The sequence below is a fragment of the Lissotriton helveticus genome, chromosome 4_1 (genome assembly GCF_964261635.1).
Source record: "Lissotriton helveticus chromosome 4_1, aLisHel1.1, whole genome shotgun sequence".
NCBI lineage: Eukaryota > Metazoa > Chordata > Amphibia > Caudata > Salamandridae > Lissotriton > Lissotriton helveticus.
In genome coordinates, this window is record NC_136063.1 from 734,164,148 (window position 1) to 734,236,236 (window position 72,089).

A 72,089-nucleotide genomic window follows, 5' to 3' on the forward strand; every position below is an offset into this window, starting at 1 on the left:
ATGTAGAAATAATGCAATGCATAACACGCTAAACAGGTAGTTTGTTATGCAGAAACAGTGCAATGCCTCATAGGACAATCAGGTAGATTGTTACGCAGAAATAATGCCATGCGTAATACACTAATCAGGTAGTTCTTTATGCAGGAATAATGCAATGCATAATACACTAATCAGGTAGTTTGTTATGCAGAAAGGATGCAAAGTGTAATACAACAATCAGGTACTCCGTGTTGCAGAAATAAAGTAATGAGTGATACACTCCGATACAGAAAAGGGGGTGGTGATGAACAGAGTGTCTGAATTAAGCAGACCACTCTTACCCAGTCCAAAGATCAGGGCTTGATCCATCACCGTTATTTATCTCACTGCCCCATCCCAGCTCAGAACCTGGCTACATGCAAATTAGTCTGTCCCTGGCCCAGTGCATCATGGGAACAGGGCAGCCCAAACTACCAAGCCAATTCTTCACCAGAAAGGAGACAAGCTACCGGGGACCGGTTTCTGGCATTTCAGCCTCTTCGGCCCGGCTTGCTTGAATCCTGATGGAGCAGTGAGAAAGGGACTCATGTCTGAGTATACCCTGCCACACCTATAGTGGCCAAAAACGATACAGAAAAGGGGGTGGTGATGAACAGAGTGTCTGAATGAGCTGGGATGGTGCAGTGAGCTAAAAAACGGTGATGGATCAAGCCCTGATCTTTGGACTGGGTAAGAGTGGTCTGCTTAATTCAGGCACTCTGTTCATCACCACCCCCTTTTCTGAATCATTTTGTCCACCATAAGCGTGGAAGGGTATACTCAGATGTGAGTCCCTTGCTCATTGCACCATCAGGATTCAAGCAAGCCGGGCCGAAGACGCCTGAAATGGCAGAAACCGGTCCCCGGAAGCTTGTTTCCTTCCCAGTACAAGAATTGGCTTGGTAGTTTGGTTTGCCCTGTTCCCATCATGCACTGGGACAGGAACAGACTAATTTGCATATAGCCAAGTTCTGAGCTGGGATGGTGCAGTGAGCTAAAAAACGGTGATGGATCAAGCCCTGATCTTTGGACTGGGTAAGAGTGGTCTGCTTAATTCAGGCACTCTGTTCATCACCACCCCCTTTTCTGAATCATTTTGTCCACCATAAGCGTGGAAGGGTATACTCAGATGTGAGTCCCTTGCTCATTGCACCATCAGGATTCAAGCAAGCCGGGCCGAAGACGCCTGAAATGGCAGAAACCGGTCCCCGGAAGCTTGTTTCCTTCCCAGTACAAGAATTGGCTTGGTAGTTTGGTTTGCCCTGTTCCCATCATGCACTGGGACAGGAACAGACTAATTTGCATATAGCCAAGTTCTGAGCTGGGATGGTGCAGTGAGCTAAAAAACGGTGATGGATCAAGCCCTGATCTTTGGACTGGGTAAGAGTGGTCTGCTTAATTCAGGCACTCTGTTCATCACCACCCCCTTTTCTGAGTGATACACTCCAGCACCGATCACAGTGCCTTAGGTGGTCTCTCCCCCACTCGTGCTGACTCGCACTTAGCCTATGTCAACAGTTGCCCCCAACATGGGTATGGTATGTCAAAAAGTGCAGCTCCACACTCCTGCCCTGGTACTGCCACTCCCTTGGCCAGTACGGGCCGTGATGTGAGCCGAAGCAGATGCTCGTGCTGTCGGAATGAGAGAGAGGCAAAGAGCGTCTCCTTCTGAGCCTGCACCCGGCCCCAGGCATCAACACACGTTACCTGGGAGGGTGGGGGGGGGTGAAACCTCACTCTCCTCTCCTCTTCCAGCGACTTGGGCCTCCGATGCAATCTTTGGAAATTGGCAACGGCGGGCTTGGGCCGGCGGCTCAGCTCCTCCGGGGCTGCCGGTCCGGGCCCCACCTGCTACGAAGATCTCAGGCTGCCACAGGGCACACGCATACAGCATCTATGAGACTCACTTAAGCTTCGGGTGCACGATCACCGGGCATTCCTCACGAAGGTCTCAGGCTGCACGAACAACACGCACACAGTGTCTCAGAAACTCATTTTAACTCCGGGTGCACAATAACAAGGCAATCCTCAAAAGGCCCCAGGCTGCACCAAGCACATGCACACCTCGTCGCTGAGACTCTCTTGGATTCCGGGTGCACGATAACAAGGCAATCCTCACGAAGGTCTCAGGCTGCACCAAGCACACACACATAGTGTCGCTGAGACTCACTTGGATTCAGATGCACATGATAACAGGACGATCCTCAGAAAGTGTTCAGGCTGCAAAAAGCACATGCACACAGCGTCGCTCAGCCTCGCTTGGACTCTAGGAGCCCACGATCACAGAGCACTCCTTATGAGGGTCTCAGGCTGCAAAAAGCACACACACACAGTGTTGCTGAGACTCTACTGGAAAATTTTGTGCTGCTGTGTTTCCGCAATAGGGAGCCAGCTCACCTTGGGCCTTTGGAGATAAGTTACTTCAGGACACCGCAGAGCAAAGTACATTCAAGCAGGGGGACACAGCACACAACAAAGTCCCTTTAGCCATTCCTTGGTTAAAACAGCAAACTGCAGGTCAGCCCCAGAACACACTGTAAGGGTAAGTCCTTTCCTTTAGTTTCCTCCTTGCAAAGGTTCCTCTTGACCACGAAGTAGCTCCAGTTTGTTCAATCTTGATCAAGCCATTCTCCAAAGATTAGGGTCTTCAGCTCTCATAGTTATACCCCTCAATGGCTTTGAAGTCTTTGTGTTCAGGGGGCCACTGACCCCTGTTCAAACCAGTTCTGGGTGCCTCCCTGCCAGTGACATCTTTTCCTTTGATTAGTGGGGGTCTGGATTCTCAATCACTCAGCAGGAGATGGGACATTAGTTTTATGGCAACAACCCAGGCCTATTCACCTCTAAGGGCTATTCCTCCCCCTACACTCCAGTTGCAGGTCAGCCTGTTGCTGTCTCCCCTTCTCCCCTGGGTCAAGACATTCCCAAGATCCTATTGTTTTCAAATCCAGACAGTCAATCCACAACCAGGCAGAGACACACAGAAATGTTAGAGCACAAACCCCCAGCCACTTCTAAAAGAGTGACTTATAAACAAATAATGTAAACATCACCTTCATAGAAATATGTGTTATTTCATTGTGAGTTCAGGCATACTAAGTTTCACCTCTTCATCTTAAGCCTATGGGAAGATAGGCTGGAAAACATATTACACAGCTTCCTCATTCTGTCCTATGGCAAGATGACCTTTCAACAGTGAAAAACGAAATGGAGATTATTTCACTGCCAGGACACGGTACACACCTTAGTACATGTCTTACCTTTTACATGCACTGCACCCTGCCCAGGGGGTACCTTGGGCCTACCATAGGGGTGTCTGGTGTGCATAGAAAGGGAAGGGTAAGGTCTGGCAAGTGGGTACACTTGTCAGAACAACATGGCAGTTTAACAAACTGCGCGCAGGCACTGCAATGGCAGGCCTGAGTTCCCTCTTTAAGGCTATTTGTGTGGGTGGCACAATTAGTGCTGCAGGCCCACTAGTAGCATTTGCATTACCAGCCCTGGCACACAAAGTGCACTTGACTTGGGACTTTACTAGTAAGGCAAATATACCAATCATGGACAACCAATTACCATTATACTTTATACAGGGAGCACTTGCACTTTGACACTGATCAGCAGTGGCAAAGTGACCAAAGAATCTAAGTTGGTAACACAATGTCAGAAAAAAAGTGTAGGGTGAAAGCAAAAAGTTTAGGGAATTTTATCCAAAAAGGGCCAAGTCATCCAAAGACCATCAGAGTTTTTGCCCCAGGAGACCAAAAGGAGCTTTTGTCAGTCAGCTCTGTGGTACCTTATTTCATTGACAGTCCCTATCAGCATTTCTGGTTACTCTGAGAAGTGCCCTCTCCTATAACCCCCTTTGCATTTAGCAGACACCAAGAATATTGTGGCATGATTAAAAACATTTGCACCTTACTAAAATGCATTTTGCAGCACATCATTGGCATTGTGCTTAATTTGGGCAGTTATATATTATAACTCTATCAGTTTTCCATCTGTTACTATTTAAACACTTGACACCTTCTTCAGTAACATCATAACAGTACTTAGCTCCTCATTCATCACCCAGGTGTGTATCTCCAGGAAATCACCACTGACATTTCCACCCTTTTAAGGCTGCTCTCAACCTGATTAACCTGAAAATCAATGAGTTAGTTTTGTCCCTGCCCCACTTCCAGGATAACCCCTTCACATGCCAGTGTTTTGCTTCTACCAACCGCCGCATTTAAAGATTGAGCTTCTGCATGCTGCCACATTTTTCTCCTTGAACATAGCATTATCTGACTCCTGGAATGCATCTTCAAATAACCTAGTACCCAGTGTCTAGTAACGTTCCTGTGCCAACACAACTTCAGCTCACAACAGTACCAGACTGGACTGATTTCTCTCCATTTACTTGCTTCCCAATATAGCAGTAGTACAAAGCTGACTTACACATTGAAATATAGAGCAACCTCCATACAGTCCCTTCTTCCATGACAGGGACTGAACAAGATGCAGAAGCCCGAACTTTCTTCACACTTAACTGATAGACAATGGTCAACAAAAGAACAAGCTTCCGTCATAGATAAAAGATACAACAGAGTCAAGAAGGAATTCACTATCAGGAGCTGAATTACGGGAATCTTCTTTCACATACATGTCAGGCATGTAACATGTGACAGTAAAAACACACAAAGACAGCCACAAACAGAAAATATACATAAGTCATAGGATAACAGACCTTCATTACATGTTGAGAGAAATAGCTAGGAATATTAGCACGAGGCACAAGGTGTTGTACTTGGCTCATGGCCTATCCACTTATGGCTCTCTTTAATACCTGGTTGGCCTGCTTTTTTCATTAATTACTTCCTCCCTCCCACTGTGGTCAGGTGAAGCAGGATAAACATAGATATTAATCAACATTTGTAGAAGATGAGGAAAATCATGCCGAAGTTGCCTCAAATCTATGGAGAGCTCCTACCCTCTTAGCATAAGTCTCCTCAAAGGAGTGGGTCCTGGTCATCTTGTCACATAATTGCCCTATTTTCAGTACCATTGCTATTTTCAAGCACTGTAAAATAAACAAGCCCGGCAAATGTTACCGATATTGAAATAAAGTTCTGTCGGTATTTCCTTAACTGATTTTCCTCATGCGGTGGACCATGTCATGCTAACATGGGTGGCGGGGAATCTTACTAGGCATACAGCTTCTAATTACCTCACAAATGTCATTCCAGAATTGCTGTAGACTGGGACACCCCAAAGAGGTATGAACCCACCCACCAGTCTCATTCACCATACCTTTAAATCATTGGTTGAGAAGGGATGGAAACATCCTGTGCAATATATGTGGCGCCTAGTATACAGTCCATCTTGATGAAAAGGTAACCCTCTTAAAATTCACAGCCTTTAATGCTCTACATCCTATCTCTCTAGAACCTTGTGGTACCTGAAAGAACCCAAAATAATATGCAAGCTCTTGCTCATCTATCATATGAGCTTATGCATATATTTTCCTATAATGCCTATAAGAAACTCTTCATCAATTCTCTCATTATCATCCTCTATGATTCCAGTATTTGGATTTCTTACTTGGGTAACTGTTTGCCTACTTTTGTGAATTTTAGTGGACCAGGCCAAGTATTTACCTATGTGTTGACTCTTTATGAAGGTTTTATTGGAAATCTCTGCAATATCCTCAAGCTCAAAAATATTCCTTTAATTGCTGCTTAGCCCTGATCAACTGTTCCTGGACCTGTTGATATGCTTTGGAAGAGCATTGGACCCTCCATTAACCTCATATTGAATTCCCATCTGGCGCTTCCAACTGACGGTCTGTAAAATCTCAATTATTTGAGCACAACTCTTGGATATTTTGGCTATGTAAGATATTACCTATCCCTGAAAAGCAGCCTTACAAGTGTCCCAGACCATAAATACTGGGGCAGTATTTTCATTTGTCTTAAAAAGTTCCCCAATAATATGCTTGATTTCCCCAAGCCAGATTTGGTATGCAAGCAGAGATTTTTCGAACTGCCATCTTGGCCTCTTTTTCTGAGGTGCTTCTAAGATAAGTACAAGATAAACTATGGAATGCTCTAAAAAATAATTTGCCAATATCTCAGTTCTCCCACTTTTCGATAACTTTGTCAAAAGAAAAACATCTAGCCTCGAAGCAGCCCTAAATCTGGATGAATAACAATTATACTGAGAAAAGCCAGGGTGGTTAAGCAGCCGGGGACCTATTAAGGTAATTATAATTAAAAGTGTGGTTGTTTTAGGTTTTAATTGTCTCTTAGTTTTATTAGAAGTATCTAACACCAAGTGTTCTATATAATTAATATCTCCCTCCATAACAAGCAATCCCTCTGAATATATCACAAGGTCATAAATTAGCTTCAGTCCATAATATTTCAAAAGGTTTAACATGGATTTTGCAACCTTGACCTTGGTCCAATCCATGTATCCTTTCTGTCTCGAATAACTTCTTAACCTCCCAATCTTCTGTATTCGAAAATATTATCCCCACCTCTAGCATGGCAATATCTGCTGAGGCAAAATATGCCTGTGAGCACTTTATCGGAATAAATAGCTTGGGGGTGTTGGACTTGAAATAGGTTTCCTGTAGAAAAATTACCTGGAAAAAATTAGGCTAACCATTTCAGAAGAGCTCCACTTTTCCTAATATTTAGCAGGCCATACACATTGCATTATCGTTATTTTCTGTGTCATTATTAGCCTCTAGACTTACGAGTTATTATTCAGATTACCAGTACTGAGCCCAAACAATGTGTCCTTTTTCCAGCCATCAAACCTCAAGTTCAGACGATTTATCAATTGTTTTCTTTGCCCTAATTTAGAATTTCCCTTTCTTTATTGCCACTACACTCCCTTCTCTCAGCCTGCTTGCTTTTTATTGTACCCCAACCCCTCCCAGTGACCCTCCTCACCTCCTTAACTCTAGGTACGGTTGTGGAATGCTGCTGTCGTACGTGGCCAGTACCATCCATCCGTGTTTTTTCTTGGCCAATGTTGCTTTGTCAGCAATCCTGGATTTGTGTTTCGCCGCACCATTGGCCGCTTTTTTAAAGGCCGCGAAGGTATGTTCATTGTTCCAGGTCTGTTGCATGTCAATATTTTCCAACGCTACTTCCAGTGTTTTTTTCCATGCCTTTTTTCCTTTGGTTTGATTGTTGATTTCAGTCCAACAGTGACCCATCAGTGTATCCGCTTGTGCTGCTCTTAGTTTCCAGCACGTTTTTATTAAGGCGGCTTGTCTTGCGTGAATCTGGTTAAGTAATCCGAATTCAAGGCGTACCTGCGCCTGTGACGCAAACTTCGGAATTTGGTAGAGGTATTTGATCAGCGCTGACTGTTGGAGATTCAGGAAATTCGCATCTTTGCCTCTGTATAGGTCGGAGCCATACGTGAGGGAGGGTAAAAATTTGGCAGCGATCACTTTCAGCAAGTATTCGTTAGATGGACATATTAGTTTTGTTTTTAGTATGTTTAGGGCAAACCGCAATTTGATTGCCTGAGATTTTCTGTACAAGGTGTGTTCTTTTAGTGACCATCTTGAATCAACAAGTACTCCCAGATACTTATAGGTGAGACATTGCTCTATGTTATTTCCCGCGATGTGCCATCTGAATGTTTGCTGCCCTTGGTGAGACGCAAAGCAAACCACTTTTGTTTTTTTATAGTTGAATTGCAGCCCATGCGTGCAGGTATATTTGTGCAACTTTGTTATGGCGCGTTGGAGACCCAGCGGGGTCTGGCTGCACAGGACAATATCATCGGCATACTGCATACACCTTATTTTGTGTTGGGCTAGTTTTGGTGGATCGCTTTGAATCTCTGAGATGCTCTTGTCAAGGTCCGCAGTGAAGATGTTGAAGAGGGTGGGGGCTAAAACGCATCCCTGCTTGAGCCCAATTCGGGTGGGGATTTTTGATGTTGTCCTGTCCCCATTACCGAGTTTTATCTTAACCCAGGTGGATGAGTATAGATTTATGATGGCCCGTAACAACTTCGGGGGGGTGCCCCAATTGGCCATCTTTTCCCATAGTATCTCCCTTGGCACTGTATCGAACGCCGCTTTTAGGTCAACAAAACAGGTGTACAGTTTTGTTGAATTGGCTTTTGCTCTCTCGACAAGAAGGTTGAGTGCTGTCAGATTGCATAACGTATTGGTTCCAGATTCTGACCCCAACCCCTCCCAGTGACCCTCCTCACCTCCTTAACTCAAACCAGACCCTCGAGGCCGGGAACGTCACAACTTCCCGCCTCACATCCACCATCCACCGATGGGTGCCATGTTGTAGCACCACTTGACCCACTCATGAGCCCCCACTGTCATAAGCAATAAGAAAAGAAAAAGAAGGAAATTGAGCTTCACAACTTCCCTTCCCTTCACCATCCTTCAGAACTTGTCACACAAAAGAAAAAACTTTTTTCCCTTCCATTATTGATCTATGGTTTAGCCAATCATGACAAGATAGCATTTGCAACTTCTATTGTTGTAAAAAGATGAAATTGGCCATTTATAAGAACTATTAATCTAACCTGTTGTCCCACGATGCTAGGCCTCCAAGAAGTCTACATTCCTGAATCAACCCTTAAAAAGCCTTAGGGTGGTGTGTTGTAGCCACAAATATGGAAATATATACAATGAAGTGGGGGAATTTCCTTGGTTGGGTTGAGGGCGTTTCGATCTAGACGATTTTAGATCATAATCAGGACCTGGTGAGCTTTCCTGAAATTAGTCTGATGACCGAATTAATTTACATCTGGGTAGATGAATTGATCGTTAGAGTTCTCAGTCGGTGGATTAGTATCAAGTTTCCTCAAGGGTTGAGAGGTTTTTTATCTTGGTCTTGCGTTTTAAGGTTTCTTGTCTATGCGCCACAATCAATAGTACAGTGATCCTGCTTAAAGCAAGACAGCGGTGGCAATATTTCGGTTTGCAATGTTTTTGATCAATTAATTGTACATCGTCCCGGAGGGAGTAGTACACCGCGGTCCGCGGTTGAATTCAGTCTGCCTCGCTGCTCTGTCGTTTGCTTCGGGTGCCCGAAGCAAACGACAGAGCAGCGAGGCAGACGTACAATTAATTGATCAAAAACATTGCAAACCGAAAAATTGCCACCGATGTCTTGCTTTAAGCAGAATCACAGTACTATTGATTGTGGCGCATAGACAAGAAACCTTAAAACGCAAGACCAAGATAAAAAACCTCTCAACCCTTGAGGAAATTTGATACTAATCCACCTGAGAACTCTAACGATCAATTCATCTACCCAGATGTAAATTAATTCTGACATCAGATTAATTTCAGGAAAGCTCGCCATGTCCTGATGATGATCTAAAATCGTCTAGATCAAAACGCCGTCGACCCAACCAAGGAAATTCCCCCACTTCATTGTATATAATTCCGTGGACTACACCTTGTTTTTGTGACATTCTGTATATAATTCTACTTTTTCACCCAAGTCACGTTTTGCACCCTGTCACCAATGTGAGCAACTGAAACGTATGTCTGCATGAGAATATGAAATAAAATATTCTTCTATATGTTACCCTACCAAAAAACCTTGCTCCCTAGATTGATTCAATAACATAATTAAACCTTACTATATAGGATCTTTTTAGGCCACCCCAAACCACTTTTATTTTCTATAAAATATTTCAACCCCAGGTTTAACTTATGGGGTGCCCTTGTTTTTCAAAACTACTAATGTAGCCAAAAATACATCAGAAAATGCTTTTACATGCAAAAGATTTTTGCTGAATTGCTATAGTCAAGATCTGCTCTTTGATTCAGTAATCTGAGAAGTTCACTAGAAATGTTCGAGGATATTTCACTTCCCATGGTCGCTGGGCTGGAATTCTATGTGCCCTCATAATAGTCAAATTGGATGGTGCACATGATAAAATAAAGGTTGGATGAACAAGCTCATCAATTGCGGGATGCTCTGAATACCTCCCTGAGCCTTGCTGCCCTCACCAATACCACTAAATCTGACGCTTGAGTGCCTTGAATGGTTTTCCATTTCCTCCACCTTGGTTTCCAACTGACTAATCTTCTTTTGCTCAGGGAGAAAGTCTTTATGGCACAATTGAATCTTATCCTCTAGGTCTAATTTCTCTGTTCAGTCTTTTGGAGCCGCTTAGGTAGCTGAATGAAATTCTCCTACATCTCAGCCAATAATTGATGTAGCATTTCATTGTCCAAAGTTGGCTGTACCTTTAAACCACAAACCTCTGCTAATATCATTTTCAGCTATGGCTTTACCGACCCCAATATTTGCTCAGTTAACTAATTCTCCACACCAACATCCTTATTAGCATGTAGATTAGAAGACATCTGTATGGAGGCCACTGCCTCTAACAACTCACCTGTCTGATTCTTATGATTGGACCTCAGCCAATGTTTGGTATCAGCCCTTGGGATCATCACCAATGGACCGATACACTGAGACTCCTGATTTCCCTCCTCCTCCAGCACTGATGCCCCAATTGCATTTTATGCCTGCCCCTGTTCTGATTGACTATTTGAGATTTGCGTCTCATTATTTTGTCTCTGAATTCCTTTAAGGGGTAACCTTTGAAATAGGGGATACTCTTTTGGCTTTCTGGCCAGCTCCAAAGTGCTTTCTATTGAGTATACTGGGAGCAGTGAGCAAGGCAGCGATGTGGTAAATAGAGGTTGCTCAGATATGGCAAATACACCAGATTCCCATTCAATCAAACTCTGGGACTGTGTTGACCTAGTAGCCTGCATCTTGTTTATCAGATGTAGCGATATAATCATGCTGCCATTTATACTTCTTTCTTTCAACTTCCCACGTGACTTTGTCATGCTTTCTTTTGCTGCTTAGCTGCTATAGGGGTAGTCGGTGCTTGTCCTGTCAGTTTCTGATGCTGCCACCGCATAATATTGGGATGCATGAACAGCCCTTCAAGTCCCGTAGGCTGAGCCCCACCTACAACTCCTCACGACCAAAGCTCACCTACCTCAGGTCCTTTAACAAGCCTCAGAGCCACACTCCCTTTTGCTTCTCAGTGTTCAATAACCATACAGAGCGAGGTACTGAGGCATGTTGTGGCTACCAATGCATTGCTGTTCTACTGCTGATGAAGTACAGCTTTGCTATTCTGCTGACTTTTGTCAACCGTAAACCGGTGGAGTCCCCAGCGATCCAGCTTCAAAGAAAACAGGGCAGGCTGTGAAGCCATGGAAATGGGGGAACCTCCCTACAGCACAGGAACTGACTGGTATATGGTGTGTAACCTGAACAGAGGGGGAAGTCTCTGCTAGAGGCCATTAGCAAGAGGCCATGTGGGCTACGCCTGTCTTGTACCCACAGACATAATGTGCATGCCTGTGTGCACAGAGACAGGAACAACTCAGTCTTCAATATTGCCATCTTAATGAAATAAAATGAGGTGCTTCTGCAGATTGGGCGACTTGTCATTTCTTCTTTAATTACAAACTGTCAATACACTGGTGGATCTGCTTTAGTGGATGGGACAAATTAAGAGCACTGTCATTTTAAAAGTAGCGGAAAGGGCTGTTTCTGCTTTTCTATAACATCAAACTGCTTTAGCACAAGAACCTTACACTAAAACAGGAGTGATCCATTACCAAATTGATAAACACTATCCAAGTAGCCAAGCAGTATCAATAGTTTTAAAGTCAGGAAAAGAACACAATAACATTTCCATGTCAATTTAGAAAAAAAAGAAAAGCTTAAAAGTGTTAACATTCTGGTCAGCAAAAAAGTACCTAGCAACAGTAAAAAGTTAGTGAAAAATATCAGTTCCTGTTTAACTAGCATGAGCTGTAATTTCAGGCTGACTGCAAAAGAGGTGGAGGTCAGATACACCAAGCAGGTTGTCCCCATCAAAGCTCTACCTTCAGACTTAGGGCCCGATTTAGAGTTTGTTGGACAGCATCCCCATCATAAATGTGACAGAGTACCCAGCCTGAAAACCCTCAGTCTGCCCACCGTATTTTGAAAAGAGCGGACCTTAAGTATTCGATCCACAGAGCCCCAGTTGGCTCCATAAACGGAATACTCCATCACATGGCCTGATGAAGTAGATACCATCAGAGGAAGGACATTAAGCCATCCACCCTATGCAGGTTGATGTCTTTATTTTCCTGTCCTTCACCTTGGTGAGGGACAAAAAAAAGACTCCCACACCCTGGGGGAAAACTCCCAGGGTGTGGGGGTCATTCGTTTTTGGTTTATTTTCAAAAACAAACTCTCATATTTCGAAAGACAAGAAAATATCAAAGGTTTGGTGGATGGCCATAAAATACAACAGTACCTGTACACCAAACATTTAGAACACCGAAAGGAACCACTGGGACTACAGTATGGTGCATAGGTGTGTGTGTTGGTACATGGCATGGCAGCCTAATGTGTGAAAGCACAGGAAAGAGGAAAATTGGAGCATATTTTAACAGTTAAGGCACAGTTCTTTTCTCTCACTTTCTGGCACTGCAACTCAGCAACTTCGGTTGCTACAATAACTAATGAAATGTTATAAATCTGTCCCAATGTCCCACTTTGGTTTTCAGTTTTTAGCCATGACTGTTCCTGCTACCACTGTGGGTGAGTGCATTTGTTTTAATATTTTTTATGAGTGCTGCTTTGAAAATTAACTTACCAACAGAAATAAAACTACGAATTGTCTCTTTATTTTTATTATTATTATTATTATTATTATTATTATTTGCATCTTATAAAGTGCAAACCTTCACCTCAAATGTATCATAGAGCTATCAAACCACAAAATAAACCTTCTTAATGTTGCAACAGAGAGCACAGTGGATTACATTCTCTACTTAGGGAAGAGCCAAATGTTTTGGTTCTTCCTGAAACTCAACAAATTTCTAGTATCTTAGAGGGAGTTTGGCAGACTGTTCCATAATAGAGCTGCCTTGACTTGGAGAGATCTCCCACCCACCTCTATGTTCCTGAAGCTTTGCACACAAAGAAGGTCGACTGATGAACATCGTAAGAGCCACGAAGGTCTATACTGGCAACATTTCCTTTGTAGTGGACTCGGTCCTGCTCCATTTATAGCTTTATGAACTATACACTTGGCTTTGAAAATATTTCTTTCTTTGACTGGTAGCCATTGGAGCTCCTTCAAGTTACCTGATGCGGATCAAATCTGGATTTGTTCAGTAAAGTGCTTTCCACCCTTAAATTCTTTAGTCTACTAAGTAAGATCTGATGATAGACATTGGCAAATGCTGCCATTTTAAGTGGAACTATATTTAAAAATAACAACCAAAGGAGTCAAATGTCCTCTCATTTGCCATTGGGATAGGATTTCTTAGTCTTCAGGGGAGGAGACACACTATTGAGGCTTTAGGGGTGAGGGCGGCATGGATTTTAGGGTGGGCAAGACCTACTCCATTATTTTATTACAACGTTATATTCCTGCCATACAGTGGGGTTTCTGATCCCCAGGGGATAATTGGGGCAAACCTTCTGCCTGCCCCGGGGGACAAAATATTGGTTCATTCCTTTTTGGGGATGGGGTGTTGCCAGTGCCAGAGTTTAAGACCCACACCAATCTCTTTTGCCACAAAGGTAAAATCCCCAGTGTCAGGTGTACTTTCTACTTTTGGGAGCATATTTGGGGCAATTGCCCCAATCCGAACAAGCCTCCTTGGGACAGAAACACACTATTGGACATTCTAGGGGAGGGAATATGACTCAATACCAGGGTAGGCCGCAACTTCCTTTTGTTTGCTTTGGTTCCCTTTTGAAATACATGGTGTTTAGTGGCCTTTCTGCCCCCTAGGGAGCCAAATTAGGGTAATTGACCCAATCCAATCCAAGGAGGGTTAAAAGAATGCCTGCTTCCTGTTGGGGTGGGGCCATGGCCATTCCCATGGTGGGAAGCCCCACCCCTATACTCTGTTAAAAAAAACATTCCATGGTGTCGAGGTAGCTTTCTGCCCCCTATGAAGCAAGATTGGTGGTAATCACCCTAGTTATTTGGGGGGTCAGGCATGCCCATACCTATAGTAGGCAGCCCTCACCCTTATATTATTTTAAAATAGATCCTATTCTCTAGTGGGCTTTCTGCCCCCGGGGGCATAAAAGGGGTAATTACCACCATTAAACCCCAGCGGAGCAGAAAGCCTAACTCTCTTCTTCTTGCCCACTCCCATATGTAAAAAAACAACATTTGCTGAGGTTTTGTGGTTTCTCTGCCCCTGGGGGAGCATATTGGGAGTAAACATCCCATTGGCCCTCCAGGTAGATCAGAAAGACTGTCATCAGAGTTTTTGAGGGTGAGGGCATGGCCATGCCCATAGTGGGCAGTCCCCACCCCTATTTATTTTATTTTAAAAAGTAGACCCTGGTGTCTATTGAGATTTCTGCCCCCCACAGGTGAACGATTATGGGTTAATTACTACCATATTCCCCCCTGTGAGGGCAAAAAGGCTTCCTCTCTGGTTGGGGTGGGGGTATGACCATGCCAACAGTTGGAAGCCTCCACCCAATATATTTTTTTAAATCCTTGGCGTCTACTAGGCTTTCTCCCACCCCAAAGGCAGATTGGGAATATTCACCATAATTTGCCTTCTCAGGGGACAAAAAGACTGTCACCGTATTTTGTGGGGGGGTAGGGGCATGTCAAGGTGACTCGCTCCTGTCCCTCGGGCTGAGTGGTCGCTCCCCAGTGTCCCCTCGTGACACTCGGTATCGTTGTGCTGCTTTTCCTCATAAGAACTGCCTAATTATAATTGCCTGCTGTGTGCCTGCTTGCCGATTAGACTTATTTGCACTTTCAGTTATTTTATCTGCTGCTTTGACTGTTTGTGCGCGTTTTTCCCTAGCGCTCCGCTGTGCTCCCCCCTCCGCCTCCATTTTGTTGTTTTTGTGATCCCTGGAGCCCGCCCCGCCTCCCAGCTGAGCCGCCCTCCCACTGACCACATCAGCGCTCCAGTACCTGATAGCGCCGTGACTCGCTCCTGTCCCTCGGGCTGAGTGGTCGCTCCCCAGTGTCCCCTCGTGACACTCGGTATCCTTGTGCTGCTTTTCCTCATAAGAACTGCCTAATTATAATTGCCTGCTGTGTGCCTGCTTGCCGATTAGACTTATTTGCACTTTCAGTTATTTTATCTGCTGCTTTGACTGTTTGTGCGCGTTTTTCCCTAGCGCTCCGCTGTGCTCCCCCCTCCGCCTCCATTTTGTTGTTGTTGTGATCCCTGGAGCCCGCCCCGCCTCCCAGCTGAGCCGCCCTCCCACTGACCACATCAGCGCTCCAGTACCTGATAGCGCCGTGACTCGCTCCTGTCCCTCGGGCTGAGTGGTCGCTCCCCAGTGTCCCCTCGTGACACTCGGTATCGTTGTGCTGCTTTTCCTCATAAGAACTGCCTAATTATAATTGCCTGCTGTGTGCCTGCTTGCCGATTAGACTTATTTGCACTTTCAGTTATTTTATCTGCTGCTTTGACTGTTTGTGCGCGTTTTTCCCTAGCGCTCCGCTGTGCTCCCCCCTCCGCCTCCATTTTGTTGTTGTTGTGATCCCTGGAGCCCGCCCCGCCTCCCAGCTGAGCCGCCCTCGCCCCTCCCCCTCCACTATCCATATATGACAGTTCTTCCCGCGCGCAGCGTTCACGTGCAGCGATCGCGCCCCAGTGGCGCCGAAGGTGCGCCAAAGGTAAGCCCGTCTACGCCCGTCCGCGCCTGGACCGCGCCCAGCGCCAGACCCCCTGCCCCTCACGCTGCCCAGCCCTCCCGCATTACCTACGATGCCGCCATCCTCCTAGCCCTTAACCCCGGTCGCGCTCCCAACTGCGTCCAAGCCGCTCCTGGACACACCCATGGACCTTTCTCTTGCTACGCCTGCAAATTCTGCGGCACCGACAACATCTCCGCTACGACCACACCACAGATTCCCGACCCCAACCACCTACAATGCATCCTTCTCAACACCCGATCGGTCCACAGGCACGCCATTGACCTATGGAATCTACTAGACACCATCTCTCCAGACGTCGCCTTCCTAACAGAAACATGGATGAACGCTTCCTCCGCCCCAGACATCACCATTGCCATCCCTGAAGATTATAAGATCACACGCAAGGACCGAACCGGCCACACAGGAGGAGGAATCGCTATCGTCCATAAAAAATCAATCCACATCTCTACCAGCTCTGACGTCAACCTCGCCAACTCTGAACACCTTCACTTCCAGATCCACATCGACCCCAAGACCACACTCAGAGGCACCCTCCTCTACAGACCACCAGGACCCCGCGCAAAATTCAGTGGAAATTCAGTGAAAATTCGTTTTGTATGTTGTGCATAATTGGCTGTTTTTTAATCAGGTTCTTACCTGTGCTTAATAGCGCGGTACCGCCCTCATTCCTGCACCATAATTGTGCCCCCCACCGCTTGCAGAAGCGGAGCGCTGTCACCGGGCATTAGGGTTCTGGACAGGAAGTAGGGCCGCCATATTGGGGCTGCTGCCTTGAAGCGCGTCAATACACTCTGCGCTCTAGTTCTCCGAGGGGAGAGCGAGGAGGCGGTATTTAAAGCTCGCTCCCTCCGCGCAGCGGGGACGCGCAGCGGTGGCGCCTGACTCACGCCTGAGTCAAGCCAGAGTCCTGCCCGTCTGCGCCCGTCAGCGTCCCGGAGGCGTTGCGGGCGGCGGGTGGGGCTCTGCTCTTCTAGGATGTGTAAATCTGGCGCACGTTTGGTGCGGTACACACGTGAGGAGTTGCGCTCTCTGAATTATAGGGAGAGTTGTTGCTGTTCTGTCTTTCCGGGCCGCCATAGGGGCAAATCTCGCTGCCCGGGTTGTGGTTGGCGTCCTAACCGGGCTTTGTCTTCTACCCCGGCTAGTATCGTAGCTGGTGCAGAGTATGCTTGCATGCTGCTAAATACCAGATCAGCGGGCAGTCATGCGCAAGACATCTTTGAGCTTCTCGAGACAGAGAAGCCACTCTGCTTAATGTTGACGGAGACCTGGTGGGGAGAATCCTCCAACCCTGATGTGGCAATGGCGATCCCGTCTGAGTACAACATCTTCAGGAAGGACAGAGCGAGGGGTAGGGGCGGTGGGGTCGCTTTGGTGGTGAGGAAGGGCACGCTGTGCACCGTCTTGCCCACGGAGGATATCCGTGGATCGGAATCGCTGGCTTTTTCACTCACGCTAGCGCCGCACCAGTCAGTGAAGGGGCTGTTGGTTTATCGACCCCCTGGCCCGCTTGGAACTTTTTTTGCCGACCTCGATTCGGTGCTGTTGGGTCTGGCTCTGAGAGCAGAACACTGCTTAGTGGCGGGGGACTTTAACATCCGGATGGATGATCCGTCCGACCCTGCGGCCATAAAGCTTTCTGAAGCCATGAATCCACTGGGCCTCATTCCTCATTTGCAGGGGCCGACTCATGCTAAGGGGCATACCCTTGACCAGGTTTTCTCTACATCCCCTCTGGTGGTGAAAGAGATTCTCCCGGTCTTGTGGTCGGATCACTGGCTTGCCAAGTTTGTGATCAGTGGCACTGCCAGGTCGTCCACCCCTGTCCCACAGCAACGGGGACGAGCGTTCAGAGCTTTTAGTAGAGTGACCCCTGAGATGTTGGCTCAGGCGGCGCGGAATCACCCCTGTCCTCTCTCAGGTGAGCTGGAGAGGGACTTAGAGACCTTGCAAGATTGGTTCACGGAGAGGCTTAATGACCTGGCCCCGATGCAGCCCCCCGTTTGACATCTAAGCGGGTGTCGGCCCCTTGGTTCACTCCTGTACTGTGGGCTACGCGGCAGCAGTGCAAGGTAGCCGAGAGGGCCTGGCGGGCTCACTATGACAGCTTGGACAGGTCTGCCTATAAGGCTGCGGTTAAGGTCTACCATCGGGACATCCGCCTCGCTAAGAAGGCCTATCTGGCGGGGAGAATTGAAGCGGCGGGGAATTCCAGCAAGGAGATTTTTACCATCATAAGAGAATTCATGTCCCCTCGGACCACCACGTCGGAAGAGGTGCCCTTAGGTTCCTGGGCGGCGGATCTTGCCTGTTTTTTTACTAGCAAGATAAAAATCGTACAGGACTCTTTTTCATCTGTAGGACCTGTCAGGCCGCCGGTGTCCGAGGTTGGTCTGTTTTCCCTGGCTGTGCGGGGTGTTACGCTGGCCGAGTTCCCACCTTTGTCAGCCCCCGCCTCTCTAGCGCTTATGGGCAATTTAAAATCTGGGTCGCCGTTGGACCCTTGCCCAGCTAAACTTTTGGGTAAATTGGCGGAGGTAATTAACCCACTGGCGAACCCTCTCCTCAACCTATCGTTGAGCTTGGGAGTGGTTCCGTCAGAGTGGAAGAAGGCCATGGTTATCCCGCTACTTAAAAAACCTGGCCTTGACCCAAAGGTCCCAGCTAACTATAGGCCGATTTCGCTGCTGCCGGCCTTGGTAAAAATCTTGGAGAAGCACGTCCAGTCGGTGCTCTCCAATTTTTTGGAGTCTCACGAGATTCTGCATGACTCTCAGTCAGGCTTTCGCTCTAATCGTAGCACCGAGACCGCGCTCCTTGAGGTTTCTGAAACCATTAAAGGGGTGTTGGATACCGGGGGCAAAGTCATGTTGGTGTTGTTGGACTTGTCGGCGGCTTTTGACACCGTCCCCCATGATGGCCTTCTCGCAAGACTCTTCGAGATTGGTCTCCGGGGGACGGTGCTCAAATGGTTTTCGTCTTTTTTAGCCGGCCGCCGGCAGACGGTCTGGACGCCACCTGACTCCGCCGTTATGCCGCCATTGGGAGTCGGGGTCCCTCAGGGCTCTATTTTGAGCCCGACCCTTTTTAACATCTTTATGACCCCACTGGCGGCGGTGGCGGAGTCGTTTGGTGCCCGGATCGTGTCGTATGCCGACGACACCCAGCTCCTCTTCTCTTGCGAGAGAGGGGCTGACTTTGACGGGGAGAGTATCCGGAGTTGCCTTGGGGCGGTGTTCGCATGGTTCCAACTGAACAGCCTCAAGTGCAACTCCGATAAATCGGAGGTACTCTTCTTCGGGTGCGATGTAGAGCCCAGCTGGCAGATCTGGTGGCCCGTCGACATGTTCCCACCATCCGGCTCCTCCCCTATGGCTAAAAACCTGGGGGTTAAGATGGATGTGGGGTTGACGATGAAGGCCCAGATTCTGGGGGTGACCGGCACCTGCTTTGGCCTATTAAAAATGCTGCGGAGGTTTTTGCCTCTTCTGTCTAAGGAGCACAGGAGGTTGACTGTGCAGGCTCTGATAGGCTCCAGGTTGGATTATGCCAACATTCTTTACCTGGGCCTACCAGAGTATCTGCTACAGCGGCTTCAAGTGGCGCAGAATGCGGCGGCCAGGGCCATTTTTGGTCTAAATAGACGCAGTAGCGTCTCTGGGCTACTGCTGGCGCTACATTGGCTACCCATCCGCAAGCGGATTGCCTTCAAGGCTATGACTTTGGCCTATAAGGCGCTCCATGCGGTGGGGGCGAAGTATCTCCAAAAGAGACTGGCCTTTTACCATCCGGCGCGGTCGTTGAGGTCTGAATCTCTACTCTTGGCGACGGTCCCTCGGGTTAAGAGGGCCCGCCTGGGTGGCCGTTCTTTTAGTTTATTGGCCCCACAGATGTGGAATTCGTTGCCGCTCCCACTTCGGGGGGCTACCTCTCTTTTTGAGTTTAGGAAAGGGCTTAAAACCTGGCTGTTCTCTCAGTAGGTTTCCAGGTTGTTCTTTTTTATTGTCTGTGTGCTGTTCATTTCTTTTAAACTGTGTTATGTTACTCTGCATTACTTCCCCTTACCTAAAGCGCCGGGACACTCTTTTTGAGTAACCGTTGCGCTATACAAAACTACAAATAACATAACATAACATAACATAACAAGACATCACGGACTTCATCACTCCACACGCGCTCCCCTCCAAAGATTACATCCTTCTGGGAGACCTCAACTTTCACCTTGAAAAGCACAACGACCGCAACACCACCACCCTCATGGACAACCTCGCCAACCTCGGACTTAAACAACTGGTCACTTCCCCCACCCACATCGCAGGTCACACACTCGACCCCATCTTCACCTCCAGCAATCATGTCTCCTTCAGCCACACTACGGATCTCCTCTGGACTGACCACAGCTGCGTTCACTTCACCTACAACAAGCCGAAACCCACCAACCACCTCCAACCGACTCTGCAAAGAAACTGGAACAAAATCACCATCGACCAGATCTCCTCATCGCTCCTTCTAAACACCCCAGCCCACTCTTCTAACCCAGACCAAGCCGCCGCCAACCTCACCCTATGGCTATCCAACACCGCCGACATCCTAGCACCACTGAAAAAACGTCAAAGCAAACCTGGCAACAAGAAGGCCTCATGGTTCAACGAGGATCTTAAGAAGTCCAAGAAACTCTGCCGCTCCCTTGAGAAGGCCTGGAAAAAAGACCCAACCACTAGCACCAAGGACGCCTTCAAAAACGCCACCCGCACACACCACCAACTAATCCGAAAGGCCAAGAAAACAGCATTCAAGGATCGACTAGACAACAACGCCCACAACAGCAAGGAACTTTTCAACATCGTCAAGGAATTTACCAACCCCTCGACCAACTCCAACGACATCACCCCCTCTCAAACACTCTGCGACTCCCTGGCTTTATTCTTCCACAACAAAATTGCAGACATCCACAACAGCTTCGACAACCAACCCGGAGATCAACCCACCCAAACATATGCTGAACATTCTCCCCCCTTGAACACCCTTAACGACTGGAACCCAATCTCCACTGAGGACACCATCCGCCTGATGAACTCCATCCACTCAGGATCCCCCACAGACCCATGTCCTCACCACATCTTCAACAAAGCAGACTCCGTCATAGCACCGCACCTCCGAGACGTCATCAACTGCTCCTTCAACTCCGCCACCTTCCCGGAAAGCTGGAAACACGCTGAACTCACCGCCCTTCTGAAAAAACCCACAGCGGACCCCACCGAACTCAAAAATTACCGCCCCATATCGCTCCTTCCTTTCCCGGCCAAAGTCATCGAGAAAGCTGTCAACAACCAACTCGCCGCTTTCCTCGAAGCCAACAAATCCCTCGACTCCTCACAATCTGGCTTCCGAGCAAAACACAGCACTGAGACCGCCCTCATCGCAGCAACAGACGACATTCGAACTCTACTGGACAATGGAGACACAGTCGCCCTCATCCTCCTCGACCTCTCTGCAGCCTTCGACACAGTCTGCCACAGCACCCTTTTACAACGCCTCAGAAACATCGGAATACAAGGAAAAGCACTTGAATGGATCACCTCGTTTCTCACCGGAAGAACCCAGAAAGTCCGCCTTCCACCATTCAAGTCCGAGGCCACTGAAGTCATCTGTGGCGTACCACAAGGATCCTCACTCAGTCCCACCCTCTTCAACGTATACATGAGCCCCCTTGCGGCCATCGCTCGCCAACACAATCTCAACATCATCTCCTACGCGGATGACACTCAACTGATCCTTTCTCTCACCAATGACCCCAGCACCGCCAAAACCAACCTTCACGAAGGAATGAAAGAAGTTGCCGAATGGATGAAACACAGCCGTCTGAAACTGAACTCAGATAAAACAGAAATCCTCATCTTAGGTACATCCCCCTCTGCATGGAACGACTCTTGGTGGCCGGAAGCCCTCGGAAAAGCACCCATCCCGACAGACCACGCACGGAACCTAGGCGTTATCCTGGATTCTTCACTCTCAATGAACAGACAAGTCAGCGCCGTATCCTCATCCTGCTTCAACATTCTTCGCATGCTCAAAAAAACATTTAGCTGGATCCCCACCGAAACAAGAAAAACAGTCACCCATGCTCTGGTCACGAGCCGACTGGACTACGGAAACACCCTCTACGCAGGTACTACCGCAAAAATCCAGAAGAAACTCCAACGAATCCAAAACGCCTCAGCCAGGATCATATTAGACATCCCGCGTAACGAACACATCTCTGGCCACCTGAAAGACCTCCACTGGCTACCCGTCAATAAGAGGATCACTTTCCGACTGCTAACCCACGCACACAAATCACTCTACGACATCGGACCAGAATGCCTCAACTCACGACTGTCCTTCTACACCCCCCCCCGCCAACTACGTTCTTCCAACCAAGCCCTCGCCACTGTACCCCGCATCAACAAGACCACCATGGGAGGAAGATCCTTCTCATACCTGGCAGCTAAAACATGGAACTCACTCCCCACTTACCTTCACCTTACCCAGAACCACCTAGCATTCAGAAAGCAACTTAAAACGTGGATATTTGACAAGTAATCCTCCTCCCCTCCCTAAGCGCCTTGAGACCCTCTGGATATGTAGTGCGCTATATAAATTATTTGACTTGACTTGTCAATCACTGGAGGGTAACCGTTCCTGTCAATAAAAGCTCACCCATTTGGCAGCTTGAAGTATAGGTAGAGAAATAACTATCTTCCTTTATGTCAAAAGGTTGGAAAGGGGGGAATTCCTCCTAATTGGAGAGCTGTCCTCACACACCGATCAGGGTGTCATGCTTCATCATTGGGCATTTTGCTCCTCGTGGGTGGGTGCGGCAGTCCCCCACGGGCCCGCCAAGAGGGCTCTTCTACAGAGATATTTTTCGAGGAACACTGCTGTGGTGAGTGCGGGTGTGTGGGGATCTGTGCAAGTGGTTTTAAAAATACCGTGTGGGTACCCTCAAAGTTATTTATTCTTGGGTACGCACAATATATTAAAAACAGGTAAAAGGGAACTTGTAACTCTGCCGTAGAGGGTTTGTTTGTTTTTGCAAATTTGAGTGGATGCAGGTAATGAATGTGTAATCAGGTCAACATGTTCCATGCCTAATCAGTCCTAGTGGATCCTATGGCAATTCGTCAGGAACAGTGGAGAAGTTAAAAAGGAGAACAATTGTCGGCATAGGGGTTTGGGACAGAAACACACAAAACACCCTGTGATATTACCCTGATTCAGGTATGTGGTCTAGGCTCCTCTGCACCAATCGGTAGTTCCCACTTTATCGTGTATATCCAACCTAAACAAAAAAAGGGAATAGAAAAAAAGACAGCACAATTCAAAGATTTATATGCTGATGTTGAAGCAGAAGATAAGTCAAGTCATAGTTAAGGCGGTAAGTAAAATATTAGCATAAACATTCCATGCACAATCGTAGTACTGACTCATAGTATGGCACTAAATACTTCAGGGTGTTCTACCGTGACAGGATCGCAATCCCCGTCATGAGGGGGTGCGTGGACTCATGCACACTATACGTGATATAAAAACCATAACAATACATGACCCTACCCCAAAAATTATCCGGGAACGCCTCATTGGCATGCAACGCGGCTTGAGAACTAGCCTAGAATAAAGGAAACAGGCTTGGGGGATGGGGGAGGGGTTAACAAAGCTGGTATGGGTAACATTCCATCAATGTTCCTGGAAAATGAAACTGTGGGGCTTTTTGCTTGGTCCCACACTCCTTAGTCTAGTGAAGCAAAAAATGCACTTACATTGACCTTTTAGTAGATAGGATTAGTACTTGCCCTTGGCTGCAACTGCACCGGTGATCTGTCAGCTTTCAGAAGCTCATATAAGTATGGGAGATCATTGTAGTGAGTGTGCAAGAGGTTCGTCATCGAGCCAGTAGCGGAAGTGTGTGTAACGTGAAAAAACTAAAGCAGTCATCAGGGATCGTGACGGCTGTGTTGCGCGCCACCATCTGTGGGATTCTTAGTGCTCTGACTAATTCAAGCACAGGGTTTCATTACTTTACAAACAAGAGTGAGGCCAGGTGCTTAGATACGCGGAATCCCAAGGATCAGGATTGGACTAATTGCATAGAAAGTATTAGTAGGTGTCAGTCGGGGGTGTTGGGGATTATGGTCTCGCAAATTCATAGTAGTCGGTTGGCGTGATCTTAACACTGATATGGCCGGTCAGATGTGGCTTGTCAGGATTAAATAAAAACATAGTCATAATTGATGGGAGAGTGTGGATGCCTGGGTCTGGCAATGTGCATGATCGAAGTAGTGACCGTGATAATGATGTGTGTCCATGCAATCACAAACACCAAGATATGGTAGACAGAGAGAGGGTAAAACAATGGATGGCGTGTTTGAGGAGTAAGAAAGTTCAAAGTAGAAAGTCCTAATTAATCCAGTATCACTGTTAGCTCCCTCTGCGGTGATAGGGCAGGTAAAGCTATCTACAAGGTCAAGATCGCTCAATGAGTGGAGAAACTGGGTGGTGTCATTAACAGGATCTAGCAGAGGAATTAATTAATGAATTCAGCCCATAGTATGACGTCATTCAGACCCTGAGTGTTGGATCTCAAACTAAACACTCAGCGTAATTCCATTGAGAATAGAGTTCTCTTTGGCCAGCTAGGGTTGATGTCAATAATGGTCCAGCGTAAACTGTCTACTGTGTGGTTTTCCTCAAGGAAGTGTGAGCACATTTTCATATTTGTTTTTTTCAGCGAATCGTGCTGCGGTGCTCACCATCCGTGTTTTTACAGGTCTGGTTGCCATGCCCACATAACGAAGTTGGCAGGGGCATGTAATTAAGTAGACACAGTTTTTAGTATTGCAATTGGTGTGTCGTTTTCGTTGCCATGGTCTTTGTAAGCCCAGATCTATACTGTTTGTTGTGGTGGTTAGGGGGCATACTGAGCAGGATCCACAAGGGAAATGGCCTTCGACTGGTAGAAGGGCCCATGGGGTTGGGTGCCTAGTCTGTTGGTTTGGGGGGCGAATGTGTACAAGGAGGTCCTTCAAATTTGTAATGCATTTTTATGCAAAAAGGGGGGCAGTCGAGGGATAACATTTCCTGTATTGAGGATCGCCCAGTGTTTTTGATAACCTTCTGTATTTTGTTGGAGGTAGGGGTAAAGGTGCTTACGCAGGTTAGTTTATTAGTTGGGTCTTTTTCTCTACTCCCCAGCAAACTGTCCATGTGATTGTTTTTTGCCCTCTTTTAGGCCTGGTGTATCACCTTGTGTGGGTAAATCCGATCCACTAATTTGGATGTGAGGGACAATGCCTACCTTTCATATTCATTAGTAGTACTACAGTTCCTGAGTAAACGCAGAAGCTGACCTACTTGTTGATTATCCCTAAGCGATTTTGGATAGTGGCTCTCCTAGAGTAACAGACTGTTTCTATCAGTTGTTTTTTTGTAGTTAGTTGTAAGTATGTTACCCTCTTGCATGGAGATTAACAGGTCGAGGAATAGTATGGGGTTTTCTGATCTGATTTTAGTGAATTTTAAATAGGGGTCCAATGTATTGACCCAATCACAGAAAACCCCACATGTTTCTGAGTCGCTGCTCCAAAACAGTAAAATGTCGTCTATATAGCGTGGCCATAGTAGTATGTTATGGTGAAAGGGGTTGGTCTCATGCTCACTATAGTTGTTCTCAAAGGCGGCCATGTAGAGACACGCCAGGCTTGCGGCAAAGGTGCTGCCCATGCATGTGCCCATGTATTTGGTGGTAGAGTTGGCTCTGGAATTCAAATAAATGTTCTTTCAGGGCAAGAGAGGCACACTACACAATGAATGTGATCAGAGGCTTGAAAGGCCAAGGGTTTTCCTGGTAAAGTATGTTCTCCAGGACTTCTAAGGTGGTGTCCTGGGGAATGTTAGTATACAAGGCTTTGATGTCTAGCGTCACCAGGAGGTTGATCCTCTCGGGTGCTGGGAAGGCTTATAAGGTTGAGGACATCTGTTGTGTCTTTTTGGTATGTTGGAGTCTTCATTACAATAGGTCTCAAGAAGAAGTCACTGAATTTACAGAGGGATTCCAGGAGCGAGTCAATACCTGATACAATGGGAAGCCCCGGTGGCAATGCAAATAGTGGGCAGACCCACTCCTATATTTATTTAAAAATACACCCTGGTTACTAGTGGTCTTTCTCACCCCCTTTAGGGGGAAATTGGGGGTAACTAATCCCACCTGCCCACCCAAGGTGAGGCACAAATACTATGTGGCTTCTTGTTGGCGTGGGGGAATGACCTTGCACATGGTGGGCATGCCCACCTCTATAGTTTCTTGTTGTCTAGGGGGCTTTCTATCCCCCCAGGGGGTTCAGATACGCAGTTATCACCTCCATTTGACCTACATGGGAGGATTCAAAGACTGTCATTGTAATTTTTTAGGATGTGGGGGCTTAGCCATGCCCATAGTGAACAACCCACATTCCTATAGTTTTTTAAACTTTTACCCTGGTGTCTAGTGGGCTTTCTGCCCCACTGGCTGGGGTCAGGGGTAATTTCTCCATCTGCTCCAGAGCGGAGACAGAAAGTGTATCTCTCTTCTTGTTGGAAAGGGGGCATAACCATGCCCATGGTGAGCAGCCCACACCCATATATTTATTTTAAAAATAGATCATGGTGATCAGTGGAATTCCTGCCACCCTAGTGGGGAGATATGGGGTAATTACAGCCATCTGCCCCCGAGGATATAAAGATTATCTCTCATCTAGTTGGGGTGGGGGCATGGCCATTCCCATAGTGGGCAGTCCCCACTCCTACATTAATTGTAAAAATAGACCCTGGTATCCAGGCCCAACCCCTACATCAATTGTAAAAGTATACCCTGGTGTCTAATGGGCTATCTGCCCCCTGGGCTGTAGATCGGGGAAATTACCACCATCTATCCCCCAGTAAGGAAGAAAGACTGTCTCTTTTGTGGGGGTAGGTGCATGGCCATGCCCATGGTGGCAGCCACCCCCTATACATTTTCTAATGGGATTTCTGCCTCCATAGGAGGAAGACTGGGGGCAATCACCTCCATTTTCTCTCTGATGTCAGAAAGACTGTCACTGTAGTTTTTTAGGTGGGGTTGAGGCAGGGAAATGCCCATAGTGGGCAGCCCCAACTGCTATAATTATTTATCTAGTGGTCTTTCTGTACTCCCGAAGGGGCAGATTGGAGGTAGTTACCCCCATTCACCATCCCGGGGGGACAGGAAGTGTTAGAACTGGGGGTCTCTAGTGGTACCACTGTCCAAATAGGGACCCTTGCTTCTAGTCAGGGTAAGGAGGATACACTCTTTCGATAACCCCCGCTCACCCCCTTGGTAGCTTGGCACAAGCAGTCAGGCTTATCAAAGGCAATGTGTAAAGTATTTGTACCAACACTCACAGTAACAAAGTGAAAGCACCACAAACTGACTCCACAACAGTTTAGAAGAATAAAGGTATTTAATCTAAACTACACAAGACCAAAACAACAAAAATCCAACATACACATCCAACATACAACATACAACATACAACATACACAGTTCAAGAATATGGTTTCAAAAATGTTCTTAAGGTTGCGTTAAAATAATCCACAGTTGCGACACGTTTTAGCCAACAGTACCTTTAGATGCGACAAAAGTACCAAGTGAAAGCTGTAGCGTTGAAAAGCAAGCAATGCGTCACTCCTGTGACCCTGGGGAGACGATGCGACAACCCAGACGTAGCGGGTGTGTTGCGGTGACTCTGGTCTGTATGTGGAGGGATGCGATACCTTGTGTGGATTCCGGTGCACAGGTTTTGGCGGAAGCGGCTCGCAAAAGGAAAGATGCGACGATCTTCGGGGCGGCGACGATCTCCGGTGTGGCGACGATGCGCGGCTCAGCGGCGATCTTCTCCTCTCACGGCCCCTCGATGCGATGGCTCTGCGATGACTCTCGCAGCCACATGATGCGGTCAGCAAGCAAGTGGTGCGACGATCTCACCCAGTGACGACATGCTCTGCGACGATACTCGCAGTGATGGTAATCTTCCCGCACCGGACTGGTGCGTCCCGCAAACGAAAGTTTGCAATGACTCTGGCAGCGGCAACAGGCGCTGCTACGATCTCTGCCTTCGTAGCGGCGGGAAATTCCTCGCACTGACAGGGATGCGCCCCGCAAACGAGGGATGCGATGAACTTTGCAGAAAGTTCTTAAAATCTTGGTTTCCAGCTTCCCAACACAGGTACAACTTCCAGAGGCACCACAACTGGCCTAAGCACTCTAGGAAGGACATAAATCTCTCAGCAGAGTTCAGGGAAGCTGGGGGCGAAGTCCTTTTGTTCCTAGGACTTCTTAACAGGGAGCCAGCTCTTCTTCAAGCCCTTGGAGATTCCTTAAAGCAAGGGGACACAGCACAAAGCAACAGCAGGACAGTCTTCCTTCTTTACTCTTCCAGCTTTCTCCTTGGCAGAGTTTCCTTCTTCATTCCAGGATGATCTAATTTTCTGTAGTCAGGGGCCCTGTACTTATACCCCTAAAAGTCTTTGTTCCCTTTGTGCAGGAGGGCTCTGAGCCCAGTCTGAACCAGTTCTGGGTGTTCCTTGAGCACTTTGTTTTCCTGTTCTCTCCTTTCCTTTCACAGAGAGGGGTAGGATCATCAGCGGCCCAGCAGGAGGTGGAGCTAGCATTGTGGAATGCAGGCACCGCCCTATTCTGGCCCAGGTGCTACCCCTGATCCAGCGCTCTCACCAAAATATTGCACAAATGACACTATCTACTACCAACAAAACTTACACTACAACACTAGGCCCATAACAACAATAGAGCGCTTGAATCATGAGGCGATAAGATCTAAATATAGTTGTTTAAACCATCTGCAATAATCAAGACCAGCTTGTCATTTTAGAAAGTTTATTTTAACACATCTAGAAAAACTTAGGTTTTGGTATTTTATTAAACAAGCATTAGAAAATGTCATAAAGAAAGATTTATTCAGTATTAATAAAAAGAGCATAAATCAAGAATTATTATTTATTAGCAGGAATAAGTAAAATTAAGCATTTCCAAAATCCTAACTATATCTCTGTCTCAACCCTCATCACCTAGTAATAAAGTAATTAATAAAAACTCCTGTCCTCACGTGTAAAGTCCATCAGCATAACATCGTCCTCCAGAATTCTCGAGCGTAAGCCAACTATGTGTTCTCTGAACCTATTCTTATACCCTAATTTTAGCTGAGCTAACTATTTTTCACATTGCAGCAGACGAATTCTAGTTCTCCATTGGCTGAGCCACCTCGTACCACAGTAAACTGTGACACCTCCTTCTTACATGCCCGGGCAAATTCACTAGTCCATTGTTCATTTAGAAGTCTTGGCAGCTCTCCTTAGACTGCTACATTTTGTAGCAACAGTTTCCTTTTAACCTTGAGCTTAGTCAGCTCTGAACTCCCGTGGCACGTTAGCAACCGTTAGCAGATTTCTCCAAAAAGTCATCTTTTTAGCAGTTCAATCCAAAACCTTTCAAAATAAAAGTTCAGAGGCCTTTTCCATCCTTCTTGGAATTATTTTCACTTGAGCCATTTTCATCATTAGGCCTTTTTCAGAAAGCGTCAATTTTCTGCGCCACTGTCCCTGCGTCACTTTTAAAAGGGTACTATTTTCCTGCAGCCATCTCTAAACTTCACTTGTAAAACTGTTATATAAACAAACACAAAGGATAATTAGTGAAAGAAATACAGTTTGTTCTGTTGCCTCCCATCATTGCTAATTATTAACCCATTAGTCTAAATTACCTAGCAGTAAAGCACAAATAAAGCAGCATTTTATATCTACCTGTCTTCATGAATCCATAAAGCCTTATGTGCACCTAGAATAGTAGAAATGACATCACATAGACAAGGGAAGCAAAATAAGCACATGCCATTATTTTAAAAACAGCTGCTATTAGTTATGACATGACAATAGACAAGATTAATTTATTATTTTCCACATACATAAGAATGCAACATAATGCACATTTATGAGCACACATATTAGTTTCCCACGTGTTCTGTAATGTAATGTAACTTTAAACTAGGTTGAGTTATTATACACACAGCACAAGTTGTTAGCATTATTAATTTATTTATGGAAGTGTGACTTCACGGGTTTAAACAAATTTTTGTTTTCTATCCCGCTCCATCAACTCCCTCATCTGGTGATTAACAAATCACCACACCAGCACCCAAAAATTTAGCAAAGATTTTATCTAAGATGAACATGATTCAATTTCACCTGTGTTAGTATTTCTAAAGACTTATCTCGTCAGTTTATCTGCAATTCTCATTTCGAGTTTTAGGAAACCCCTCTAGTTCTATTTCATTCTCTTGTGTAACATGCAACTGAGCTTCAATAAAAGTGTTGCAAAAACTATAACTAATAAAATGTCTGTATCTTGCTTGTCATATAAACTTTAAACTTCTCCTTGATTATTTCTAAAAGAACAATAACCTAAATTAACCAAAGCAGAATTATAATTGCGTTAAGCTTGCAAAGAAAAATAAAACAAAAATTTTAAAAATTTTACCTAAATTTTCTAAAAATTTCTAACACCACCCCCCTTTTTCAATTTTTTTTTTTTTTTTTTTTTTTTTATACTCCTTTAACCTTCTAACAGTTTTTCTTCGACCTAATGTCACAAATTAATTTTTCAGCTAACAGTATTTCTTCGACCTTGTGTCATCTAACAAGATTTCTTCAGCCTTATGCCAAAAACAGAATACCTAAAATTTTAACAGGTATGTACTTCAACCATTGTCACTATTCTCTTCAATCTTTTCCTGACTGTAATCCATTACAGGTATCACTTCCATTTTCTTTCCTGCCTCACTTTTCTTCTCAGAATCTTTTTGGCTTGATATCTCTTTAATCTGTTCCTTTGATCTGTGTCTCAATTTGAATTTTAGGCCTTCATTTTCTCCTGGCCATTCATCACTTTTTCTTGGTAATTTCTTCTTTTGCTTGGTCACATTACATTCTGTTCTCCAAGCTCCTTTTCTGAATTTTCTTATTTGAGAATCTTCATCACTCTCATCAGTTTCAGTGTCAGACATTTTCATTCTGGACTCAGGTACTTCTTTACTCAGCAACTTCACTCCGTTAGGAACGTCATCTTTGTAGCTGGTACTTGGCAATTCATCTTCTTCATTTACCTTCAACTTCCCAGTTTCAGAATTCTTGTTCCTGCTTTCAGAGCTACTCTTCTGCTTTTCAATACTCTCCTGGTCTTGAATCACAATCTGATCACATTCTTCTTCTGTTTCTTTTTCTGGCAGATTTCCATCATTTTCTGAGTCTTCAGTCACAACTTTCAAGTCTTCTTCAATCAAGGCTTGTTTTCTTTTCATGTTCACCAGATGTCGACCAACTTGTCGATCTTCAAGATCTGGATTCTCTTCAGGCTCTTCTTCAGAATCTGAATTATCAATTGTGACACTATCCTCATCAGGATTTTCAGGTGTAGTTACACGAAAAGTATGGCCAGTGTCAATCCACCTCTTCAATCTTTTGCACTTCTCTGCATTTGTTGTAACAAGACTGACTGACCTCCTTTTCTGCCACCTTGGCACTAGACAATTTCCTTTTAGACGAACCTTTTTCCTGATCCTTTTACCTGGTAACTGATCAAGTACTTGTTCTTTTTCTCTTGTTTGCACTTCAGTTTCATCTTCATCAAACACAGAAATCATTTCATCTGATAAATTCCTGCAGTTCTCCAAATTTATGCTATCATTGATAGGCATCATTCTTTTCTCTGGTATGAATGTTTGTCTCATGACCTTGTCCATCATAATCTCACGTGGACTTAAATCTGTCTTTTTATCAGTAGTGTTTCTCAGAAACATCAAAACAAGTGGAAGGACATCTGTCCACTTTGTACCTGTAGCTAGGCACAATTTTGCATCTCTGTCTTTTATAGTACTGTTCTCATGCTCCTCAACATCTGAAATTTCTGTTCTATCTGTACAATGGAGCAGTCTGTTTTTAATATGTCTTTTGCCATCTGATAAATTTTCAGCAGTAATTTCATCATTATGTCGCATTTGAAAAGTTTCAACCCATTTTGTAATCAAACAAAAAATCACAAAAATGTAGCACAGTTTATCATACAGTGACATCTCACAGAAATCTATTTGTAATTTGGTCAATGAACCACTCTCCTGTAATTCAGTTCCCAATCTCATAATTGTTCTCTTAATTGTGTTCACTTGCTGATAAGTCAGACACCTCTGGTAAAGAAATTCTGCAATTTTATAGTACATTCTGTTCATGTCAGTAATCATGCTATTTGGTAAAACTATTTTACTATCTTTGTGTATCCAAATCTCATCCTCATCTCGCTGTCTAAAATCTGTTCTCAACCATGTGTTTCTCAACCATGTGTTTTTCTCCTCATGAGTTGCTTCATCTTGAAAATCTTTGATTACCTGCCATGTTTCAACTACAGATGTTAGTATTAGTGAACTCAAAGCATGTTCATCATTCATTTTGTATGCTGCACATATCATGACAGCAAACCTTTCTACCAATTGAATATCATCAATCAATCTTTTAATTAAATTTGCATTTCTGAAAAGTGAACCTGCAGAAGTCAATGTTTTAATCTGTTGATCAATTGCGTTCTTCATTTTGATGTCTTCACTCAAAAGAACATCATTTTCATACCAATATTCTGGAAGTGCATTTAATCTTCTTGAACTGTTTTCCTGTTCTTTATTTAATCTTGTATCTGTTTTGTCTGACTGTTCATTAATAAAATTTTGCAATGGCAATGAAGCCATCTCAATCTCTTGAGTCATTACCTGTCGTTGTATTTGTAACTCTTTATTTAGCTCATTTATCTCATTCTCCTTTTCCTTTGAGCATAATTCTGACTCGTCTGACTGTGTCAATTTCATTAGGTCAATGTCAGACTTCTCACTTACCAGAACTGAAGTCATCTCTGTTCCTTGCTCCGTTACAATCCCTACTAATTCAATTTCAAGTACAATAGAATAAACCTTTTCAGTTAATGGGACCTTTAAATTTGCGGAATTAATTTCATCTTTTCCCAGTGTAGGCACTATCTCTGTTTCCATATATTTCATGGACTCCTTTAAATCATTTGATGAATTTACATAATCAGGAATATTAATTCCAGATATACCAAGCATTTCATCATGTTTTTCTATCGCATCAATTTTAGAAAAATTCTGAACTGGCACTTTATCAGTTTGATCTGACACTTTTGGCGTTACATTAATCTGTTCTGGGGGTCTTCTTGAATTTCTGTTCTGATCCGTATTTACAACATTATTTTTACACTGATCAATATTTTCTACTCTGACACTTTTATTATTTATTTTCGCTAATTTTGGAATCTTTAATTTATTCTCACATTTGGCAACAACCTTTTTCATTTTCTTGTATAAGGAAGACATTTTCTTAAAATAATTTGGTAATTGTACTCTCTAAATTTGCCTTGCAGCGTTTGCTAATTAATTAATTAATTAATTTAACACTATCAGGTGTAGAAAACTTTATAATTTGGTCAATTTAATATATCTCCTAATTTACCTGTATCACTAAATTTAATTAACCTGTAAAGAAAAATATCAATTTTGCAAAAACAATAGCAACGCAAAAATTTTATTCATACCAACATATAATCACATGTGTTTTAAATGTACTTATTTTTCACTTACACACTTTCTGCAACGTATACCTGTGGAAAAAGAAAACCCAATCTACTTGCCTTCAATTTAAAATAAAAATTGTTTTGCTGCTTTATTAATTATCTTATTGAACCAAACATTGTCTTGTTCTCACACTGATAAAGAACTCCAGAAAAGGACAGTAAGTTGTCTCAGAACTTTTAATTTTTACTAGACACTAGGCTCTCAGAACATGAGCGCTATATCAGAAACTGAGACAGTCACAGGCTTTAATGCTCAGTCTTATTATCATAAGAGGGACGTGTTCTTTCAAATTTATTTTAAAACAAAGGGTACTATCACATTTGCAGTCTCTCCTTTATTAAATTAGCTCACCAAACTTGAAATGAGGAGTACATCCATTTACCTCAATGAGGCACCAGCTCTAACATAGCATCCAACACTCGCTGGTGTCTATGCACAAATCAGCTGTATCATGCAACAATTCAGCTGTGACACACTTCTTTTCTTTTATAAACTAATTTGCGCGACTGAAACTAGGACAGAAATCATTCTAGGAACACTTGCAGAATGTAAAACCCACAATTGCGCTTCAACCAATCACAGCGCGGCAAATGCCTGGTCCAACTACAACATATCTGGCATGACGCGCTCCAGCCAATCAGAGCACTGCTTTTGCGTTGCGCAACCAATCAGAATACAGCTCGTGACAACACACGTCACGGTCAACTCCTTGTTTATACTTGGGAGAAGTTCGCCCAGTCCCAGCGCGGCTCACGGAGCCTTCCTTGGTCAAGCCTAGACGACCTCGAGGCTCACGAAGCCTCAACCAATGAGGTCGCGGCCTTTGTGTGACGCTACGCGTCAACAACCAATCGGTGCGCGGCCTTTTGATGACGCGCTCAAACAAGGGCGTTTCCCTCTATGACGAGCGCTCTTTACAGCCGCAGTCAGTTTCCCTCCACATGTGCTCCACTTTGTATATGCCACGCCCGAGGCCAGTACACATCTCAATTACCCATCATTACCAACAATAATCATTTAATACGACGACATTTACCCACGAAGCCTCATCCAATCAGGACACAGTTCACTAATCCTCGCCCAATCACAGCGCGGGTCTGCCTATGACGCTACGGCGTTCTAGCCAATGGCAGTGCGGCGGCTGACGCAAGCAGCCGCTGCAGCTGGCAGCTCTCCCTCGTACTCGCGCTCAGTCTTTTTCTATAAACACAGCGCGCATTTACTTTTCATTTATTTTAATTTTGTGTATATATAATTTTTATAGCATGCATTTATTTGTTAGCATTAGTCATAACACGCCTTTCCTCTAAAACGATCCCACGACTACAACAGGGATAATTAAAGTGGACACCTATCTCTTTACTCAGGTGTGTGATCCTTATAGGAATTGGCCCATACAAATATGTTCTCGGCAGGCAATAATTACAAAGCCCACACTCGAGCCTCAACCAATCCGGTCGCGGCTCCCTTATGACGCTACGCGTCACCAGCCAATGGGTGCACAGCTATTCTATGACGAGTCGGGGCCTGAGCCAATAGAAAGGCGGCTCCTTCGTTTACAATTCTGTTTTTAGTTTAATCTCTTCCCTTCGTGTTCAGCTGTTTTAACCCTATCAAAACGAAGGAAAGAACAAATCGGGTACTTTTAAAATTGAAATAATTTAATTTAACTATGATGCTGGCATTATTTACTTGTGAAATTGCTTACAATTAAGAGATCTTAAAAACGGGGACACTTGAATTTATAAACAATTTGGATAATAGTGGTGTTATACATCAATTAATAATTATACAATCATCAAAATCAATATAATGCCCTCACTGCTTTGTTGTGAGGCTTTTGGCTTTTAACCAATCGGAGCCTAGCTTTACTATGACGCTCCGGACGCCTTACCCAATCAGAGCGCGGCCACTCTGACGTAGGGAGCTGCTGCAGCTTCAGTCTCTCCCCACACGGTTTCACTCGCAAAACCAGCCCCTCCCTTACAAATTTCGATCGGGGCACATTTTAATGTTTTTAAACTACGGAGAACAGTTTGTTACTACAATTAAAGCGAGCAATGTTTATAAAATTAATTCTGATCGCTTTTTACTTATTTAAAAATGTTTAACAACGTGGAATACCTTAATTATAGCCTAATTAACACAGAACATTCTAAAATGCTCCTGAATGTTTTAAATTAGCACAGTTTACCTTTTTATACTTTACAACTATGCTGAATACTTTTGAATTCAATTTTATTAACGTGCAGAACTTTTAAATGTATTTAAACACTGCACAATACTTTTAGAAAGTCTTAGAATGGTATAGACTTTATCCTGAACTTTCCTAAGTACCTTAAAATTACTTTTGGTACATTTTAGTGAATACATAAAACGAAACACATCTGTCTGCTTCTCTAATTAGGATAGTTTACATACATTCAAGTATCCACACTTCGGAATAGACGGCGCTATTCACACTAAGGATAATTTCCATTTGTCAGTAGAGCAACTCTTACCCTACCCTTCTAACACGTAAGAATATGAACTCATTTTGCTCTGAACCCACCGCGAAGTGAAAGTATCTAAGAGTTCCACTTGAACATACCTTACAAAACAATCACGCACTTTCACACTGAAAATTCCCTAACTTCAGTCACACATGAAATCCGTACAGGACTCTCACCTGTTTATAGAAATCATGCACCGTTAGCAAAATAACACCGTTATCCGTACAGGGCTCTCACCTGTTTATAGATATAAAACATGTACCCGTACAGGACTCTAACCTGTTTATAGATAATCATGCACCGACATTACCCTGCCCTTCACTCAAGCTTGAATATAACTAATACTCTTATCACAGTGAGTTTTATGGAAGGCGCTTTGTCCCTATTCTCATGCTGCTCTAATTTCTTAGAAAACCCTCACTATTACAAGATTCACACCTAGCCCTAAAACTGTGTTGCACGGCGACAACACTGTATTGCACGGCGACAATACTTCTGGTACACGGCGATACCAACAGTGATACTCGGCGATATCACAGAAACAGATCAGATATTCTGCATGACTACATTCTCATCACACAGTTTTTGTACCGGTACACACATAGCACAAAATAAACAAACTCAACATGTGTTAAAACTTAATCCTATGAATTTACCAACATATATGTATCATGCATGTAACATGTATGTCAAAAACAACATATATAAACCGTCCGATGGCTACAGCCACCTCGTACCACAGTAAACTGTGACACCTCCTTCTTACATGCCCGGGCAAATTCACTAGTCCATTGTTCATTTAGAAGTCTTGGCAGCTCTCCTTAGACTGCTACATTTTGTAGCAACAGTTTCCTTTTAACCTTGAGCTTAGTCAGCTCTGAACTCCCGTGGCACGTTAGCAACCGTTAGCAGATTTCTCCAAAAAGTCATCTTTTTAGCAGTTCAATCCAAAACCTTTCAAAATAAAAGTTCAGAGGCCTTTTCCATCCTTCTTGGAATTATTTTCACTTGAGCCATTTTCATCATTAGGCCTTTTTCAGAAAGCGTCAATTTTCTGCGCCACTGTCCCTGCGTCACTTTTAAAAGGGTACTATTTTCCTGCAGCCATCTCTAAACTTCACTTGTAAAACTGTTATATAAACAAACACAAAGGATAATTAGTGAAAGAAATACAGTTTGTTCTGTTGCCTCCCATCATTGCTAATTATTAACCCATTAGTCTAAATTACCTAGCAGTAAAGCACAAATAAAGCAGCATTTTATATCTACCTGTCTTCATGAATCCATAAAGCCTTATGTGCACCTAGAATAGTAGAAATGACATCACATAGACAAGGGAAGCAAAATAAGCACATGCCATTATTTTAAAAACAGCTGCTATTAGTTATGACATGACAATAGACAAGATTAATTTATTATTTTCCACATACATAAGAATGCAACATAATGCACATTTATGAGCACACATATTAGTTTCCCACGTGTTCTGTAATGTAATGTAACTTTAAACTAGGTTGAGTTATTATACACACAGCACAAGTTGTTAGCATTATTAATTTATTTATGGAAGTGTGACTTCACGGGTTTAAACAAATTTTTGTTTTCTATCCCGCTCCATCACCCCCTCCCACCACTCTAGATGCAGATGGAGCTATTCAGCCCAGGGATGACCCACTCAGCCTTTGGGAGCCACCCAGCCCCTGTCACTCACAAACCAGACAGTCAATTCACAAACAGGCCAAGGCACACAGAAAGGTCAGACAAGAGAACAGCAACTTTCTAAAAGTGCTGTTCTCAAACACAGGATTTAAAAACAACCTTTCCTAAAAGATGTGTTATTAAATTCTGAGTTCAGGGATACCAGACTTTTATGTCCTATCTTGCTCCTATCATTCCCCATGATAGCCTATGGGGCAAGATAGCCTTACAATAGTGAAAAATGAAAACGGCTGTAATTCACTACCAGAGCATGTCACCTGCACTAGTACATGCTCTACCTTTCACATACACTGCACACTGCTCAAGAGGGTACCTTGGGCCTTCCATAGGGGTGACCAATGTGCACAGAAAGGGAAGGGTTAGACCTGGTCAGTGGGGACACTTACCAGGAGGACATGGCAATTCACAGACTGCACACAGGCACTGCGGTGGCTGGCCTGAGACACCATTTTAGGGCTACTCATGTGGGTGGCACAATCAGTGCTGCAGGCCCACTAGTAGCATTTACATCACCAGCCCTGGCACTTTCAGTGCACTTAACTAGGGACTTCTTGGTAATACAAATATGCCAATCATGGATAACCAATCACAATAACAATTTATACAGGGAGCACTTGCACTTTGACACTGATCAGCAGTGTCAAAGTCCCCAAAGCATCTAAACCAGCAAACACGAAATCCAGCACAGCATCAAAAATACAGGAGGTAGAGGCAAAAAGATAGGGGGAAACCACGCCAAGGATTCCAGGTCTAACACATGTCCCCTCCAGCTGAATGTGGGGAGACCTACCCACCCTCTTGGGAGTTCTCTTTACTAAGGCGGAAAAACCTGGACAAACCATCAGCATTGGCGTGTTCTGTGCCTGGGCGGCGTTCCACATAAAGTCCTTTCCCTGTAGGGAGATGGACCACCTCAACAATTTTGGGTTCTCACCCCTCATCTGCATTAACCATCTGAGGGGCCTGTGGTCTGTCTGAACACGGAAGTGAGTCCCAAACAGGTAGGGCCTCAGCTTTTTCAGAGCCCAGACCACCGCAAAAGCTTCCCTTTCGAATGGACTCCACCTTTGCTCCCTGGGGAGTAGCCTCCTACTAATGAAAGCTACAGGTTGGTCCCAGACTTCGTTGCTGATTTGGGAGAGTACTGCTCCCACACCATGCTCTGAAGGGTCTGTCTGCACTATGAACTCACTGGAGTAGTCAGGCGACTTGAGCACAGGTGCTGTTCACATGGCAGTCTTCAGGGCATCAAAAGCAGTTTCACAGGCAATGGTCCAATTCACTTTCCTGGGCTGCTTCTTGGAAGTCATCTCTGTCAAGGGGGCAACGATGGTGCCATATCCCTTGACAAACCATCGGTAATACCCGGTGAGACCTTAAAAGGCTCTCACCTCTGTCTGGGTCTTGGGGGCTCCCAAGCCAGAATGGTATCAATCTTCACCTGTAGGGGCTCCCCACCTGGTGTCCCAAATACACCATAGATCCCTGCCCTATCTGGAACTTGCTGGTCTTGATAGTGCGGCCTGCCCTTTACAAAGCCTTAAACACTTCACAGAGGTGTTGCAAGTGTTCTTCCCAAGTGGAGCTGAACACAGCAATGTCATCCAGGGACGCGGCGCTGAATTCCTCCAGACCGGTCAGTACCTGGGTACCAGTCTCTGGAATGTGGCAGGGGCATTCTTCAACCCAAAGGGCATGACTCGGAACTGGAAGTGCCCCTATGGCGTTGAGAATGCAGACCTCTCTTTGCCCCCCTCAGTTAAGTCAATCTGCCAGTACTCAGAAGTTAAATCAAACGTACTGAGGTACTGGGCAGCTCCCAACCGATCCACGAGCTCATCAGCTCTGGGGATGGGGTGTGCGTCAGTCTTGGTGACCGCATTAGGCCCACGGTTGCCACACAAAACCGGAGTTCTGGAGTGGCACCGGGCGCAGCAGCTTTTGGCACTAAGACCACTGGGCTAGCCCAGGGGCTGCTGGATGGCTCAATTACCCCTAGCGCCAACATCTTGGAAACCTCTTCCTTGATGCAGGCCCTGATTTTGTCAGTTACCCTGTAAAATTTCTGTTTCACAGGCAGACTATCTCCAGTGTCCACATCATGGACGCACCAGTTGGTGACACCTGGGGTCAGGGAGAACAAGGAGGCAAACTGACCCAACACCTGGCGACAGTCCCTCTGCTGCTCTTGGGTCAGGGTGGACGAGAGCACCACACCATCCACTGACCCATCTTGCTCTTTGGCTGCCAAGAGGTCAGGGAGCGGATCACTATTGTCTTCCCTTCCAGCATCTGTAGCCATGAGCATTGTCACTTCAGACCTCTCTAAGTGGGGTTTGAGACGGTTCACATGCAAGACTCTCAGGGGCTGCCTGGTGTGGTATATAAATAAATAATACCGGATCTAGGTTTGACTGGACATAGCAATAACAGATAGCTCAATAAATAAGAGTCAAGATTCGAGGTAGTAGGAGTTTGCAGGTTTAATACAGCATAAAGGACAGGAACAGGACAACCTGCACAGGAATGGGATGGCAGCGCTGCCGGGGGCAGGATCAGAATAGGCGTAACATTTAATAACAGTGCACCAATATATATACTAAAACAGTTACATTACAATGAATTACAGTAGGCGGAGCAGTGGGTGTGGTCAATAGCAGTCGCGAAAGATAAGGGTGAAAATGGGTGTAACAGGGGCGTATACATAGACATGTGATGCAAACGTAACAGAATATGTCATAAATGGGGCGGAAACATGGAGGGGGCTACCTAAGGAGCCGGGACCTCTAACCTAATGGTGCGCGCAAACTGACAATAACGTGTTACTAGGAGAAGCTGGGGGCTATGAACTCTGTGCTAGGAGCAGAGACTGAAGTCTGGAGAGTCAGGGCGACATGTACCTAAACAGTATCTAGTATCTGATGTTTAGAGAACATGTTGATAGAATCCAAAAGTTATCGGGGTAAAGGCTAACGGACTCTAAGACTGGAGCATGCATTATTCTACATGTAGTGCGTGATGAAGAATATTAAATGACCATTAAATGCAGTATTTCTCTTACATGGAGACGTAAAGGCTAGACAATGACGGAAACTATTGATGCGATTCAGTAGCTTAGGAATGCAGAGAAGGAGGGCTGGACTGATAACTAGAATCATAACATACTCTTGGCAGACTCAGAGGCAGAGCCAGGCACTGTGAGGCAGGAAGTAAGTGAAGGGTCAGGGATACAGGTGGGGGCTGTATCGCTCCTCAGCGAGGGTTCAGGAGACAGGAGCTGAATCTGGTGTCCAGGCCCTTTTGAGGCCTAGAAACGGGGACTTTTCAATGAAATAACGTGCACACTGAGAAACGTGGCAACGGAACTTTACATAGGCCTGATATTCGTAGCTTTCACGAGAACTGGAGACTGGCATACTAGTGATGGACACAACTGTAATTGCGTCTTTAATCAAACATGGGGGATACATATGCATATTTAATCATGCACACATAACATAAGATGGAGGACACGTAGGGACACAGAACATGGCAAAATGTACTTTTCCACATTCCCTCCTTGTCACTACGTTTCCATCAGGAAACATCAATATTCATGATACCATCTATCATTTCATACAGTATCATTTGCTCGTCTCGAATTTTCTTGGAACTGGATTTAGGACGGGACTTGGGACTAGGAACACATGATGTAGCACAAATGCCGCAAATCGCAGGGCCACATTGTAAACAGAGGCAGCAACTGAATATGATCGCTACTGCAATACCCAGAAATGACAATACTTTCCATCCCCAGGCGGAAATTATATTCCAGAACCAACCGGACCATGTCCAGGTGCCTGGATCTTGGTGTAACATATGGGCAATTTTATGGAGTCTGGTAATAGCTGAATAAACAGACGGTGCGTTATTAGGAATGAAAATGCAGCAACTAGATCCGATGACTCTACATGCCCCGCCCCTATCGGCCAGTATGACGTCAAGGACGAGACGATTCTGGAGCACGACAATTCTCATAAAGGATTGTTCTTCGGTTAAGTTACCTAGAGCAGAAGTAGTCTCAATCACTACTGCTTCAAGTGTTCTGGTTAATCTACGTATCAGTTTACTATTTACAACAGTACCTAAGTAGGGGAAGACACCTTTATTGATGTCTATGTATTGTTCTAGAGCAGTTTCAGTATAATCGACAATCGGGAGATTTCTCTTGTGTCTAGTATGTACTAGGTGGGAATTCCTATGGTAGTCAGGTGGGGCTAGGAAAACTGGTGGCAGTAGGAAGGCAATGTAACATGTACCATCCCAATCAAGGGGTAGACGAACATATGCGGTCTGACCACAAACAAAATAAGAATGACGTGAAGCTTTGAAAATAGATTTCCCACTGTCACTATACTTGACAATAGTAGTACAATCACTATGGCCTACATGTACGGAACCATTATTTCGGACACATAATTCACATTTGACTGGTAGTACTGAAATAGCAGGTAAGTCTGGAGTAGAATCAGACTGAACATTCAGGACCATAAAATTCGAAGAATAATTACCCAAATTATAAACTTCATTTTCTAGATCTAACCCTGTTCTGTGGGGAAGACCTTGCTTGTCTGGGAAACATGTGCTGTTCAGAGAGGACATATCTGTTGAGGATGACGTTAACGTGGACCATGCTCCACACGAACCATTATGTGAAAATGGATAAGGAAAGAGTGGCAGAACTCCCTTCGGTGTCTGGAAAGGGGGGAGTCGACCACACACCCAACAATTTGTGGCATTGCTGGTCTGGTGTGAATAATGTAACATGCGGATAAAGGAGTTATTACGCATAGCAAGACGATATGAGAGTTCATGAGGAGGCAGATCACTAAACGTGTGTTCTACTGTAACATTAGCAGACTTATTTACATGAGAAACTGAAAAATACAAATAAAATGCATAACCTGTGCAGGAAATTATAATGCTGAAATATAGCAGAAAACATAAAATAATAGTGCAACTTCTAGAGTTCTCACTAACTCTCTCTCTGTGGGGGTCTATTATATACATGTCAGAAACCGGTCTAACCGTTTCACCTAGGGGAGGACTTAGACAATCAAACTGGCTGACTTATTTTACTAGACCTTAGTTTAAGCTTATACTCCTGTTCCGGAGTTTTCTCTAACAGGGAAGGGTTCGTAACAATGTCTTTTGCGGGACAGTCCTTAAGAATAGTACTTTGGCAGTCTTTAAGATCCTCGGAAATGTTCTTTGAAACAGGTTTCAATCCAAAAAATCTTTTCACATGTGACAAATGGACCCAGCCCTTCCTGCCTTCCAGCTTGACGGCAGTACGGGTGGCCAGGAGGACCTGTCGGGGTTCCTTCCAGCGAGGCTCCAGCGGACTTGAACGATCAAAGTTCCTGACCAGAACCATGGATCCGGGAACGATTTCATGCGGTGCCACCTCGGTATTGTCTGGAAATGCGGCAGCAACCTGTGAACGACAAGAGTTGAGGGCAGACATCAAGGAAGCTAGGTAATCTGTCAGCATATTACTTGAAACATCGGTAATACTTCGAGGTCTAGGTGTACCCCACATGTTAGGGGGGCGGCCGAATACGACTTCATAAGGGGACAGACCTGATCTGGAATGTGCGACCATGCGCATATAAAACAAGGCAACTGGCAGAGCTACTAGCCAGTCCACACCTTTCTCTTTACATACTTTTGCAATTCGGATTTTCAGGGTCTGATTATGTCTCTCTACGAGACCGGCTGCTTCTGGATGGCGTACACAATGGAACTTCCACTGGTACCCTAACAACAGGGAAATATGTTTCATAAGCTCGGATGAGAATGGTTGGCCGTTGTCTGAATACACGACCCTAGGGAGTCCATAACGGGGGAAGAATTCATGAACCAACTGCTTGGCAGTGGTCGCGGCTGTGTAATCTGGTACTGGATATGCTTCTGTCCACCTGGACAAAGCGCATACAACTACGAGGACATACTTGAAACCTCAACATCGCTCCATCTGAATATAATCCATCTGGAGCACTTCAAAAGGGTGGTCAGGGGGCTGGAATCCACCTTGTTCCACCGGAACACTTTTACCTGGATTAAACTGGCAACATATCATACAAGTACGGACCTTCTGCTTGGCTGCAGCTCGTAAATGCTTGTTGAACCAAATGTTCTGGATACTATCTAACATAGCTTTTTCTCCTAAATGTGCTGGACTATGTGCGGTATTGATAATGACTTGAACCATGGAGTCGGGGAGAAACCATGTGGCTTTACCCTTCGTTACCCATCCCTGATCTGTCTGGACCCCTCCTTGTTCGGACCATTTCTTGATTTCCTCGGGAGTAGCATGTAACTGGATATCTATGACATCTTGAGTAGGGTCCTTAACTGTCATACAAGTAGTCGGATCTGGAGTATGTGTCTGTGTCGGATTAACTGGAATGTCTGGAGTCTGTGCTGTAAGCTTGGCGGTGCGATCTGCTAGATCATTACCTTGAGAAATAGTGTCAGTAACTTTCGTATGTGCTTTGCATTTCATGATAGCAATGGATGTCGGTAAGTGTATGGCATCTAACAGAGCTTGAATAAGGAGACCATGCTGAATCTTGGTTCCATGAGAAGTCATGAAACCTCTCTCCTGCCAGAGCACTCCGAAGTCGTGTACGACTCCAAATGCGTAACGTGAATCTGTGTAAACATTAACTTTCAGGTTCTTGGCGTGTATGCAGGCTTGTGTCAGAGCAACTAGCTCTGCTGCTTGAGCAGACAGGGTGTCAATACGGTGTGTTTCAATAACTTCAGTGTCAGTAGTCACTGCATACGCGGCTACTAGTTCTCCTGTACTTGTTCTCATACATGAACCATCCACATAAAGTGTCAGGTCTGGATCTGGTAATGGAATATCTGTCAGATCTTGTCTTGGCTTTGTCATAATGTTAACTATTTCCACACAGTCGTGTGTGGCAGGATTCGAATTAACTGATGGTAACAGTGTAGCAGGATTTAGAACGTTGCAGCGTCTGATTTCTATGTGTGGCTGGAACAGTGTCAGTTCATAACCTGTTAAACGTGCAATTGTCAAGTGCTGAGTCTGTGTTCGGTTTAAAAGAACTTCCACGGAGTGTGGAACTTGTACTGTCAAGGAATGTCCTAATACTATGGAATCACTTTGTCTGATAGCTAGTGCTGTGGCTGCAACTGACTTGAGGCACGCAGGCAGAGCCTGGGCTACAGGATCTAATGTGCTCGAAAAATAAGCACAGGGCTTGTATTGTCCTGCTTGATCTTGTGTGAGAACAGATAATGCTGTACCTTCCCGTTCTGTGACGAAAAGTGTAAAAGGCTTACTGTAGTTCGGTGTAGCTAGAACTGGAGCTTGGCATAGAGCTTTCTTTAATTCATTAAAACTAAGTGTATGTTCAGATGTCCAAGGGAGGACAGTCGATACGGCTGCCTCCTGTGTCGTTAACTGTATCAGTGGTTTAGCTAGAAATGCATACTGAGGAATCCATTGTCTACAGTAAGAAGTAAGGCCGATAAAAGCACGTACCTCCTTCTGGGTCTTGGGCTGAGGAAGACTCGCTATTAACTGGATACGGTCAGGTGTCAACTGCCTACCCCTCTTGGACAGCAAGTCTTGGGCTGAGGAAGACTCGCTATTAACTGGATACGGTCAGGTGTCAACTGCCTACCCCTCTTGGACAGCAAGTGGCCTAAATAGATCACTTGCTGGACACAGAATTGAAGCTTAGAAGGGGACACCTTGTGCCCCATCTCGGCAAGGAAATACAAGACTGTAAGTGATGCTCGCTCGCAAGTACGTTCAGAACGGGCTGTGATCAGTAGATCATCGACATACTGGAGCAGGGCAGTGTCAGTTGGCATGTGAATGTTGTCTAGTTGTCTCTTAAGTGCTTGACTGTAAATACTAGGACTTTCTGTGAAACCTTGAGGAGCTCGTGTGAACATATAGCTCCTTCCATTTAAACAAAATCCGAAAAGGAACTGGCTGTCTGGATGAATGGGGACACTAAAAAACGCGTTCTTGAGGTCTATGACTGAAAAAAATGAGGCTTCAGAATCAATGGCTGTCAATAGGGAAGAGATATCTGGGACAACTGGGTACTGGGGAATAATACATTTGTTGAGTTCTCGAAGGTCAATCACTAATCGATATACTGGGGGTGCATTTGGATCAGTACGTTTCATGACTGGAATGATCGGAGAATTACATACATTGGAGTCAGTTTCTACAACTACTCCTTGAGCGATGAGCTCGTCAATAATTTTGGATAAGGCTGCTACAGCCTCAGGTGGCAATCTGTACTGTCTGATTCGTGGTAACACTACACCTGGTTTGAGAGTCACACGATGGGGTGTGATTTGCATATAACCTACATCAGTTGGACCTTGCGTCCATAGATGCTGCGGAACATTAGACAATCTCGGATCAAAATCTCGTAATACATAGTGACCCTTGAAGTCACGTAGAAACAGGCGTATTCCCTCTGGGGAGCAGCAAATAACTGCACCTAATTCTTTCAGTGTTTTAATACCTAACAGATTTTCTGGACATGACTTCGTAAGTAACAGATCAGTAGTGCGGGACAATGGACCTACTTCTAGAGTAACTGGCTTAGATATCTCGTTTACAATAGGCTTTCCTGAAAATCCAAGGGAAACATTTCTAGAGCCTGAGAGCGGAGCCCCTGGAACTTCGGCGTGACTAATGGTGGTCCTACTTGCCCATGTATCAATCAAAAACTTTCTGTCTTTCCCTAATACTTGACTATGAACATAGGGACCCTCTTGATCTACAGGTATCTCGATGAGAGGCAAGCCTACCTCCCTCTCTAGGCTGTTTCATGAATATGGCTGATACTCTGGATACTCGGACTGCGCATACTGGTACATCTGCTGTGTAACATGCTGTGTTGCAGCGATAGGCTGCGGTGCTGGAACTGTCTGTTGTGCATTCTGTGACTGAGAAGTCTGTGAAACTTGTTCTTGTCTAGGCGGACGTGGTCTTTCTTTAGTCTTACCAGTAGCTATATTGTGTTTCAGAACTGCACACTCGTTTATATAATGTCCTGGCTGTTTACAATAATTGCATGTCCCTTTAACGGGAACTGCAGGATGACTGGCTTGATTCGTACCCCTCTTCTGACTGTCTTGAGGAACAGATTGTGCAACTAGTACTTTCATTTTCGTGTCTTTCATACGTTTTCTTTCATGATCTTGCTCTTCTCTGATTCTATTCTGGTGGTACTGAAGCATCTGTAACATTTGGGACGGGGTATTAGCTTGCCATGTACTTTCGACTTTCAAAACTCGATTCTTAACTTGTGGACTTGAATTCTCGACTAATTTAGTAACAAAAAGATGAGGGTATGACTCGCTACTCGTCTTGAGGCCACTGTTTATGATAAAACATTTCTCAAATCTAGAATAAAAATCACTAGTGTCTTCGTCTTGTTTCTGTTTACATGCTGAGATTGCATCCCAGTCTTCCTTTTTAGTGGCTAATAATCTTGGCAAAACTTGTATTAACAATTCTGGTAATTCTTTACATTTCTCTCCTAGACCGGTACCTGGTACTCGTGCCTTATCTTCAGCTTCTAGAACTGCCCAATCGATCTTTTTCTCTCCCACCTCCCAATCTTTTTCCTTGAGTTTCTCGTATACCCCTGCGGGCAATAAGACTTTTAACATTTTAATTATATCTGGATACGTGTATTCTCCCATACGGAGCATGTCTTTTAATTCCCGGTGGAACCCTGCTGGATCTTTATCATGACAGGGAATTAACTTTTTCATCTCTAAGAGTTCCATCTTTGTAATCGGAGTGTAAACAAACACTCGTTGCATTTCACCATCTGTTGTCCTAACTGGGTGTACTTCTCGTAACGGATTCTGTCTGTCTATGTAAAAGGGTTTACTTTCTGGAGGTGAGACATGAACAAAATGCGGGTTCAAAAACGTTCTATATTTGTGGCGCTGTTCTAGAATGACACTAATTAAATCGGTACCTAAACCTTTCCATCTATACTGGAGTAACTCGTTCAGGACATCATGTAACGGACCAGGATCAGAATGTTGACCCTCATACAGAGTAATGAGGTGTTGGATCATATACATACCCACCAGTCGTTGCTCGGCTGGGGGCAATTTCAGAAACATTTGTGCCACTATTTCGTCTGGAAAAGTGGTAGAATCAGTAATCCATCGGACCGCTGATCGGACTAGTTCTTGTTCATGCATAGTACTTAACTCGCTATAACCGATTCGTGATTTCAGAATGTGATCGGTAGCTTGAAATACTTGTTCTAGAGAACCTTGTTCTGGTGCTGGATGATGAACAGTTTTCTTGTAGTCTAGACGTGAATGTCGGTCTGGAAATCTAGATTTTCCTACATACGCTATTCTGGCGGGATTCTCGTCCTCTACCTCTTCAGTAGAAGAGTCATTTTCTTTCTCGCTTACTTGTGCTGCTTTACGTTGTTCATGTAACTTTATTATTTCTTTACGAATTTTCTTGTACATACTCTCTATACTACTGATAGTCTTGTGTTTACCCTCGGCTATATTATCACTCCACCTTGTCAGGATTTTCATTTCGGCCTGATCTTTAGTCGGGGAATCTTGTTCTCTTATTAGACAATTAATCAGAAACTTTAATATCATAAGCTGGATCTCAGCTTTCCTTTGAGACATGGCTTCGCCAATACTTTCTGGATCATCCCCTGTACGGATGAAACGATATATTCGGTCTAGATCTCCTTTCATATCTGGTAGGGTGTCTAAATACCCGGTCACCCGTCTTACACGGATGGAATATATTACTGTACTATCATCACCTGCAACTGGATCATAGCGGCATTCAGTGAGAGCTCGTCGGATTTCTGCAACGGACTTAAATTTGGGCGTACGCTGTAACGCACATTCATGTAACTCGGCCAACGTTCTACGTTGGTGCGGTGGCGGGGTACCAGGAGGAACTCCTCCTGCGGCCCCTGAACTGGAATCGTCGACTGATACTCTTCGTACTAGCGCGGCGGGAAATTGTAATGTAGGCTGGACCGGGGGTACCGTAGCAGGTACTGCAAGAGGTGCCCCGGTGTCTGGAGGAGCAGGATTTACATTATTTACAGGGACTGGCGGAACAGGATTTGCATATTCTGGGACTGTGTCGTCCAAGTAGGACGAGATGAAAATATCAGCTGCGGTCGGTTTGTGACGTAGCTTGGTCGGAACTAATGGTGGCGGAAAATTACTGGATGCCTCCGGGGTCGCTTGTGGCAAGCCCTCGGCAAGAAGAGGATACATACCCTTAATGAGGGCATTCCTCTGTCTGTCTGACTGTTCTGTTTTAACTCGTTCACCTATCTCGATTAGTTCCCTTTCTTGGGCTCGTTCTAAGGATTCTCTACTTAGTTCTGACCTTCTGATTTCTTTTTCGGTTCTTTTATGAGATTCTTTGCGCCATAACTCGATGGCATCCTTCTGTGACTGTCTGGCTTTCTTCTTCCATAATGCTTCTTCTACTCTCATGATGCACTCGGCATCCCATGTGCCTGATACAGGCCATCTATACTTTTCTTCTAACTGTTTGGTATACTCTACCCATAAGTCTAGATATAATATGGCACTTATGCCATGCTTCTGATACATAAAATGACCTGGACTGTCCCTAGGCGGGACAGGAACTGCTTCTTCTAACAGACCTTTTCTAGTTCTTAACTGACGTAGTCTGGAAAATAACGGCATGACTGAACTGTAATCTAGTCACAATACAATACACAATGAACACGATAATTACTCCACATTCATACCACGACATTAAAATACATGAAGAACATTTAAAATATCAGTTCGAACAGAATACTACCTGGGATACTCAGAATACATGAATTTTCTCGAGAACAGAACTGACTAGAACAGAAACTAGATGCACTGCTGAAACAGTACGAAACTTACCGGCCTCATAAAGAGACACGTCAGGACCCGCATCCACCGAAGTGGACACTTCGTTTGTGGGTCTGTGTACCACCAACCCACGGACCAGAGTCAATTAAATTGACCCTGTCTAGATACTACCCCAGCAATGGTACTCACCGGGCAGCAAGAACGGAAGGCCTCGGACTGGACTGGACTGCTTCGACGCCGGACGGACGAGCTTCGGACTTCTGTTACGGGTGGGCCTCCGGATACCTCGGACCTTGGACTCTCGGCTTGGGCTCTGGTCGGGACTCGCCGCGTTCCTCCACCGCCTCGTCTGGATGCTGGACCGCCACCTCCGTCTCCTCCGTGGGCCTGAGGGATACTTGAAGCAGAAATATCTGCACGTGCACGGTATGGTTCCGTCACGGCTGCAGAGGGTCAGGGGGCCGGCGTGGCTTCACCGGCGCGTGGGGAAAGGGCAAGTCCCTATTCGGGCGCCATTATGTGGTATATAAATAAATAATACCGGATCTAGGTTTGACTGGACATAGCAATAACAGATAGCTCAATAAATAAGAGTCAAGATTCGAGGTAGTAGGAGTTTGCAGGTTTAATACAGCATAAAGGACAGGAACAGGACAACCTGCACAGGAATGGGATGGCAGCGCTGCCGGGGGCAGGATCAGAATAGGCGTAACATTTAATAACAGTGCACCAATATATATACTAAAACAGTTACATTACAATGAATTACAGTAGGCGGAGCAGTGGGTGTGGTCAATAGCAGTCGCGAAAGATAAGGGTGAAAATGGGTGTAACAGGGGCGTATACATAGACATGTGATGCAAACGTAACAGAATATGTCATAAATGGGGCGGAAACATGGAGGGGGCTACCTAAGGAGCCGGGACCTCTAACCTAATGGTGCGCGCAAACTGACAATAACGTGTTACTAGGAGAAGCTGGGGGCTATGAACTCTGTGCTAGGAGCAGAGACTGAAGTCTGGAGAGTCAGGGCGACATGTACCTAAACAGTATCTAGTATCTGATGTTTAGAGAACATGTTGATAGAATCCAAAAGTTATCGGGGTAAAGGCTAACGGACTCTAAGACTGGAGCATGCATTATTCTACATGTAGTGCGTGATGAAGAATATTAAATGACCATTAAATGCAGTATTTCTCTTACATGGAGACGTAAAGGCTAGACAATGACGGAAACTATTGATGCGATTCAGTAGCTTAGGAATGCAGAGAAGGAGGGCTGGACTGATAACTAGAATCATAACATACTCTTGGCAGACTCAGAGGCAGAGCCAGGCACTGTGAGGCAGGAAGTAAGTGAAGGGTCAGGGATACAGGTGGGGGCTGTATCGCTCCTCAGCGAGGGTTCAGGAGACAGGAGCTGAATCTGGTGTCCAGGCCCTTTTGAGGCCTAGAAACGGGGACTTTTCAATGAAATAACGTGCACACTGAGAAACGTGGCAACGGAACTTTACATAGGCCTGATATTCGTAGCTTTCACGAGAACTGGAGACTGGCATACTAGTGATGGACACAACTGTAATTGCGTCTTTAATCAAACATGGGGGATACATATGCATATTTAATCATGCACACATAACATAAGATGGAGGACACGTAGGGACACAGAACATGGCAAAATGTACTTTTCCACACTGGGAGTCTTCAAGTTAACCTGTGGTATCGGGTTTCCTCAGATCTACATACTCTGCAAAAACTCTCGAACACCATAGAATAGAAGTTGGCACGGAAACTGGAAATGCAAAAGACAAGTTTATTAAGACCCCATGGGGTGGTGGTACATTCCTACAGCACCCTTCGGTAATGCAAGAAGTATCACCCCGAACATCGGTGTGTGACCTCTTTTATACAGTTTTACAGCAATAAAAAGGGTAGGCGGTGTTCTTTTGCACAGTTTAGGTACATATAAGGGCATTTTTGGAACACAGCCAACTTATGGGAGGAGTTTAGTACCACTGGTCAGTTTGGGGAACATTCCTAAGCGGTGACTGTTCACTAATACAAAATGTTCAAGTACGCATGTGTGAGCTTGACCAGTGCTAAAAATAGCCAGTTGCTGGGCAAGTTAGATGGTCATTGGTAAAGAGAAAGGACAAAAGGGCATGCTGACCACGAGGCAGCATGTTCATTGAAAATGGAAGCCAGCAATACAAAACGGCCTCCGCGAACATGGTCAAGCTAACAGGGAAAAGTTTGTGTAGCTGAAGCAAATGCTAACCTGATCATTGCCAAATTACGACAGACGGCCCTTTTAGCATTAGGCTGAAGCTACCTCATAATGGAAGTAATCAGGATACTCATCATCAGTATTAATCAACATTATATTCATTATTTCTTTGCTAATCATTTGCTCATTTTTAGCAATGGCTCGTTTGGACGGAATACAAGCAGAAATACATATAGAACATAATGTTGGGCCACATTGAATACATAGGCAAAGGAAGAAGAGGATTCCAATTATCATACACAGGATAGTCAATAGTTTCCAACCCCAGGTACTAAGCACCGCCCAGAACCAATTTGAGAGTGTCCATGTACCATTTTCAGGATGAATTTCAGCAGCGATTTTGTGCAATTTAGAAATGGCACCATACACAGAAGGTGAGTTATCAGGTACGTGTACACAACAACTACTACTAATATAATGCGACCTGCACCCCCACGATCAGCTAATACTACGTCCAAAACCATTCTGTTCTGGAGCGTTACAATCCTAGTAATTTGGAGTTCCTCAGTCAAGCTCCCTAAGGCAAAGACGGTTTCATTAGCAACAGCTTCCACAACACGTGTTAGCCGTCTTATTTTTCTGCTATTTAGGGCAGCACCAACAAATGAAAAGAGGCCTAAATTAAAATCTACATATTGCTGCAAAGAAGTGTCAGTTTGATCAATGTCATCGATTTCTAATGTTCTCTTTACTCTATTTAATATAAAATCATGATATAATACAAAATCATTATGATACATGGGCGGGGCAATAAATACAGGGGGTAGTAAAAAGGATATGTAACATGTTCCTAGCCATCCAATGGGAAGATGGTGGTAACCTTTATTTCCGCAAATAAAGTAAGTATTTCGTGAAGCTACAAAGGCAATACCATTTGGTGTGTCAAATGTGAGAGTAGTATTACATTCACTTCTCCCTACCGGTATAGTACCTTTATTTCGTACACATAAATCAGCCTTCTTATCAATAACTGTAATCACATATAAACTAGACATATTTGTAAGTCTTGGATTAGTGAAAATACGAGGTGAAGATACATTGTCCGGTCGATATTCTTCCCACTCAAATTTAGTTCCTTCCGCTTGTGGGTAACCATCTCTGTCATTATAACAAACTTTATTAAGTCGGAAAAGTAGTCCACCTTTGGTTGGCCATCTCAAGGTAAAAAGAAGAGTGTACCAAGCATTGCAAGAAGCATTATCAGAGGAAGGAAGAGGAATAAGTGGAGTTCCTCCTTTCTTTTGATGTCTAGGCAACATTCCACATACCCAACAGTTCGAAGTGTTCGTCATATTATGGGTGTGATGTAGAATTTGAATGAACCTGTTATTCAAATAAGTCTGTCTATGTCTCTCTTCATGATAAGGCAGAGTAAAATGAAAATGTTCAGATGGAATTGGAGTGGTAGGCAGTAAATATTCTCTTGCCGGAACCAATCGTTCTACGATCCAGGCTATTACTGCTATTACCACTATAGTCGTAACAAAAAGCACTACACCAAGAATTCTTCTGTTTCTCGTCGTAGTAGGTGCCATAGTTCAAAGAACAAAAGTTTCAAAACAAAGCTAAAAAATAAAAATGAGTGCTGAGCTCCGAGGTAGCCGCTGGTTTCTTCTCCGAGATTCAAGACGGGTGTCGCTACACTGGACAGAACTGATCCCCCCCCTTGATATTCTCGGCTTCCGTTTTCACAAACCTCAGAACAGTAACTCAACCAGTCTCGCACAAAACAACTGCTTTCCTCGACCGTAAATTATACTTTGCTGCACCAGAAATAGTGTGGTCCGGGAAGGCTCTCTTCGATTCACTAGGAGTGGTAGCTGGGCTCTTCTCTGCATCCAAGATGTCTCGATAATCAGACAGCACAGCGGGGTTCACCAGATCCGGAGAGACACAACGACAATGAGTAGAATGCACCCACCGCTTCTTATTCGTGACTCGCACAGCCGTTCGAGATGCCAACTCTTGTTCAGGGCAACGCCACCTCGGCTCCAAGCTGCTGGATCTCTCGAACGATCGGATCATTACATGATCCCCAGGACGAAGATCGTGAGCCTCTCCACTGGAATTATCTGGGAGCGCTTCTCGAACCTGCTGATGAATTGAAAGTAAATCATTTGTTAATCGTGCCAAATAATCGTTCATCATTATACAAGGCACATCATGTATTAAACGAGGCTTAGGAACTCCCCAAATATTCATCGGCCTTCCAAACACCACTTCATAAGGTGTAAGGCCAGATCCGGAATGTGGCACTGATCTAATAGACAGTAATGCTAAGGGCAAGGCGTCCGGCCAGTTCAAAGACGTGGATGCCACGATCTTTGCTAACTTCAATTTCAAAGTAGCGTTATATCTCTTTACCAGACCTGCTGACTGTGGGTGAAATACAGCGTGAAACAATCCTTTTAGGACGTACTCCACTATTTTCCCAACAAAGTGAGGACCATTATCATTCCACAAAAATTTACAAACACCAAAGCGTGGGAAGTACTCTTTAAGTAACACCTTAGCTGTTGTCAATGCTGTATTATCCTTCGTGGGGTAGGCCTCGATCCATTTACTGAAGGCACACACCACCACTAAGACATACTTGAGATTGTTACAGCGTTCAAGCTGGATGTAATCCATTTGCAGTACTTCGAATGGTGCAGTAGGTGGAACGAACCCTCCTTTTGGAGTATAAGTCCCTTTGGCAGGATTGTACTGTAAGCATATCAAACAGGTCTGCACTACTCTCTTAGCCGTGCTGGGAATCTCAGGATGCTTCCAAACTCGTGTAAGCAATCTAGTAATTGCAAGAGCTCCAACATGTGCCAGCCCATGTGTCATTTGAACAATTGCTTGCAAATAAGCGGCAGGCAATTTCCATCTCTCCATATCCTTGCTACGCCAACAACCCTCATCATCCAACACTCCCTCTGTTGCCCAGGTTGCAAGTTCTGCTTCAGATGCCGATTTCTGTATGTCTAATATTTCCTCTCTAGCATCATGCCATCACTCAGCCTGTGATTTCACCACATACATAGGAGAGACAGTTTGTAACATTGCAGTCTCTTTCGCTATGCGATCTGCAAAAGCATTTCCTTGTCCTATTTTGTCTGTCACCTCCTTATGTGCACTACATTTGACTATCGCCACTTTCTTTGGACATAATAGCGCATTCAGGAGATCACGTACCAACTCTCCATTTATTTATTTATTTATTTCGGGTTTATAACGCGCTAGGATCACCTCCCGAAGGAGTATCTCCGCGCCTTTGGCAGCCTTCCAGCACCGAAAAGGTGGGTGTCTACAATATACACTAGTTTAGGAATAAAAAGGTTTTTAGCTGTTTTCTAAACGGGAGATACTCCTTACAAAGTCTCAGGGAGAGTGGGAGACTATTCCATAGTGTTGGGCCAGCAATTGAGAGGGCTCTGCCGCCTTGCCTAACCTTTTTTGCTCTCGGGACCTGCAGCAGAGCTTGTTCACTAGATCTCAAGGATCTCGAAGGTTTATAGAAGAAAAATCTGTTGGACAAATACACAGGGCCTTTCTTCTGAAGACACTTGTGTATAATGCAGCAAATCTTGTACTTCACCCTTTGTTTGACAGGAAGCCAATGCAGGGTGTTCAAGAGAGGTTTGGAAGGGGTGCGAGGGGGCTGGTTTAGAACAAGACGGGCCGCTGTATTTTGGACTACCTGCAATCTGGCAGTTACTCCCTCATTTACTGATAGAAGCAACCCATTGCAATAGTCTAAGCGGCTCAACACTAAGGCCTGTACTAGCGTCCTCCTGGTTGAGTCAGGGAGCAAGGGAAAAACTTTCCTCAGCATTCCGATGACATGGAAACAGGACCCCACCACTTGGTTGCTATGTTGCTTCAGGGACATCTCCTGGTCCAGACGCACACCGAGATTTTTAACCACCTGCTTGGGCTCTGGGACTGGTCCAAGATCCTGCGGCCACCAATCGGGGGACCACAGGAATTTGGCCTCACCGAACAGCATCACCTCCGTTTTTGCAACGTTAGATTGCAGGAAGTTAGATGCCATCCAGTGGGCCACTGCCTTCATCCCCTGGGAAAAGGAGTTCCTGACCTCATCCGTAAAGTGTTTAAAGGGAAAGAGGAGTTGGGTGTCATCCGCATATGACACAGGGATAAACCCATGGGATCTCATGATGTTCGCTAGGGGGGCCACGTAGATATTAAAAAGAGTGGGGCTCAAACAAGAGCCCTGAGGCACCCTCTTCGAGATTCCCAACTCCTCTGACCGATAGGCACCCAAGGTGACTGTTTGGGTGCGATCTGTCAGGAAACTCCTCAACCACTCTAGAGCCCCACCTTCCAGGCCGATGTTACTAAGCCTGGTGGTCATAATGTCATGTGACACGGTGTCAAACGCCGCAGACAGATCCAACAGAACCAGGATAACAGAATGTCCACTATCCTGGAACATGTGTAGATCGTCTGCAACTGATAGCAAGGTGGTCTCGGTGCTGTGTTGCGGCCTGAACCCCGACTGGGATGGATCCAGTCCGTTTGTCTCCTCAATATATCCATGCATGATGTGTACTCCATGCGAGGTCAGGAACTCTCGTTCCTTCCAGAGTAGGCCGAAATCGTGCACTACTCCAAAAGCGTAACGACTATCAGTGTAGATATTCACACATAATCCAGCACTTAACTCACATGCTCTCGTTAAGGCTATCAATTCAGCTGCTTGGGCCGATTTTTGCGGTATTCGTGCTGTTTCTACAACTGTCTTAAGTGTCGTGATTGCATGGGCTGCGGAAGTCGTACCATCTGGCAACTTTAAACACGATCCACCAACCCACAGTTCCCCATCTACATCTGGAAGTGGCGTATCCTGTAAGTCAATACGACCCTTTGTTTGTTCTTCAGTCAGAAAAACACAATCATGGTGTTCTTCCTTCTGGGTCTCAGCAACCGGATATGGCAATAAAGTAGCAGGGTTCAAAGTGGCACACCTCTTCAGTGTAATATGTGGCGCCAACAGTGTTAGCTCGTATCCTGTTAAACGAGCGCTAGTTAGATGCTGTGTTTTCGTTTGGTTCAATAAAGCATCTACCGCATGGGGAACTAACACCAACAATTTGTGTGACAAAACTATTCCCTCACTCTGTCGTATAGCTACTGCTGTTGCTGCAACTGCTCGAAAACACCCAGGTAATCCTCGTGCTACAGGATCAAGTACTGCTGAGAAGTACGCACAAGGTCTCTGTTTATCCCTGCACTAAGACTGACACTGCACACCCATCCTTCTCGTGTACATATAATGTAAAGATCTTTGTATAATCCGGTGTACCTATCACTGGTGCAGAACAAAGGGCTTGTCTCAATTGTTCAAAAGCATTCTGACATTCATCTGTCCATTCAAGGGGAATCGGTGTAGTTTTGGACAACAACGCTAACAAAGGTTTTATAATGTGTGAAAATCCTAATATCCACTGTCTACAAAAGGACATTAAACCTATGAAAGCACGAACATCTTTCTGAGTGCAAGGGACTGGCGTATCTAATATTGCTTGAATTCGATCTGATGTCAATGCACGTCCCTCCTTAGACAAAAGATGACCGAGGTAGGTCACCTTTGGTCTACAATATTGCAACTTTTTCCTCGAAACCTTGTGATTATTCTTGGCAAGAAAAGAAAGCAAGGAAAGAGTACTCTTCTCACATTGTTCCTGCGTGTCTGCTGCTAATAAAATGTCATCAACATATTGAATAAGGGCCACCCCAGACTGTAGTTCAAAACAATCAAGCTGTCTTTTCAAAGCCTGGCTATAAATGCTAGGGCTCTCTGTGTAGCCTTGAGGAACCCGACAAAATCTATATGATTTGTTATTTAATGTGAAGCCGAAAAGATATCGGCTATCGGGATGTATGGGAATCGAGAAGGCATTTTTCAAGTCGATAACCGTGAAGGTAGTGGATGTAGGTGGAATCAAAGTGAGTAAGGTGGTAATGTCAGACACCACCGGATACTGAGGCACTACTATCTTATTAATTTCCCTCAAATCAATAATAAAACAATAGATCTTAGTGTCTGTGTCTTTCTTTAAGATCGGAAGAATTGGACTGTTACAGACATTATAGGGGACTTCCTCCACCACCCCTGCAATAATCAAGTCATTTACGATATGTATCAAGGCAACTTCACCTTCCCTGGAAATTTTATACTGTGGTACACGAGGCAAAGACGCTCCCTCCTTTACAGTAATACGTACAGGAGGGATAATCATATGCCCCACATCTGTATCAGAAGTGGCCCATAAAGTACTTGGAAGAGAGGCTAACGCATCGGCCTCCTGCATGAGGCACGATCTCTCAACATCTGGGTATTACTCATTCAAAATAACCCGCACCCCTTCAGGGGCGCAGCGTATAGTTGCTCGAAAATGTTTAAGCATATCAAGTCCCACAATATTATCTGGTGTGTTTGGTGATAACAAAAACGGACATGGGGCAGTAAACTTGTCAATGTGAAATGTAAGGGGTTGAGACAATGGGCTAAGAGAGGGTGTTCCATCGAACCCTATTGATGTAATCGTTTCGCCAGACAGGGGAGCCCTTGGAACCAAGTGTTTGGACAGAGCGCTACGATTAGCTCCTGTATCGACCAGAAACTGATCAGTAGAACCCAAAACATGCGCTGATATATATGGACCCCTTTGATCTACTGGTACTTCAACCGATTCCACACCCCATCCTACGCAATCCTATGCATATGTATTATCCTGAAACTCAGAAGACTCACCCTCAGCTATCTGATACTGATTCCGTCGATCAAAAGTATTATGATCAGCCTGACCACGACCCCTAGCTTCAAACCTACCACGATCATTCGCACCACCCCTCGGCCCTGAATAACTATTCCGAGACCTTCCATTCCCTCGACCACGCTGATTACGCTGTTCTCGAAGCACCGGACAATCTGAAACCCATTGTCCAAACTGTTTACAGTATGCACACTGATCCTCGGAAATATCGGAACGAGCAGAAGACGTACCATACGATCCACGTCTACCCCTATCATTGCCTCTCGGTTGCGTAGCGTAAACCTGAGCCAACATCACCTTCGTCTTCAAATCCTTTGCTTTCTTATCACTACTTTCCTTAGCTTCCAATTCCTGTCGTTCATAATACTGAGCCATAGTCAATAAAGAAGCAGGGGTCGCCATGGTCCATGAACGTTCGCTAGTCTTTAACCGTTTTGCAATCTCCGGTAGGAGATTAGCCACATACTTGTCAACGAACAAATGCCTGCCCGTATCCTCTGTTAATAATTGACCACTGTAATCATGAAACGCTTCCTCAAAAGGTGAAAAAAAGTCAGAGACCGATTCATCCGGCTTCTGTTTACAAGAAGCCAACATTGTCCAGTCAATTTTCTTAGGAGGAACAACCATTTTTAATTTATTCAAAATAACCGCCGGGAGATCTAAAATCAGTTGGCATGGCTTACATGCGGGTTCCCTATCCAAATCAGCTCGAGCTAAGTCCTTCCAATCTGCACTTAAAATCGCTCGATCATCAAACTTACGAATCGCTCTCCACATATCAGGAGGCAATATTAACCCAAAGAAAAGATCAATATCGACTAATGTCATAACACACGAAGAAATAGCACCTTCTACCCCTTCATAGAAAGCTGCTGGATTTTTGCGAGGGTCAGGCAGAGCATTCTTAAGTGTCATAACATCTGTTCTATTCCAGGGCGTATAAACTCAATTATATATAAAATAACCCATCGGTGCCTTGCCCTTTAGGCGGGACATACAAAGGCGCAGCTTCTCGCATAGGCATAACATGAACTGCGACGCTCTTATCTGTTCCAAAGATAGGGCACTCTTTGGATACTTCCGTCGATCCAGACGAAGGCGAACCCGATGCCTTTTTCACCGCCCGTAGCCGTAACGTCTCAACCTGTAGCTGAACCAAACGCTGGAAAAACTCATCCGCATCTGTAATAACAAAAGTACCTTTACGTAAGTTATCACGACCAACTGATATATCCTTAGGTTCCAACTCAGATGAATAACGTCTAAACCGTTCGACAACTTCATCTCCTAAATGATCCAGAAAATACAATCGTTCTCTTTCGGACCACTTTCACATAAGGCCATCAATCTCTGAAACAGTTATATAATTAATATTAAGTTTACGAACAAACCCGCGTAATTCCGCAGCCCGATCAGCACTTAGCCTGGTGCGATTATCCCTCTGATCATCCTCGCCCAAGTCCTCATCCGGGGCCGTAGGCGGAACATACGGAGGCGGGCAACGATCTAGCAATGAAAAATCATCAGATTCAATAGTAAGGTCAGGATAAAGAGGACGTCGAATAGGAAACTGACCATTAACTTGCAAATTACGTTCTCGGGTCTCCCTCTCTTTCTGTTCCTGCAATTCTTTCTCCTGCAACTGTAAAGCTTTATCACGAGCAGCCTTTCGCTGCTCTTTGTCCGCCAAGGCTTGTTCACGCTTCATTCGTTCACGCACATATGCACACAATCAAACATATCCTGTCTAGACCTACGCTGAAACAAACACTGCTCCACATATTGGTCCTTTCGCAAATCAAACGACCCATGTAGTGGCCATTGCAATTCATGATCAGTTTTCGTGTATCTGTGCCATAATGTACTATGCATAATAGGGGGAAGGCCGAATTTTATGTACATTTCACGATTAGGTGTCCCTTCTGGGGGAGCCGGCTGAGATTCATTTAATCGATAACTGGTACCGTTTCCAAGACAGCACATTCCTCGAAGTGTGCTTAAAACAGGCATGTCAAAATATCACGAAAACGCGATATTACATAAAATGGCACTTAATATGTTTTACACATGGTGTGCCGTTCAAACAAATACAAAGTCAGAGAAATATCTCTACATTACCTGCCTATGTGAGGTGCACTCCACATATAACTCAAATCATAGATCCAAATGTTAGCTAACTCAAACAAATCCAAAAAGCCACAGTAAGTGTCAGTAGACTACCTTACCAATCAAAAGCTTACCAAATATTCTCAAATGTCCAGGTTCCAACTGCCAAGTTCTTTAATCGAATCGGCCAAACGGGCCCTGTACGACAACCCAACCGATCAGGATCTCAGTCGAGGACCGGCGCCACCTGGAAGGTCAGGTCGGAAGGAAAGGAAAATAACACCGTGGATACCAAGACTCGGGTCACTCAGTGGCAGCGTACGCGTCCATGGCGAGTTTCCAATCCTTCGTCGCGACCACTCCTTCGGGCATCCGAGTCGCCGATGAGTCCCTTCGTGGTCGCCAATTTGTGGTATCGGGTTTCCTCAGATCTACATACTCTGCAAAAACTCTCGAACACCATAGAATAGAAGTTGGCACGGAAACTGGAAATGCAAAAGACAAGTTTATTAAGACCCCATGGGGTGGTGGTACATTCCTACAGCACCCTTCGGTAATGCAAGAAGTATCACCCCGAACATCGGTGCGTGACCTCTTTTATACAGTTTTACAGAAATAAAAAGGGTAGGCGGTATACTTTTGCACAGTTTAGGTACATATAAGGGCATTTTTGGAACACAGCCAACTTATAGGAGGAGTTTAGTACCACTGGTCAGTTTGGGGAACATTCCTAAGCGGTGACTGTTCACTAATACAAAATGTTCAAGTACGCATGTGTGAGCTTGACCAGTGCTAAAAATAGCCAGTTGCTGGGCAAGTTAGATGGTCATTGGTACAGAGAAAGGACAAAAGGGCATGCTGACCACGAGGCAGCATGTTCATTGAAAATGGAAGCCAGCAATACAAAATGGCCTCCGCGAACATGGTCAAGCTAACAGGGAAAAGTTTGTGTAGCTGAAGCAAATGCTAACCTGATCATTGCCAAATTACGACAACCAAGTAGGTTACTTCGCTCTTGCACTCCACCACCTCATATGGCCCAGTCCACTTGTCTTGGAGCGCGCAAGGCTCCACTGGCGCCATCACCCACACATTCGGCCCAGGTTGAATTTTGACCAGAGTGGTATCTGGTCGTACCATCGTTTCATTTCTTCCTGGATAGCTTCTAGGTTCTCCTGAGCAAGCTTCCTGAAGCTTTTTGTCTGGTTGCGGAAGGCCAGCACATAGCTGAACACATCCTGGGAGGTTTTCCCATGGGATTTCTCCCACCCCCTCCTTCACCAGTGTGAGAGGTCCTCTAACAGTGTGGCCATACAGGAGTTCAAAGAGACTGAACCCTAAGGACTTCTGAGGCACCTCTCTGTAGGCAAACAACAGGCATGGTAGAAAGCCGTCCCACTTCCATCTCATGGGCTCCGCTAGGCCCATAATTATACCTTTCAGGGTGCGGTTGAATCTTTTAACCAACCCATTTCCTTGAGGGTGGTAAGGAGGGGTGAACTTATAAGTTACCCCACACTCCTCTCACAGAGACTTCATGTACCTAGAGATGAAGTTGATAAACTGGTCGGAGACCACCTCTCTGGGGAACCCCACATGGGAAAAGATCCCCATGAATGCATGGCCCACCACGGGTGCTGTGATTGTCCTGAGAGGGACTGCTTCCGGGTACCGGGTGGCATAGTCCACCAAGAACAGGATGAAACTGTTGCCTAAGGCTGTCTTGGGGTCCACTGGCATCACAATGCCGATGCCCACCCGCTCGAAAGGGGTGCTCACCACAGAAAAGGGTTGGCGGGGTGCCTTGCACTTCCCTCCACTCTTGCCACTGGCCTGACATGTCTGGCAAGATCTACAAAAGGTACCAACGCGCTTCTTCATCTGGGGCCAGTAGAAGTGGGTGACAAGCTTTTGGAAGGTCTTGTCTTGCCCCAGATGTCCTGCGAGAGGCACGTCATGAGCAAGACCCATTAGGAAGTTCCTGAAGCATTCGGGTACCACCAGCACATGGGCTGCACCGAGTTCAGCAAACTTAGGCTCACTATAAAGCAACTCATCTTCCCAGTAAAGGAGAAGACCCTTGGACGCTCCACCTGCTGCCTGGTCTGCAGCCTGTTGCCGCACACCAATGAAAGAAGGGCATTCCTCCTGCGCCTTGCAGAACTCCTCCCTGGAGGGACCACCTTCTTGCTGCCAATGGGTCAGCTCAGGTAAATCTCCCAGTTTGGCAACCTGTTCCCCTGAAGGTTCCAGGGCATCCCCCTCAGGTTCTTATCCTTCCTGGACCGTGGGAATAGATGGGGCTGATTTCCTGCGCCCCTGCCTCCTCTCCTGGCAGGTTCCTGGACCACTGTTTCAGGCTCCAGTTCTGCTGAATCACCCCTACTGGCAGCCATAGACCGAGTGGTCACACAGACCCACTCAGGCAGACCCAACATCTCCAAATGAGCCTGGTGTTCCACTTCCTTCGACGGGGAACTCTCCAGGTCATTACCTAGCAGACAGTCTACACACATGGATGGACGTACAACAACCTTCAAGAGACCTGAGACCCCCTCCACTCAAAAGGGACCTGCGCTACTTTGCAGAGGCGCACTCAGTTGTCAGCTGCAATAATGGGGTTGAGTAAATTGGGGATGACCTGCTCTTCAGACACCCACTGACACCACATGGATGTCACGCTGGCTCCCCTGTCTCTCAGAGCCTCTATCTCCCTCCCATTGATGGTCACCTTCTGCCCATATTTCTTAGTGTTAGCGGGCAGACAGGTATCCTGGTCCATCTCTTGGTCTCCTATAGAGACAAGGGTCATGACTGCTAGTCCCTCCTCTCCACTGGAAATAACTCCCCTCCCAAAGCTAAACTGGCTAACCCTGGGGCTGGAGCACCAGTGGGTGCTGGAAGTTTCTTGGGGCATTTAGGAGCAAAGTCGCCCACCTCATTGCAGTGATAGCAGGTAGGGGGACCCCTGTTGTCCCTGTTGTCCCACCTGCCCCTAGGGGGCCATGACTGTCTAGGTCTGGGGGGTTAGGATTCCTTTCCATGGGAACTATTTTGGGGCCCTTGAGAGAACTCCTTTTGGTTACCCTTGTCCCCCCACGCTTCTGCTGGGGACCCTGCCCACCTTTGGCTGTGGTACCCGCAAATCCTCTGTGGACCCTGGTACTGGTCCAGCGGTCCCCGTCCTTAGCAAGCTCAATGGGGTCTTTCACCTTGCTGTCTAAAAGATGCTGGTGCAGCTCTGGAACACAAAGACTACTCAAGTGCTCCTAACTAATTAAATGCAACAACCCCTTATAATCCGTTACTTTGCTGCCCTTCATCCAACCTTCCAGTGCACGCGAGTACAAATTCACACACTCCATCCAAGTCTCAAAATCTCTCTTCTTAGAGTTCCTAAACTGCAGTCTGTACTGCTCTGGAGTAAGTCCATACCTGAGACATAGGGCCTCCTTCATATTGGGATAGGTCATGGTACCTGCTAATTCTAAGGGCTCCAGAGCACTCCTCCCAGAAGCCTCAAAATATTTCCACAGGCCCGCCCCCAATCCTGTTCAGGCACACCATTCAATCTCAATGCAATTTCATAAGAAGTAAACCAGGCATAGATGTCCTCACTCCTATTGTAATTCTGTACCAGATCCTTGGGAATATATACTTTACCCCCCTGCACTGGCTGTGCGCTGCCACCATTTGAACTGGAATCCACCTGCTTGGCCTTGATATCCAGTTCCCTCATGCTCAACTCATGAGCCAAAAGCAATTTCTTCTCCTCCAGGGCACGGGCATTTTTACTCTCCTCCGCCGCCTTTTCTCTCTCTTTCTCTATTTCCAATTGCTTCATCTTTAACCTCATGACTTCCAAGTCATAGTCTCTTACTCTCTGATTCTCTTTTAACTCTTCTGGGGTAAGACCCCGGTTGGAGTGGTGACTGCCAGCCCTTGAGTTTGGTCTGCCCACTGGCAAATCCTGGGGTTGAAATCCCCCCCCTTCCACTTGCATCATTTCCCTCTTGGTCCTCCCAACAGGCCTTCAAGATGCTATGCAGCTCTTCCTCCCAAAGGCTGCTCTTTATGGGGCACTCAAACTTGTTGCAGAATTGTCTAAGCTGTGTAACTTTGTAGGAATACAAATCTTCAATGACAAACTCAAATTCTGCCTCCACACTGGGTGCCTTTCCACTCACAGACATGATGCTTTGAAGAGTTATTCAAAAATAGAACAAACCCAAACAAAAACGTAGTATACAGTGGCTTAGTGGTCTGCACTCACTAGTGATGTACACCAATCACTGTGGGTCTAGTAGAAATACAAGTTCAAAATCCCACTGCTGACCAACAATGTTAGAACTGGGGGTCTCTATTTGGCAGAGGTAGGTACCACTGTCCAAATAGGGACCCTTGCTTCTAATCAGGGTAAGGAGGATACACTCTTTCGATAACCCCTGCTCAACCCCTTGGTAGCTTGGCACGAGCAGTCAGGCATATCAAAGGCAATGTGTAAAGTATTTGTACCAACACTCACAGTAACACATTGAAAACACCACAAACTGACTCCACAACAGTTTAGAAAAATAAAGGTATTTAATCTAAACTACACAAGACCAAAACAACAAAAATCCAACATACACAGTTCAAGAATATGGTTTCAAAAATGTTCTTAAGGTTGCGTTAAAATAATCCACAGTTGCGTCACGTTTTAGCCAACAGTACCTTTAGATGCGACAAAAGTTCCAAGTGAAAGCTGTAGCGTTGAAAAGCAAGCGATGCGTCACTCCTGAGACACTGGGGAGACGATGCGACAACCCCGGTGGACGTAGCGGGCGTGTTGAGGTGACTCCAGTCTATATGGGGAGGGATGTGATACCTTGCGTGGATTCCGGTGCACAGGTTTCGGTGAAAGCGGCTCGCAAAAGGTACGATGTGACGATCTTCGGGCGGCGACAATCTCCGGTGCGGCGACGATGCGCGGCTCAGCAGCGATCTTCTCCTCTCGTGGCCCCTCGATGCAATGGCTCTGCGACGACTCTCGCAGCTACGTTATGCGGTCTGCAAGCAAGCGGTGCGACAATCTCACCCAGTGACTACAGACTCTGCGACGATACTGGCAGCGATGGTAATCTTCCCGCACCGGACTGGTGCGTCCTGCAAACAAAGGATGCAATGACTCTGGCAGCGGCAACAGGAGCTGCGCCGATCTCGGCCTTCGTAGCGGCGGGAATTATCTCACACTGACGGGGATGCACTCTGCAAGCAAGCGATGCGATAAACTTTGCAGAAAGTTCTTAAAATCTTGGTTTCCAGCTTCCCAACAAAGGTACAATTCCAGAGGCACCACAACTGGCACAAGCACTCTAGGAAGGACAGAACTCTCTCAGCAGAGTTCAGGGAAGCTGGGGGTGAAGTCCTTTTGTTCCTGGGACTTCTTAACAGGGAGCCAGCTCTTTTTCAGGCCCTTGGAGATTCCTTCAAGCAAGGGGACACAGCGCAAAGCAAAGTCCTTCTCCTCTCCTTGGCAGCAAAGCAACTGCAGGCCGGTCCAGCAAATCAACAGCATAACACTCTTCCTTCTTCAGTCTTCCATCTTTGTCCTTGGCAGAGGTTCCTTGATTCCAGGATGATCTAATGTTCTGTAGTCAGGGGTCCTGTACTTATACCCCTAAAAGTCTTTGTTCCCTTTTTGAAGGAGGGCTCTGAGCCCAGTCTGAACCAGTTCTGGGTGTTCCTTGAGCACTTAGTTTTCCTGGCCTCTCCTTTCCTTTCACAGAGAGGGGCAGTGTCGCCAGCCGCCTGGCAGGAGGTGGGGCCAGCATTGTGGAAGGCAGGCACAGCCCTATTCAGGCCCAGGTGCTACCCCCTCCCACCACTCTAGATGCAGATGGAGCTATTCAGCCCAGGGATGGCCCACTCAGCCTCGTGGAGCCACCAAGCCCCTGTCACTCACAAACCAGACAGTCAATTCACAAACAGGCCAAGGCACACAGAAAGGTCAGACAAGAGAACAGCAACTTTCTAAAAGTGCTGTTCTCAAACACAGGATGTAAAACAACCTTTCCTAAAAGATGTGTTATTAAATTCTGAGTTCAGGGCTATCAGACTTTTGTGTCTTATTTTGCTCCTATGGGAAGATATGCTGGTAGCCACTGTAGCCAGCATTCCCCGTGATAGCTATGGGGTAAGATAGCCTTACAATAGTGAAAAACGAAAAATCCTGTAATTCACTACCAGAGCATGTCACCTGCACTAGTACATGCTCTACCTTTCACATACACTGCACCCTGCTCAAGAGGGTACCTTGGGCCTTCGTTAGGGGTGACCAATGTGCACAGAAAGGGAAGGGTTAGACCTGGTCAGTGGGGACACTGACCAGGAGGACATGGCAGTTCACAGACTTCCCACAGGCACTGCGGTGGCAGGCCTGAGACACCATTTTAGGGCTACTCATGTGGGTGGCACAATCAGTGCTGCAGGCCCAGTAGTAGCATTTGAATCACCAGCCCTGGCACTCTCAGTGTACTTTACTAGAGACTTCTTGGTAATACAAATATGCCAATCATGGATAACCAATCACACTAACAATATACACAGGGAGCACTTGCACTTTGGCACTGATCAGCAGTGGCAAAGTGCCCAAAAACAAAATCCAGCACAGCATCAAAAATACAGGAGGTAGAGGCAAAAAGATAGGGGGAAACCACGCCAAGGATGCCAGGTCTAACAGGAAGTAGCTCTCTTCTTGTGGGCATGGGGAAATGGCAATGCCCATGCTGGGTATCTGTTATGTTCACTGTATCTTTAAGAGTTTCTCCTAGCTGATTACATCATTGTTAGAATGATGACATTCCAATACTGAGTTGTCAGTTTGCTGTTTCTATCTTCTATTGATGGTTGTACATTAAAGCTACTCTACAACTCCAACTTTTCTTGGATTCAATGCTTTTATCACTGGCGACGAGGGTCAAGGCTTGATTGGGGACAAGCATCCACAACCATCAATTCCCCTAGACGTGAATTTGGACCTATTTTTAACAAAATCCTGAATCCTACAATTTTTGGATATGGACTTCTTCTTGGACTCATTCAGGTACCTCATATGATTTTGGACTTTTATCTCCATTGTGCCTTTGGATTACTTGACCTGATATTCCTCAAATTCCCTTGAATTATACTTGGATTTGTGGAATGGGAAAAAAAAAACTGATTTGGACTATCTTGGTGCACATGCTTTCTATGTCAACTTTCCTGGCTAAACTAAAAGAGATTGCTGCTTGCCCTAGGAAAATTCAGACATTTTACCCACTTTCTGGGCATTGTTTCTGAATTTCAGCGATATTTTACAGTTTTATTGACTTTTAAATTAAAACGCTACACTTGCGTCGCGTCGCATGCAGGAGATTTCTCCTTCGCGACCTCCATCCGGCATTCCGAAACTTCAGCCTGCGCGAGTACAGTCTGCGTGAGTACAACCTCTCTGTGGAGCCACGAACGTCTGACGTCTTGCAGCGCCGCAGCGTGCAACGTCATCGCGTTGGCAGCCATCTTTGGGTTTCCTTGGTTACGCATTCCACGTCAACACAACGTCCTGGATCACCGCGTCATCTATGTTCCCTTGGTTACGCGTCTCACGCGATGCACACGGCTGTGTGTTATCACTGATTAAATACATTTTTGACATTCACGCCGATGCGCACGGCCGCGCATCGACTTTCTTATTCGAGGACACACACAGAGGAAGACTCACCTTCTTTGCCAAGTCAGGTCACCTGCCACGCGCTAATGTGCACAACTACACATCAATTCTTTGAAGGTTTGGACTGGGGATTATACGCTGATATACACAGCTAAACTCATTATTTCTTGAAGGGTAATTCTCACATTAGTGAGCATATGTGCTTGTGATTTGTTAATTTGGTATCACTTATTTTACATTAGTGTACACAAGTAGACGTTATTCATTACTACATTTTATCTCTTTCTGCACAGTCACATTTTGGTAAAATCCAGTGACTAGTTACTGTTTCTAGGGACCAATTTTCTTTCAAGGAAGTTACTACATTTCACCAATTATTTTTGGTCTTCTTTCATTAATTCCCAATTATGGCTACGACATCTAGTATGTCACAACCACCTCCATTTCTTTCGGAAGAAGGAGAACCTATTCTTACTTGGAAGAGATGGAGAAACTTATTTGACTCCTACTTAGTTGCTATTGGTGGAGAAACATTTTCAGCTTTTAGGAAACAAGCCATTTTGTTACACAATTTGGGAGTTGAGGGCAGACATACGTATGATAGCATGGACAGTATACCTGTTGGAGGAGCTGATGGTGAACCTGCTGATGTTTTTGAAATGTCCATGACCATGTTAGAACAATACTTTGGTCCAAGAATTAATGTTGTTCTTGAACGACACAGATTCTTCACTCGTGTTCAAGGTTCTCGTGAACGTGTTGGGACGTATGTTGCCTCTTTGAAAACTCTTTCTCGTACCTGTGATTTTGGAGATTTAGCTGAATCTCTTGTCAGAGACCAACTTGTTCGTTGCACAAACAGTTCTAGGGTTCAAGAGAAGTTATTGTCTAAGAACCCCACCTTGAAAGAAGCTGTAGATATTTTTGAAGGCATGGAGAACACTTCAACTTGGGTCAAGGAAATAAGAAACAATAAGGAGGATGAAGGTCATACTGTTAGCGGAAAAAAAAAACTTTAGACTCCGTACACATGTTGGATGAAGATGAATTCACTAGTGAGTGTCGTGAGGAGATTGCCCAAGTCAGTGCTGGTTCTAAAAGCAAACCGTCTCTGAAGACTTCTGTGCCTCAGAAAGGTTCCTTCGAAAGTCGTCTTTCTTCTAAGGAACCAAATTTGTCTAAGGAACGTGATTTTCGTCAACAGCGCACTTTTAACAATCAGAAGATACGCTGTTTTAGGTGTGGTAGTTTTTCCCACACTTCCAACTTTCCTCATTGTTTTGCAAAGGATAGTATCTGTAATAACTGTGGCACCAAGGGACATTATGCATGCGTGTGTAGGTCTGGTAAGAAAAGGGACACCAATGAGTTTAATACTAACTCTGACGTTGTACGTACTGTCGTAGTTTCCAATGTTGAGGATAAATTGGTTGACACTGAACATATCTTTATGCCGTTCTGTGATATTAGAATTGACAGGTTTGAGTTTAAGCTCATGGCAGACTCAGGGTCTCCTTTTACTTTGATTGGGAACAAAATTTGGGATGAAGCTGTGGGTTTAGATAATGTTCAACTTTTACCTCCTGACATTTCCCCTATAAGCTATAACAAGTCTAAGATAGAAATTTTAGGATACATTGTGGCCAACATTTCTTTCAAAGGCAAGAGTATCAGTGGTAAGGTTTATGTTGCTGTCAGGGGTGACAATCTACTTGATTGGCGACATCAACATGATTTGGGTATCATTCTTAATCCTGGAGCCGAAGACCCCAAGAACCAAGTCATGTTGATGGAAGATTTCCTTTCGAGTTTTCTTCCCACTCAAGTAGATTTTGTGAGCGGGACTGACAAATATTTTGCTGAGTATCCTAATGTTTTTTCTGATGCTTTGGGGTGTTTAAAGGGATTTGAACACAAGATCATTCTTAAGAAGTCTGCCAAGCCATGTGTACACAAAGTCAGGAAGGTACCTAACATGATGTTGGAACCACTCAAGTTTGAGATTGAAAGATTGTTGGGCTTGAAAGTGATTGAGGAGATTGAATCCTCTGAGTGGTTAAGTCCCGTAGTTTTGGCACCCAAGGATGGGGGAAAGTCTATCAGGATGTGTGTGGATTTGCGTGGTTTGAATGAATGCATCTGGGTGGATCGACAACCTTTACCCAACATAGCGGAGAGTATCAGCATTTTGAAAGGAGCAAAGATATTCAGTGTACTTGATCTTTCCTCAGCCTACCACCAGGTTGTTTTACATAAAGATTCTAGACACTTGACTTCTTTTGTCACAACCTTAGGTGCTTACCAATTTCTTAGGATGCCTTTTGGTCTAACTTCGGCTGCTGCGTGTTATCAAAGGGTAATGAAAATGGTCCTTGGCAGCCTTTCCAACGTAATGTTTTTTCAAGACGACATTTTAGTTCATGGGGTGGATGAGTGTGAGCATGACAGAGTTTTAAGATCAGTGTTGGATAAGCTAAATGTTAGTGGACTTACTGTAAAAAGGGAAAAATGTCGTATTGGTTTGAAGTCAGTCACATACTTGGGACATGTTATCTCTGGGAATGGGATTCAGCCCAAATTAGAATTGGCGGAAAGCATTGTGAACGCACCTATACCCGTGGATAAGGAACAAGTTAAGTCCTTCTTAGGAATGGCGGAATTTTATTCCAAATTTGTTAAAGATTTTGCTAGTCTGGTTGAACCCATTAGATCTCTGTTAAAGAAGGGTGTTCATTTTTTGTGGTCTGTTGATTGTGACAAGGCTTTTGAATTGGTAAAGAGAGAAATTGGTAAAATGCCTACTTTGGGTCATTTTGACGCCAAGCTTAAGACCATTTTGACAACTGATGCCAGCCTCAAGGGTCTGGGTGCTGTACTTTCTCAAGTCGTGAATGGTGAAGAGGTTGTGGTGGCTTTCACTTCAAGAGCTTTGAAAGAAGCTGAGTTTAACTATTCGTGTATTGAGAGGGAAGCGTTAGCAGTATTTTGGGCTGTGCTTCATTTTAAATTCTACTTGTGGGGAATACCGTTCATTGTTAAATCTGATCATCGTCCTTTAGTCCAAATTTTCTCTTGTCATCAGAGTGATCATATGACACCTAGGTTAAAAATATGGAGTGAAGGTTTGCAGGAGTATAACTTCAGGGTGCAGTATATTCCTGGTCAGAATAATAAACCTGCGGACTGTTTATCACGTCTTCCCATCCAAGGTGATTGTGTTGTTGATGATGTCACAACATGTATAAATTGGGTGTTGGAGTCTAGCATATCTAAAGAGGAATGGTTTCAATGTGTTGAGATTGACGAGGTGTTTCAATTGTTGAAGAATGTTGTCAAGAACGGGTGGCCAAGTTATGATACCCTTGAGTCTGTTTTGAAACCTTATTGGACAGTGAAGGATGAATTGCCTTTTTTTTAGGGTAATTTTTTGAGAGGCGACAGAATTGTGCCCCCAAGTGGTTTGAGAGATAGAGTGGTTAATCTTGCTCAGGAAGGGCATCTGGGTAGGAATCTCACGAAGGCCCGGTTGAGAGAAAGATACTGGTGGCCTGGCATGGACCGAATGGTAGAGTCTGTTGTCAAAGATTGCCAT